The 71437-nt window shown below is 42.5% G+C and overlaps 1 protein-coding gene and 2 long non-coding RNA genes across 4 annotated transcripts in view; all 3 read right to left on the bottom strand.

Annotated features, from left to right (window-relative positions):
- LOC309533858 (complement factor H-related protein 2-like) overlaps positions 1–1191 on the bottom strand; it is a 23160-nt gene extending 21969 nt beyond the window's left edge. Inside the window, exon 1 of the mRNA XM_082225520.1 lies at positions 1011–1191. Coding sequence (XP_082081646.1) covers positions 1011–1074 — 64 coding nt within the window. The 5' untranslated portion in view covers positions 1075–1191. The remainder of the gene's footprint in view (positions 1–1010) is intronic.
- Positions 1192–13228: 12037 nt separating this feature from the next.
- Positions 13229–20334, bottom strand: LOC309533901. The gene is made up of 4 exons (XR_014220495.1): positions 20111–20334; positions 18939–19112; positions 16853–17052; positions 13229–14614 (listed from the first exon to the last, which is right to left on the bottom strand). It is a non-coding gene; the product is annotated as an uncharacterized lncRNA (long non-coding RNA).
- Positions 20335–34721: 14387 nt separating this feature from the next.
- Positions 34722–42157, bottom strand: LOC309534642. Of its 2 annotated transcripts, none has more exons than XR_014220820.1 (4): positions 41896–42157; positions 40734–40916; positions 38388–38587; positions 34722–36113 (listed from the first exon to the last, which is right to left on the bottom strand). It is a non-coding gene; the product is annotated as an uncharacterized lncRNA (long non-coding RNA). The 2 variants fall into 2 exon arrangements; XR_014220821.1 differs by having other exon boundaries at positions 40734–40907; positions 41899–42157.
- Between the last annotated feature and the right edge of the window lie 29280 nt (positions 42158–71437).

The raw sequence follows: 71437 nt of genomic DNA, 5'->3' as shown, positions 1-71437 counted from the left end.
ATAATAATAATAATAATAATAATAATAATAATAATAATAATTGTAGTAAACTTCTTAAATCAAATACAAGCCAACATTACCAATACTTTCCAAAGATATATTTTAAATTTAGTAAATTCTTTTTCCTAACATTTTTTGGATGATAATTCATTAATTTCTATCAGTCAATTTGTGAGTGGAATTACAAGGGATCAAATTAATGAACTTCTATTTATTGGACTCCTGATTATGTTAACCATACAGAAAAGGATGGTCATACCTGGAATGATCCATGTAGTAATATATCAGCTTCTTCAGCCAGTTAAGCAAAAAAAGCACCTAAAGGGTTATGTGCAATCACAAAGGCATGGATATTATTGCTACATTAAGCATAGTTGATTCCAACGCCATCCTAATCCTCAAAGAATCTACCACTATCTTTTTTTTTTAAAAAAAATCAATTTTATTAAAGGTTTCCAACCTAACATAGCATAAAATCCCAACTAAACTAAAGAGAATAATAGAAAACAATATAGCATAAGAACAACTAAGTACAAAAAGAAAATAAAACATATTAATGATACAAAATTATAAATATATCTATGAAGCCCTGGGTCACCCTTTCATCTTGATTTTCACAGATACAGTTGAATTCCCCCCCCCCCACCTGAGAGAGCTTCCTCTTCCACTGCTGCTATCAATTGCTCCTTCAGTCACTTCAACACAACGTTGCTTCTTCAATTAGCTGAGCAAAGACACTCTAACATTTATGTGCATGTAAGGGTGAAGGTGAAATATTCTGTCATTAATTAGTTAATATTAAAACCTTATTGCATTGTTAGTGAAGTGTCTCTGGTAATCCTTGGAGAACTGCCAACACAAATGGACCAAAAAAATCGCAGCTTTACACATAAAACAGTGCTGAATTAACTTACATCTTTCCGCACCTGCTGAATGCAAATGTTTCTATTATTAATACTACAGTGACCATTTACCTTGGCAAAAGGTTGCCCTTTGCCACCATCACTCACCATTTTGGGAAGTACAGCATGTCCACAGAAGAAATGGAAGAAGATAGACCAGCAAGTTCTTCATAGCAGCGCTTGTTGCTCACCTTCTTCTAATTTTTCTAATGACTGACCTTGTAAAAGTCACTTTTGGTTTCACCAGTGGTTCATGGCTCTGTGTCACGAGGAGAGGAAGAATTACTGGAATAGGGAACATGAACTCTTTAACCCAGCAAGGCATGCTTGCAGAAGGTGGGTCAGTTTTATGTTGCAATTCTGGCAACAGTGGTCGAAAGCACTGGCCCTTTGGTATAGCCCTGACAGAGCGTGTTCTCCATAACAGAGAGCACGTGTTGCGGTTGGGAAAAACAGGCCACCCTGCAGTGACTAGGCAAATTTGGAGGAAACCAAGCCTTTAAGTGGTTAAAACTGGGTTGCTGGGGAGTTTTGATTGTTGCCAATTCGGAGGAGGGGTCAGAGTCTTTAAATACAGGGGCCAGACGTTGGACGTTCTCTTGGCCATTTTGCACCGGATCACCCGCCCTCCCTCCCTTTTTTAGGGTGTTTTTTCTTGATCGCTTGACCTTGCTATGCCTGTCATGGGGTCGTCCGCCTTGGAGCGGGGGCCTGGTAGGAATTTTGCCATCTGGCTGATTGGCTGGTGCCATTTGGTTTTTGCCTACTGCGTAGCAAATCGTCACAACTTGTAAGGTTGGCGGTTAGGCATTGGTTAAATTGGTGCTTGGAGGGGTAAGTGCCTATCCCTCCAAATGATGCGAAGGGAATTCCGTTAAAGGAATCCAGGGGCTTGCCATTCTTTTCGTCCTTGTCCCCGGAGTCGGACCTGGGCCGTGCAAGCCCCACCGGAACATGAGGGTGAGAAGAGAGGAACTGTTACCCAGCTTCATTTTCTCACCCAATACTTGTTTCCCACGCTGGCTTCCATTGGTGTCCGGAAGGGCCAGCTCTGTCCTTGAGGGCAAGGACAGATAGTCGGAACCAGTGCCTAAGCAACCACTCACATTTTTTGTATTTGAAGAAAGTTGTGGCCAAAATTATGCCAAAAACCTTAAACAAAAAATCATGTGTGAAGTGTGAATTTTTTGGTGGGTGGCACTGTGGAACTCAACACGCAATGAGCCCAAAGAAGAAAGAGTCCTTTTTGCAAGTGTTGAAAACTTTTGGGCAAGCCCTTTTAGCCATCTATTAACCTAGTAAGGGATAAATTCAATTCACTTTGCATTTATAGCCAAATATATCCAATTCTCATTTCACAAAACAACACAAGAACCAAAACACAGTTGTTCTTCAAAACACATACAATTTTGTGAGGTGGTTCTCCAATCAAACAGTGAATACAAAAATGCATCTTTTAGGGAAAGTATGCAGGAAATGAATTGGTGAAAATAACATGCAAAATGCATTATATCAGCAGAAATTGCTGGCGAAAGAATGTGTGCCTTAGCCAGCACTCCATACAAAAAGGTGTTGATTAGGAGACACTGGGATTAAAATCTTTCTGTTCTCCTGAAAATATTATGGCAACGATAGGGTAGATTTGATTTTCTTAATTTAAAAATGTTATACTCTGCAGGAACACCATCTTGCCCTCAGGATTGCATGTGCCCGCCACCACACATGGATATGTGATGTCACACGCACACACCTGCACATACTGCATGTGATTTTACACAGCCAGTGAGGCATACTTTCTGCAGAGAGGGACTCGGACTCAGAGGCAGAGGCAGAAAGACTGAGCCGTACCCCTCAGAAAAGGATGCCTCGCTTTCTGGCACAGGAGAACGGAGCCAAACTACTTCTTTCCCTGCCAGTTTTTTCCATTGACTTTGTGGGTGCCGGACTCCCACAATTATATTATTGTGGATGCCTGAGCACCCATAGTCCCCTGGATTTGGCTCCTGTGCTACTTTGCCTTTCCTCTGGAAAGCCCACAAGGCAGCTAGCAACAGGGATGAAACCCTGAGTTATCAATGTAAAGCAAATTTTACAATGGCTGGATTTACACTGACCTGTTTAACACTTTGCCCCCGTATTAGAACGATATTAGAGATGTCATTTGAAAATGCCTCAGGGCCCAGACTAACACTCAGCAGATTATTTCCCTTTAAAACCAAATCTAATCTCAATATTAGTACTTGCTGGTAAGAGATGTAGCTGTTTCATTCACATCTCTTCAACTCCACCTGGTGGAACATGAAGCATTTTTTAAAAAACGTGAATTAGTATTTGCTGCACTGTGGAGGCTGCTGCTCTTGAAACTATCAGTTTCATCACATTTTTAAACTTTAAGAATATAGTTTTGCAAGTCTTGATTAAAAAACAGTAGTACTTTATCGACTGCACACATACTGGAAAAGGGAAATAGTCACATTATATATGTGGATTTATTATATGGCGTCTTCCAGTTGTTTTCAACATGCATATAATACATAACTTGATTTTTCCAGTTCTGAAGATGTGGCAGTAAACAGTCCCACTGCAAAGTAAAACCTGTCTGTGGTGTTATATTTATAATAATTCACACACATTTAGGTCAACTGACACAACCATTTGGCACCATTTTAGAGTGAATTGTAGAACATCAGATATTTGCTGAAATTGTGACCCCTAGGCTTAGGGATTTTTTCAAAAAAATCCTTTTCTGCAGGTTAAGTTGTGGAGGGGTGATTTGTTGTCCTTTGATAAAAAGCCTTCTATTTCGAGCACCAAACCTTTCAGATGAGCATTTGCAACCTTTTGCACCATTTGTGAGTGCATTGGAGAAAGTCAGATTTTTGCTGAATTTGTGCCCCCGGGGATTAGGGATTTTTTCAAAAAAATCTTTTTCCACAGGTTAAGTTGTCGAGGGCTGATTTCTTGACATGTGATAAAAAAGCCTTCTGTTTACACTGCCAAACCTTTCAGGGGAGCATTTGCAACCGTTTGACACCATTTGTGAGTGAATTGTAGAAAGTCAGATTTTTGCTGAAATTGTGACCCCGGGGCTTTTCAGGGGAGCATTTGCAACCGTTTGAACTTTTAAAATGGACTGTTTGCAGAGAATTTGTGTATTTTGTGTTGCAATTCTGGCAGTAATGATAAAAGCAAACTTTCCTTGCAGGATTGGCAACTGACTGGGACAACTTTGCCAACTCTGTGCTTGTGTCTTAAACAGTTTATTCTCTCTCTCTCTCTGTGTGTGTGTGTGTGTGTGTGTGTGTGAGAGAGAGAGAGAGAGAGAGAGAGAGAGAGAGAGAGAGATATCAGATGATCAAGTGTATCCCTATATGGAAATAACTGTGTTTCACTGGGTGGAATTAACCATGCTTACTAGCTAATGTCTACAATGCATTCCTCTATTAAGGAACAATTACAGTGGTTGGTTGAAAATCTGGGTAGTTAGACTCTTAGGTTCATGACTAACCCAAACTGAACAAGGTATGCTTTATCCCTTCAGTTCTGGCCATCTTCAGTACACCTTGCCTGCATTAGATTGTGACTGTTTGCAAAGTTTTATATGATTTCGCAAAGGATGTCCACTTTCATCTCAAAAAGGGAGGGTGTGGAATTGTGTTTGCATGAGCTGGAGTTCCTTTCAGTCTGGCACAAACCTGAAGTCATCTTCTGCGACAGCTAGACTGGTGACTGGGAGTGGCCGCCTAGACCATATAACACTGGTCCTGAAAGATCAGCATTGGCTCCTAGTACATTTCTGAGCACTATTCGAAGTCTTGGTGCTGACCTTGAAAGCCCTAAATGACCCTGGCCCTGTATACCTGAAGGAGCATCTTGATACGGAACGGAAGGGGGGGGGCTCCTTTCCCCCTTCCTTCTAGGACCATCCGAGGCCCCGCTTATTCCTATGGCCCCGCTTTAGCCAATCACAGCCACGCATTCGTCCTGCAGAAGCTAGCTCAGGGAGCTCCTGCACGCCTCATTTCACCCCTGACAAGCTGCTGACGGCCCCCCACGGCGAGAACAGTGGATCCGAAACCAGGGACCTCCTGTTACAATGTATCCATTCTGTTTCTGCTTTTGCCCTATAGTACAGAAGGGGTTTGAAATCATTGAAATCTTTAGAAATTGATATAAAATCAACCGTAACTCCGATTTCTTCGCTCTCACTGTCATTCAACTCAGTTCCCCGTGGACTCCATGATGCTATCCCTACTTCCATAATCCCCGAAGCGGCAGGTCACGTACGCAGGAACTTCTTAATTCGCCAAACCTTCCCTCTAGGCAATATTAGGTGGCAGACGATGCATATCTCTGACCCATTGTCTTGCCACCACCGGTACTCAATAAATGTGTATCTATGTATATTTCCCGCTCCGCATATCCCCCCTCCCTCATCCGAAAATGCTAATTAATGTAATCCCACCTTTTCATAATGTATTCATGACGTGTAAAGTATATTCATGATGTAACTTGTGAAACCCAACCTTCCCATAATGTATTCGTGACGTTTCATGCACTGTATTCTGGGATATGGAGGGAAATTTCAAAAGTTCATGTCACCCCTTTCTCTGGGTTCAATCTCGCCTTGAACCTGTTGCGCAATAAACTTGGATCTTCTGCAGTTTGCTCCTGCGTCCGGCTGAGCTCATTTTCTTCCGCAGGGACCCACGGACTTAGTCCGATGAGCTGGGTGGCAGAGTAACCCCGCACCCAGATTTTAGCCGTAACAGTTGGCTGCCCAACGTGGGGCTTGTGGTTCTCCCGAGCTGCTGACTGGGGCCCCCGAAATCTTCAGCCGGCTCCGGGCCATTTTGCCTGGGAAGATCCTTTTGGACCCCCAGCCATCTTCCGGGCGGTAATCGAAAGCCCTAGGAGTTCAGCCGGGGAGCAAAAGAGGGATCCAGCCGGCTTATTCATCGATCCCGGGATCATCATAGAAGACGCGTGAGTATAAGGAAAAAGGAAAATCCAGTGCACTGGTGGGAAGGGGGTGGAAGTCTCCTGGCAACTGAATTCTCTGCCCTCCTCTCTATCGCTCCTTCTTGCCTTTCATCTTGGTCCGGTTAGTGAGAGAGACCGTGGACCGCTGCTCAACCCGAAAGGGGGGTTCTGAGCTCTATCTCTTTTCCTTAAAATCTCCAGCCAGCCGCACCAATTGGGAGTCCGAAAGTAAGACGGTGAGACCCGGCTTGGAAAGACAGACGACTTTCCGCAGCGGGCATCCCAGTTGAAAGCAAGGGGTTGGAGCTCTCTTTCCGAACTTCCCGAGCGTCCTTGCTAGGGGGCAGGAAGTGGTCTTGCTTTCTATCCGAATCCCAGCCGCACTGGTCGGTGCCACGTAACCGTGCGTGAGCCCGCTTCCAAAAGCAAGGGGGATTTTCAGTTCGAAATTCTATCCAGGGACCACCCGATCTGGCACTGCATGGCGCGGGCGTCCAGTAGGGCCCCTTTTCCTGAGATGTGACGATAGGTAGGAGGTTGCCAGGAGGGATAGCCCATGAGGAATTGGGCAGGACCGGCAGAGTGGAAAGAGACCCCAGGTTATAGGAAATAAGGAAATAAGGAAATAAGGAAATAGGAAATAAGGAAATAGGAAAGGGAACGCAAGGAACCGGATAGCTAGAGCTCTCTAAAACCCACTAAGGAAGTTGCCAGGCAACTAGAAGCCCCTTCTCCTCTTTACTATACGTCCCTGTACTAAGCATACCAAACCCCTAGACATACCAATCCTAATCAACCCCTCTTTTTTCCCCTTCTCTATCCCAGACACCCCCCCCAAAAAAAGGAAAAAGCAAAAAAAGCAACAACAGCAACGCATGCATCTATAAAGGGGTACCCAGTCAACCAAGCGTTGTGAGCCCTACCAGTCTGATTACCTGGTGGTGTGTTTGAAGAGGCAAGGAGGCTCATAAAACCATGTGGGACCTTCCTACTAATTTCACTTAATGAAGCCAAAGGTAGTGGCCCATCTCCTTGCAATAACCAACTAAAGGATGAGAATATATATGTTTACATGTTGTCTGTTATGTGTGTTGTCTGTTAATACATATATGAGAATATGTATGTTTACATGTTGTCTGTTATGTGTGTTGTCTGTTCCTTCTGTCTCTGGCAGACTGCCTTTCTTAAGTGTGCATAGTTTAAACTGCAAGCTTGCTTCAAAATTTAAATCTAAGGAAGCCATGCTGGATCTTAGCAGTCCTAAATAAGAGAAAATGAGAATGAAGTGTGCAAATGTTTACCCCACCTCTTGCTTTGCCCCAACTTTTGAGATTGTGAGTCTACAGTCTTATTTTGGAAGGTGCTGATAACCTAATGTTTCTGCTGCAAAAGCCTAGTTGAGCCAACTGCTCTCTCAAGCTAAAATGCAGTGTATGTACTTCATTAAGCATATGCCTATGAAAGTATGGTGTTCCTTCTAAGAAAATATCTGAGTCCAGTTTTAACTTTGATTTGGTTGGACAGAAGAGTTATTGTAAGGCTCCTGATATCAGTCTCTATAAGACTTCCTGGCCTCTTTTCTTAGAAAATGCCCCCCCCCCTGTTTCATTCTGTCTCTTTCAGGGTGTTTTTTTTTTCCCTTCTCCTTCTTATTCTGTGCCAGGTAAATTTACTCCTGAGTAAGCTTCCTTTAAAGGAAACTGCAAGGGGGGGGCATAGATTAGGCTTACTATTGCTCTGCAAGTTCAACAAAATTGTCAAATCTATGGCTGTTGTAATTATTTGTGAGTGGTTATATCAATTGAATTAACTTTGCTTTATAAAAGATCCTCTCCCTATCTTAGGAAAAATGTTAACTTCAATCTTCCTTTAAAGATAATTTCTATAGGTATGTGTGTGTTTCTGGTAGTACAAATCTTGCTATGAACCCTGTATTTTAGGGTTGGACTAGATGACCCCAGGTCCCTTTCAACTTTCCCAATTTGTGGCTGATGAGTTGAAATTCAGCCCAGGTTGGCTCTTTGTTTTTTAAAAGGTGTGATGAGAGGTGAAAGCCATGATGTTTGAAGCAGAACTGGTGATATCAGGCATTTAAGTGATTACAGTGTTTATCATTTTGTCTATTATTTACAAAAATCAGACTTAAAAGTCTACTCAAAGTTTAAGCACATACAAATGGATAATCAAGTAGAATTAGCCTTGACCAATCCATTTGTCTGCAAATGGTAAGGCCGAAATGACTGAGAATGTTTTTTTTTTAAAAAAAAAAAATTCCTATGAATTCTAACTCTCTGGCCATTTTTACTCATAAATAAGAGAGCGGTTGATTGTTCCGCGAATGGCCAGAGGGATATTAGCCCTTTCCTGTACATAAAGGAAGCAGTCTCGTTTGCTTGGGCCGAAATCGCTAGCTTTGGTAAATACTTAAATTGCTGAGTTTCTCTTTTTTGTTTAAAATCAAACCCTGTTTTCAAAATCTACTCCATACCCTTCCCTTCCCTTATTCAAATGTTAATTTAGCCAAAGGATGCAACATTTTCAATAGTACAAAAGGTTTGCTGAGACTTGAACTCTGCACATGCACAGAGGCTAGATCAGCTAAAGAAGAGAGAGAGAGAGGACGGGGGGGGGGGACTGTAAGGAGGGAGAGGAGGTTTCTTCCAAATGTAAAAGAAAAGTCAGAACCATTGAGGGAAATCACCCTTAATCTGTCTTTGCTCCAGGGGCTACTTAAGACAAAAGGCTACAAAAAAAAAAAAAAAAAAAAAACTAGCCCATCAAAAGTCAAGAGCTTTCCAGGTTCCAAATCTTAACATGCCAAATTCTTTTCACAGGTAAATATCAAAGCATTCCCCCCCTCAATGGGAATTTTAGGAACAGCATTTCCTGACAGGCTTCTCACATGAAATAATTTTCCCTTTTAACAGGATATGTGAACCCCGATAACAAAGTGTTTGTCCCTTTTTCCTCCCACAGCAACTTTCTTTCTGTTCTGTGAAACAAGTCTGAATCCCTGCTGTATTAGTGACCTCTATCTCTTTATGCCTTTGACATTTTTTTTTAAGTTACAAATAATCTGTTTTCATTTATTTAATCAGTTTCTCCATGATGTCTATGAAGTTAATCGAAGCACAACCAAACATTGTTTGTGGAATGGTACTTGTTTACCTTTGGCCTGAGCATTTCTTACTAATTCTGTCATTTTGGCTAGTGCAAGGTACCTGCACAACTTTAAATTGCCATTCATTTTATTGGTATTAACTCATTTCCCAGTATTCCGCTATTAACATTACAGCTGATGTCACATCAAGAAACACTTTTATTTTCATTTGGGATGTTAGAATGCCAAAACAGATTACTTCAGGTTACTTATTAATTGTGTGTCTTAGCATTTATTTATTTTTGGTTCCTCATAGCTCATTTTTGTGTGTTTGTGTTTTACTTTGGGGGACATGTTCATCACATGTTGAAAGTCAGTCTCATGAAGTTCTTTTATTGAATAGCACATGGTGAATTTTAAGTTTTCCTCATTGTTTTTCCATTTTTTTTTCAGTCCAGTAGTAATATGTGTGGTTTTGATAATATCTTTGTACTATTTAATAATAGTTATTTTCTGAATCTGATGTCTTTGTGTCAAGTCCATTTTCATCTAACTGGTAATCTAATTTTTTGCTTTCTTTTTATTTTTTAACCTTTGTATTTTTTACAGTTCTCTTTCTATACATGTGGAGTAATTTTTTATTTTATAATATGAAAAGAACAACAACAACAAAAATTAAGTGAAGGAAAGCAAACAAACTTAGCAGATAATAACAGTAATTATATGGAAATGTGATAATGAATAAAATGTTTAATCCACTAAGATTTTATTATTTGCAACTTCCAACAGAAACCGAAGGACATCCTTTTCGCCTTTTGCCCCCTCCCTTTTCTAACTGTCTTTAAGCCCCAAAACCCTGCCCCTTACAGGATATCACTTCTACAGATGTGCAACGATGAAAAGCAGCAACAACCCCTCATGGCTAAGGGGAGGAGTTGAATTGCAAGGACATTTTCTCACTTTTGAACCTTAAGACTGTGCTCCAGGATTCAAAAGATACATGCATAAAAGATCACAATTGTGTCAAGATATGTAACTGATATTTAATTAGTGTGTTTTGTATTATGTGTTATTATGTAAGAATGTTGAAATGTGTCTGACAGTATGATTTCCACAAAGGGGGGCAATTTTTGTGTGTAATTGTTTTTATGTTTAATGTCTTATTGCTTACACACCAATGGAGAATTCTCATGCATTTTATACTTTCTAATAGCTCACACTATTGTGTAGTCCAATGTTTAGATCAACTTATAACCACATTTAATTGTTCCACCTGGCACCCTGCCAACTTTCCCTATCCATTTTAAAATGTGTTAAACCTCGTTTTGCCAAGGACAAGCTTCTGGATCCATAAAACACCAGGTACATGAAGGTGGATATGCTTTGGTTTAGCAGGAATGATCCCTTATAGAGTTAAATTGACTTATTTGGACAACTGCCCTTGTTAAGAATGGTTTTCTTTTAACAGATTGGTTTGAAGAGTTGAGAACCATGGGGCAAGATAAATTCAAATTGGACTCAGTTTGAATTGGGCACGTGTATCCAGGCTGCAATTAGCCTTTTGGTCCTTTAAGTGCAAGTGAGCAACTCCCCATGCGTGCAAAACCACAGCCTATAATGGAATCCCATAGCTAAAGGCCAAGGCGAAGAAATCTCCCTCACGAGATGCCCAAACCTGTGCCAGCTATGGTGAATGCCAGGCAACATGGTTAAATGAAAGCCCCGAGGGGATTCAACAGACAGGATGTGTTGCTGTAGCACTATGTCAGTGTGAGACCACAGAAGAGCTAGCTTGACACCTGAGAAATACACAAAAATGGCGAAGGACAAAACACCAACTGCATTTTTCAGTCAATTAGACCTTCCTGCTAGGTGTAAAGCATAAAACACTATTGAGAATGCCACAAGTAATTTAGCAACAAAATACAAGAGGTGTTCTTTATATAATACCCTATATGCAGCTACCTGCACTGCTATACTTGCAAATGACCGTAAGAGGCATGGCTTGCAAGTCCCTTTCAGGTTTGCATAAAGCCACACATCCCATTCACCGAGATTTAGGGTGCGGAGAAAAGATTTGCAAGTTCTTACAGAACTTTAATGCAAATCTATCTCCGAATGGGGGACTGATACGGAACGGAAGGGGGGGGGCTCCTTTCCCCCTTCCTTCTAGGACCATCCGAGGCCCCGCTTATTCCTATGGCCCCGCTTTAGCCAATCACAGCCACGCATTCGTCCTGCAGAAGCTAGCTCAGGGAGCTCCTGCACGCCTCATTTCACCCCTGACAAGCTGCTGACGGCCCCCCACGGCGAGAACAGTGGATCCGAAACCAGGGACCTCCTGTTACAATGTATCCATTCTGTTTCTGCTTTTGCCCTATAGTACAGAAGGGGTTTGAAATCATTGAAATCTTTAGAAATTGATATAAAATCAACCGTAACTCCGATTTCTTCGCTCTCACTGTCATTCAACTCAGTTCCCCGTGGACTCCATGATGCTATCCCTACTTCCATAATCCCCGAAGCGGCAGGTCACGTACGCAGGAACTTCTTAATTCGCCAAACCTTCCCTCTAGGCAATATTAGGTGGCAGACGATGCATATCTCTGACCCATTGTCTTGCCACCACCGGTACTCAATAAATGTGTATCTATGTATATTTCCCGCTCCGCATATCCCCCCTCCCTCATCCGAAAATGCTAATTAATGTAATCCCACCTTTTCATAATGTATTCATGACGTGTAAAGTATATTCATGATGTAACTTGTGAAACCCAACCTTCCCATAATGTATTCGTGACGTTTCATGCACTGTATTCTGGGATATGGAGGGAAATTTCAAAAGTTCATGTCACCCCTTTCTCTGAGTTCAATCTCGCCTTGAACCTGTTGCGCAATAAACTTGGATCTTCTGCAGTTTGCTCCTGCGTCCGGCTGAGCTCATTTTCTTCCGCAGGGACCCACGGACTTAGTCCGATGAGCTGGGTGGCAGAGTAACCCCGCACCCAGATTTTAGCCGTAACAGTCTCAACTCCCATCGTTCAGCCCGGACATGGAGATCAAGCACTGAGAGCCTTCTGGCGGTTCCCTCACTGCGAGAAGTGAAGATACAGGGAACCAGGCAAAGGGACTTCTCGGTAGTGGCGCCTGCCCTGTGAAACACCCTGCTATCAGATGTCAAAGAAATAAACAACTATCTGACTTTTAGAAGACATCTGAAGGCAGCCCTGTTTAGGGAAGTTTTTAGTGTTTGATGTTTTATCATGTTTTTAATATTCTGTTGTGAGCTGCCCAAAGTGGCTGGGGAAACCCAGCCAGATGGGCAGGGTAATAATAAAAAATGTTATTGTTATTATTTAATAAAAAAATTGACACACATTAAGTAACATATGCCACTGATGTAGTGGTTAAGAGCGGCAGACTATTAATCTGGTGAACCGGGTTCGCGTCTCCGCTCCTCCACATGCAGCTGCTGGGTGACCTTGGGCTAGTCACACTTCTCTGAAGTCTCTCAGCCCCACTCACCTCACAGAGTGTTTGTTGTGGGGGAGGAAGGGAAAAGGAGAATGTTAGCCGCTTTGAGACTCCTGAAGGGGAGTGATAAAGCGGGATATCAAATCCAAACTCTTCTTCTTCCCTCTCAAACTTTTATGACCACTGACAGTCAGCCAGAGGTAATAATTATCCCTGTGTTTGAATGTATGTGGTAAAAGGCAAAGGGCTCAAAGCATAATATGAACATAACAGGAAAATCTTTCTGGTAGGACAATTTTGTAAACTTTAAAACATATTGCAGGCTGTTTTTAGTATAAACCAATAATGAACAATATTCATCACATGAGGGGTTTTTGTTTTTGCTTTTCTGCAAATGACACACAATCACTGCCAGCTAATAATACCATATTTACTTGAATGTAATGTGCACCTTTTTTTGCCAAATTGCACTGCAAAAGTTAGAGTGTGCATTAGATCAGATGGGGCATTTTACATTCGCCAGCAAATACTTCTTTGGTCTCAAAGTTTTGAAAATTGAGGTGTGCATTAGATTCAATGGCACATTAGATTTGTGTAAATACAGTAATAATAATAATCCATTCAAATCAAGTATATACTGTATGTCAATAGTCATGAAAGAAATCCCCAGTTTAGGCTCAGTGTGATATTTTGTGAATAATTACTATTCATCTGGGTTCACATTTCCACCCAAGCGTGTGAAGCATCACCAGAGATGGAAGATTGTAACTGAAATGAAATAAATGGTTTATTGATACACACCAGAGAATACAGAAATGATAATGTGAGCAATGGCAACATAAATAGGAACATAAATGTGAATCACTCTGTACGGTGTAAAAAAAGAAGGCAATGCAATGTGAATAATATGAGACAGAGCCAATTAATTCTGTTCCAAGTAGATCCATTGAAATTAATTGATATGGCTAACATAGGTCCAGTAATTTTAATATGTCTACTCTGAGTACGACCAATTGATAAAATCACAATCGGCAAGTATGCACACACCCCACTTTGCTTTCTCTCTGTATATCTGTATATCTATATATCCATATAGATATACAATGGTACCTTGGGTTCTGGAGGTCCATTCTTAACCTGAAACTGTTCTTAACCTGAGGTACCACTTTAACTAATGGGGCCTCCCGTTGCCGCTGCGCCGCTGCGTGATTTCTGTTCTCATCCTGAAGCAAAGTTCTTAACCTGAGGTACTATTTCTGGGTTAGCGGAGTCTGTAACCTGAAGCGTCTGTAACCAAGGTACCTCTCTCTCTCTCTCTCTCTCTCTCTCTCTGTGTGTGTGTGTGTGTGTGTGTGTGTGTATGCATATATATGCAAGCTCTACACTTCATCCTTCTAATACTCCCCCCATCTTAACTTGTTTGAAAGCACCCTCTGCTCCCTAGCTGTTCACACTGCATAGCATCTTAGCATTACATTTAGCACAATGCAATCGTTATCAGTCTGGTACAGTGGAATCCTCCCATCTCCAATATTGCAGAAACAGAAGACAGGAAGAGAAAGGAAATGGGGGGAAAGAAAAAAAAATCAAGCAAGGCTAAGCCTCAGCAGAACCTAAGTGTGTGTATATGTGTGTGGAGATTATGGTGTCGAAGCCCAACTATACTGAGTGAACCTCTGCTTACACAGCACTCAAAGATGAGATGAGACCTTTATGACATGTTGGAACAGGTCGGCACCAGAACCTTTCCTGGAGGAAATGGAACTGATGTCCCCACAAGTTGGTTTTGCTTCCACTGTCACACAAGACACTCAAGCTAGGAGGGCCCATTCCATATCAGCATGTTCCAGTTTCACCATCTGCTGTGCTAACTGCATAAGGCCCTCTCAGTCTCTTATCAAGTATGTTTCCTTCATTGTTACGTTCAGTTTGCACAAAGACGGACTTTTCTGTTGCCATCATCCATTTTTGGTTTATCATGTCTGATCTGAGACTTTCTGCATTCATTGGTTCCTTGGGCCTAGCAGAGGTTGATGGATATAATAATAAAAGATACATATATTTGCAAAAGCGTATTGATACTATCAGGTTAGAAATAGGAGATCCATGACTTCTGATAAAACTCGTGGCTACAGAGTGCTTCTTCTTAACGCCCCTGTTAAATACAAAGTAAACAGTGAGAAGAGAAAGTTGTACAGTATGCATGTTATCTGCAGATAATAATAATAATAATAATAATAATAATAATAATAATAATAATAATAAAAAATTTGTTTATACCCCCACCCTGCCCTGCCAAGACCGGGCTCAGGGCGGCTAACAAATATAAAAACAATTGATTAGATAACTCATGGCCTGCAACAAAATGGTATTAGGTTGGTTCCATATGCAAACACCGGTAGAAACATGGATAATCTGTGGCACTCCAGAAATTGTTACACTCCATCAGCCTCAGACAGCATAATCAATTCTCTGGAGGTTCACAGAGTCCTAAACCCTGCACTAGTATAAGCCTGTTCACACATTACATTAAATGGTAGTTTAACAGCGCAGTGGCGTAGCGTGGGGGGTGCAGGGGGGGCCGGCCGCACCGGGCGCAACATCTGGGGGTTAGGGTTAGGGTGCACAAATCCACGGGTTAGGGGGCGCAAATTACTTGCCTTGCCCCGGGTGCTGACAACCCACGCTACGCCACTGTAACAGCGCTGCAATATTTCTCTGGGGCCTATGAGTGTGTGATGATACAAAGCTGATCATGGCCAGAAAGGCAGAGGCATCAAATATCTCAGGAGCTATCCTGTGTATTCATGGAGATGCATGGTTTTTGAGGGGCAGACTTCTAAATACCGCTGTTGTTTGCATGGTTGCATGTAGTAAGTGAGAATTGCTTCAGGCAGGCAAGATTTTGCAAATTAACATAGCATTTGCACATTTTCCACTCAGGTCCAGTACACACAGATGACAGAGACAGGCAAATGTGGATGGGGGAGGGGGAAACTTAGTTTACTGGAAACTTTTGACCTTAGGACTCAATACCAGTATAGCAGTCTCATTAGTGATACCATCACTGTTACCTTATTTCCCTTTAATATTTTTAAAGAGAAGAATTATAGGGAGAATGAGACTGCAAGTGAGAAAGAGGCAGCGGTGGAGTGTGACTCCAACACACCCAGGGCGGGAGGGGCAGGAGGAGGCTAGCACCTCCCCCCGCAAGGGGGCGGGGCAAACGAGGGTGGGGCAAAACGGCCTCAGTCCAGTATATCAGAAGGAGCATCTCCACCCCCATCGTTCTGCCCGGACACTGAGGTCCAGCACCGAGGGCCTTCTGGCGGTCCCCTCACTGTGAGAAGCCAAGTTACAGGGAACCAGACAGAGGGTCTTCTTGGTGGTGGCACCTACCCTGTGGAACGCCCTCCCACCAGATGTGAAAGAGAACAACAACTACCAGACTTTTAGAAGACATCTGAAGGCAGCCCTGTTTAGGGAAGCTTTTAATGTTTGATGCATTACTGTATTTAAATATTTTGTTGGAAGCCTCCCAGAGTGGCTGGGGAAGCCCAGCCAGATGGGCGGGGTATAAATAAATTATTATTATTATTATTATTATTATTATTATTATGGCATTGTGCAGACAACCCCCACTGCCACTGACCCCAGCCTGAGCGCAGGTTGTTGCGCCCTTCTGGCACCCCCCTCCCCAGATCTGAGCCTTGCAAGGCTGCTCGGTGTGGGGACGTGGCGTAAACAAAAGTCACCTGGCTCAGTTGCTTTGCTTGTGTTTTGAAAGACACTCGCTGCTGCAGGGCGCCTGTTTGTGCGTGTCGTGTTTTCCTGTGGAAGGTTCCGCTTCCAGTTCGCCCCCACCCCACATCTCCAGTGGGATGGAGTCAGGTTTGCCCTTCCCCCCATGGCTCCCCAAGCTGGTGACAGCCACTCCCAGTTCAGGATGGCAGTGCCAGGAGGTGGGTGCGCAGCGAGCTCGGAACTGAGCACTGGCACCGGGGAAGCAGTGTGCATGCCTCCCAGTTAGTTGGCCATTTTGTCACCCCCCTCATTGATGATACGCCGGGGCGGACCCCACACCCCACACACCCCTTCCTACACCACTGGAAAGAGGCAGAGTATGAGGGGCAGAAAGGAAGAAGATCAGAAACATAGAGAAAAGGAAATATTGATTATGTGCAACGACAAATTAAAATTTGGTCTTATTTGAAAGCAGGTGCTAAGTCTGACAAGGTTGAATGTGACTGGTAATCACAAAATCAGCCTATTTTGAATATGCTTCCTTTCCTAAGAGCACTAAAAACCACAGTAACTTGGGGGTGGGGGGAAACAACCACAATTTATGTATGGTAAATTCTCTACCCTTGTGATTGAGTTTCAATATACGTACCTTTATCACACAGAGAGGATACTCCACGTTGCCTTCTGTGCAAAGCGCTCTGAAGGGAGGGGAGGACGGTTGTGGTATATAACCCGATTTACAGGAAAATTCAGCTGTGTCGCCAGATGCTGCATATATTTTTTGACTTCTTATCCACTTTAGCTGGATATTATAATGATCCATATCTTCTGTAGTTATTATACATGGTTCTGCAGAAAGGCACAGGTCATTTCACCTTTTAAAGATGAACTTGAGAGTGATAAAACAGCCACACTGCTTAAACTGTCAGCTTTCTAGGAAACCTATTTGAAATAAATACATTATACAAAATTTTAAAAAATGAAGCTGCCTGATATTGTCTATGGCAGCTGGTGGTGTCTCTATGAAGTCTGAGGCAGAGAGTTTCCCCCAAATCTGCTACCTGAAATCTTTTTTACTTGGAGATGCTAGGGGCTGAATTTTGGTCCTTCGGCATGAAAACTCTAGTCCTTTCCTAGAGTTATAGTCTTCATTTATCAAGTCGATCATATACTTGGGACTTGAGCTAGGGATTTCTTACACTGAAAGCAAGAATTATGGCCCCAATCTAGACCAACATGTGGACTTTCTTGCCTATAGGAGGAAGGTGACTTGCTATCAATGCTCTAAGCACTAAGTTCAACATGGCCTCCAAAACTGGTGAATAGGATTGTTCCTAAAATACTGACTTTGCACATTTATTAGAAAGTGTAACCACATATATATGAATCAGAAGGTTTGATGAGTCTCCCTCTTCCACAATGCCATTGGTTAAATAGTTGATAGTTTATAATGTTCAAAAGAGCTGGACGATAAAGAAGGCTGATCGCCGAAGAATTGATGCTTTTGAATTATGGTGCTGGAGGAGACTCTTGAGAGTCCCATGGACTGCAAGAAGATCAAACCTATCCATTCTTAAGGAAATCAGCCCTGAGTGCTCACTGGAAGGACAGATCCTGAAGCTGAGGGTCCAGTACTTTGGCCACCTCATGAGAAGAGAAGACTCCCTGGAAAAGACCCTGATGTTTGGGAAAGATGGAGGGCACAAGGAGAAGGGGACGACAGAGGACGAGATGGTTGGACAGTGTTTTTGAAGCTACCAGCATGAGTTTGACCAAACTGCGGGAGGCAGTGGAAGACAGGAGTGCCTGGCGTGCTCTGGTCCATGGGATCACGAAGAGTCGGATACAACTAAATGACTAAACAACAACAACATTCTAACTGCTTTGCCTGAAAGGTACTGTATGTGGGACATTCTTGAAACATTTATAATTGGTTGAGCTGCTGAAACAAGAGCAGAAAGTCTGTTGGGAAAATACCTTGGCTCACCCTGCCAAATAGGAGGACCACCAATGAGGTGGCTGCAATACCAGTTTGTAGCAATAAAGTTCACTCTAAAACATCCAGATGTTGTTGGGTGACAACTACCATCATCCCTTGACCACTGGCCATGCTGGCTGGGGATAATTAGAGCAGAAGTCAAACAAAATGTAGAATGCACCAGGTTGAGGGTGTTACGATATTGAAGCAATGCAGCCGCGAGCTGCTGGTAGCTTGAAAGCAAAACATAATGGGAATGTTGGGACTGTTCCGTGGGAAACAGAGGGACAGTCAATTCACAGTGCAGAGGGCACCGGAATTAGCTCAGAGTGTAATATGAGCTGTACAGGAAGTTTTTCTACTCTCTCGACTGCTGAAGTTTGAAGAGAGCAGTCGTGTTTTCTGTAACGCTGCAAAGACAGAAATAAAGGCATGTAAATACGTTTCTGTCTATCTCTTTCCCCTGCCTGGGGGGGCAGGAAAGAGGGGTGTGTTCTTCTCACGCTGAGAAGGATCGCCTATCACGACCTCTGCCTGGATCTTGCAGGGAAAGCAGACAGGGAGGTCAACAGGAGACCAAGCCGGGTGCCTGGGAGAGTTGCCAGTTTCTCCTGATAAAGGCTTGATTTCCGACAGAGGGAGCCTGCCTTAGGATCAACCCAACATCAGGATGCTGTTACAAACTTAACATGTACACTTTTCTAGGTGTGCCGTTCAACAGAACAAGAATATAAAAGGTTATAGACTTCCCTCATACCTAGGCATACTGGTGCTTCCGTCCAATCGCCGTTGTTGCAACTCACCACTGAAGAGCCTTTCATTACATAAAGGCGTTGGCATCTGTATTCCACTGCTGCACCCGATGCATATTGTATCAGGGGTGTGTTGATAATATCTCCATTTTCAATAGGAGGAGGCCGACCACATCCTTCTCCAGAAGCTGCACTGATGCTTTCGATTATGCATACACTGATCACAAAAATTGCTGTGTGCACATAGATCCCAGCACACCTACTGAGGGAGGTACCTGATGGCAGATCCATATGCCTACCAGCCCACTGCCTGAGTGGAGGATTTGTGAGGAATCCCAAGGATTGACCACTTAGAAGTAACTGCACATGGCTTTGGCTACCATACAAAAGCAGCTGTCTGGGGCAGTGCTAGATAAAACCCTGCAGAGGTCCCTAGGCAGTTGAAATCTCAGGGCTCCCCTCACAAATTATCTCTTAATACATTTTTTTTATTTTACCAATCAACAATTTTAATAAACCAATTATAATCCATTGTCGTGGGGCCCCTGCTTATGGAAGCCCATACAATGACTTCTGCCAGTGCAGCAGGACTTTCACCCATCTCCTACCCCTGTGCCATTGGCTCTGGGGGAAGTCAGGAAAATCCCTCAGAACAGCACATGGGGAAGATGAGAGGCGAGATTATTTCATCAATTGAGCAGACATGCTTGCACTGATAGAACATTTGGAAAAGCATTACCGTATTTTTCGCTCTATAAGACGCACTTTTCCCCTCCTAAAAAGTAAGGGGAAATGTGTGTGCGTCTTATGGAGCGAATGCAGGCTGCGCGGCTATCTCAAAGCCAGAACAACTTCTAGCTTCTGGCTTAGCCACGCAAAGCCTCCGCAGGGCAGGGCACAGGGAGCCTTCATCCCCGTGCCCTGCGGAGGCTTCGCGGGGCTATCTCTGGCTTTTGCGGGAGGTGGGGGAAGGGACAGAGCACACAGCTTTGTCCCTTCCCCCACCTCCCAGAAAAGCCCCCAAGAGCCGCACTCCTCATGGCTCGTGAAAGGGAGAGCTGAGCAGAGCGAAAAATAAGGTATGTTGAATTCCTCCTACAACAAATAACTTAACATCCATTTCCCCATGTACTCTCTCTCTCCCCCCCCCCCCGTCTCTTGACAAATAACTTACCACTTTGGGAAGTACAGGAGGTCCATAGGAGAAATGGAGCAAAACAGATCAGCCAGATCTTCATGGCACTTTGGGGAAAGTATAGCTGCTGGTACCACAAAAGCTTCCCTTTCAACAACCTAAATACTGGAAACCGTCTTGCTGCAAGGATCTTTCTGCTTTTATAATATAAGCGATGACTCCTATGGTATAGTTCCTTTTATTTTTGTGTGGTAAAGGAGGAATGACCAGAATCACACCCAATGAGAAGGGATTGCAAAAGTTCTGTGAACAGCAATTGCAAGAATTTGAGGGAGGAGCTATTTTGGCAGCAGTATCTTGCTGCCAATTGGTCTGGAAAAAGTCAACAAGACTGCCTGGCCTGTTCTGGACAACCTTTGGGTTGAGGATTATAGGCAGCACTTGGCGGAATAAGTTCATGAGCAGAGCAACTTCCACTTCTGCAATGGGACTTTCCTTCCCCTCTTTCAATCCTGCACTATCCCCGAATCTGGGTTTGGGGGAACCCTTACAAAGGAATTAGGGAGATCACAGGGGGAAGAGAGAGAGGAAAGTCCCATTGTGGTCCACTCATGCAATTATTTAATTGAATATCACCCTATGTCTGCATGTCAAGCTGCTGTTAAAAGTACAGCTACAATGGCCGCTTGAAAATACTACTTGGGCAGAAGGTGGAATCTGTTAAAATCATAGGCCGCCCACAACCAGTAGCATGCTGGGGGGAGGCATTTAGCAGATCTCCCAATGCTGACTGTGGCTTACAAGAAGGTAGAGGAGGAAGGTGGTGAGGTTGATGTGGTGTGAACACCCTGGCATGAGCACCAGTTTGGCTGCACTGGTGTGTTTGCACTGTGTCAACCTTACTCAACCCTGCCAGCACCAGCAGTGTCAGTAGTAGGAGGTCATGTAAGTGCCAGGACCTTACACTGCCAACTGTGCTAGGGGCAACCCAACATGGAAACCCTATGCATAATCCCACTAATACCATTTGGTTTAATAGCAGTATTTGGCTAGCAAGATCTGGTGATCTCACAAGATCTCAACAGAATCTGCCATTGTTGCTGCCAGGCACTGCTGCACAATCCAGGTAAGGGAGGCTTGGGCGGTGGTGAAATTCTCGGCATGTTGTATGCTGAAAGAAAATTATATGAGAATGATGTACCGGTGGTATTTGACTCCTAGTAAGCTAGCAAAAAGGGGCGCGGGTGGCGCTGGGGGTTAAACCACAGAGCCTAGGACTTGCCGATCAGAAGGTTGGTGGTTCGAATCCGCATGACGGGGTGAGCTCCCGTTGCTCGGTCCCTGCTCCTGCCAACCTAGCAGTTCGAAAGCATGTCAAAGTCCAAGTATATAAATAGCTACTGCTCCAGTGGGAAGGTAAATGGCATTTCCGTGTGCTGCTCTGGTTCGCCAGAAGCGGCTTAGTCATGCTGGCCACATGACCCAGAAGCTGTACACCGGCTCCCTTGGCCAATAAAGCGAGATGAGCACCGCAACCCCAGAGTCAGCCACGACTGGACCTAATGGTCAGGTGTCCCTTTACCTTTACCTTTAAGCTAGCAAAAATGTATAAGAAAAGTGAAAATATCTGCTGGAAGTGTAAGGAAATGAAAGGCATCTTCTCTCATATGTGGTGGACCTGTAGGGTTCTAAAAGCATTCTGGGAAATGATATATAATGAAATGAAAAAAAATATCTTTTGTAAAAAAAACCAGAAGCATTTTTATTAGGAATTGTAGGTATCAACATTCCAAAGGAACAGAAAAGACTTTTCATGTATGTGACAACAGCCATGCAGAAGCTAATAGCCCAGAGATGGAAAGAAGACAAAGTCCCTACCAGAGAGGAATGGCAAACCAGGAAGCAAGAAGACCAAATCTTCAACGATGTGAAGGTGATGGACTATATGGAATTGGTGGAAATGACTGGCAGAATCTGAGACCAGGGAGAAGAGTTGGTGGAAGAAGACTGGAAGAAATTCAAAGACTACTTGCAGAAATACTGTAAAATTAATGAATGTTAAAATGACGTTGGAATGGAAATAGGTGGTTTTGGTAATAAGGTTAATAAGAATATGCAAATATAGATTGTTATATGGAGGAAAATAAATAGTTATAATAGGTTAAGATACAGAGTAAAGATAAATGAAAGAGGGTAAGGATTTGCTGAAAGGATTTTGTAAATGGGAATACAAAAAGGGGAGGTGTGAGGAGGTCAAGGAAATAAGTCAACGAGCCTAAAGATATTGAAAAATGGATTTTTTCTTTTTTAAATCCTTTTTTCTTTTTTTAGTCATCTGTTTTTTGTATTTTGTATTTCCTTTTTCTTTTTTAGGTTCTCTTTTTTGGTATTTTTCTTGTTATCTTTTTTCTTTTTTGTGTAATCTGTGTTTATGTGTAATCTTTGGTATAATTTTCTTAGCTCTTTAAACTTATGTTTATTGTAAAACCTTAATAAATATTTTATAAAAACAAACAAACAAATCTTCAGCGAAGAATGGGAAAAATTTATAATTTATCTAGGAGACCACTGTAAGCAGATGAAAACCTTAGCAGGATTTTAATAACACTTGTAATGTAGAGAATATTATGGATAATGTGGAAAGATATAAAATATGGACTATGAAATAATATGCAGTTGAGAAGGTAGACAACGGGATCCATGGAGGGGAAGGTGGGAAGTCCAGAGATTTGGACAAATCTCTAAATAGGGATATGTAATTTGGATTGTTATAATTCTATATTTGTAAATTCAAGTAAAAATTATTATATATGTAAAAAGAGAGGATTGGGTGGTGGTGAGTTGGGGCAGCACCTTCCCCTTTCATATCGGGTGATGAAACAGGATGGCACTGTCCTTGCCTGTCCCTCAAAAATGCCATCTAAGAAGAGGAAAGGAATTCCTGCAGCAGGGCACTTTCCCTCCCCTCCCCTTCTTGAATGTACACTCCGTAAAATGGAAGACACTGCAGTATGAGGAGATCAGTCTTATAGCACACAGTCAACCCAAGTGGAGGTGACGATCTTCTTGTCATTGCCCCAGTCCCATCCTTGAAACTACAGTCTGTAAAGAGGAACGAAGGAGACACTCTAAGCAGAACAGGAGAGAACTGCCTTCTACTGAGCTCATTCACAGATCCGTCTTAAGCATATGTGGCGCCGGGGTGCAAAGATCCACCCTGCGCCCCTAGGTTGCCCAGAGTTGTGCCAGTACAGAACGGTGGGGAATGCAAGCGGCATCGCAGGCAACATCTCCGAACAGGATCAGTGCGCTCCTATTCTTTGGGTTTTGTTGCTGCCTTCGGTGCTGTCAGCGCTGCGGGTCCCACCACAATGTTACACAGCACTCCAGGCGTGGCACTGAAAGTGTTAGCTGCCATGAAGCTGGGGCAAGAGTCAACAGCCGAGCGAAGCCGAGCCTGTCAGAGAACCGCAGGATCTTCTGTGGCGGCGGCTCAGCATGGGATGGAAGGCGTGAGTTGGAGTCCGGGGAAGCGCCCCTTGCAGCAGAAGAGTCTACAGTGCTCCGACGAGCTCTGCTCCGCTCGGCTGTTGGTGGCTCTCCCCCGGACTCCAAGGCTCGGTCCCGGACTCTTGGTGCCATGCACCCCTAGTGCCAATGGTTAAGATGGCCCTGCTCCAGTATAGGATATAGCCAGGGCCTGATTTATGTATAGGCTATGTAGACTAGGGCCTCTAAATCTAGGGGGCCTCACCAGCCTACCCGCTCCCCAGCAGGCAACCTCCCCTCTCCCAAAATTGCAAACCCAAGACTTCCTGCAAGGGCAGGGAAACTCAGACCCAGCACCTATTAGACTCAGTGATGGCCAGAGGGGGCCCAATTTGAAGAGGTGGGGCCCAACTTTACACTTTTTTTGGTAGGGCCACAGTTCGTAACCAAAGGCCTCAACACCTTAAACTGCAGAATTTTATTTTATTTTTTAAAAAATCCCTAAAAAATCTGACGTTCTCCAATTCACTAAAAAAATGGTGCCAAACTGTTGCAAATGCTCCCCTGAAAGGTTTGGCGGTGAAAACAGAAGGGTTTTCCCGCAAGTTCAGTCATCGAGGGCTAATTCTTTTTCCGATGATAAAAACCCTTCTGTTTCCACCGAAAAACCTTTCAGGGGAGCATTAATAACAGTGGGGCCCCATTTTTGAGTGAATTGCAGAACATCATATTTTTGCTGAAATTGTGCCCGCGCAGCTTAAGGATTTTTTCAAAAAATAGGTTTTCCTCAATTTCAATCGTCGAGGGCTAATTCTTTTTCCGATGATAAAAACCCTTCTGTTTCCACCAAAAAACCTTACAGAGGAGCGTTTGAAACAGCTGGGCGCTATTTTTGACTGAATTGCAGAACGTCAGATTTTTGCTGAAATTGGGATTTTTTTTAAATAAAAGTTCCCCCTCACGTTAAATTTTGGAGGGCAAATTTCTGGTCCTGTGATAAAAAGCCTTCTGTTTCGACCGGCAAACCTCTCAGGGGAGCATTTGCAACCGTTCGGCACCATTTTTGAGTGAATTGCCAAAAGTCAGATTTTTGATGAATTTGTGACCCTGGGGCTTTGGGATTTTTTCAAAAAAAATCTTTTTCTGCTGGTTAAGTTGTCAAGGGCTGATTTCCTGTCCTGTGATGAAAAGCCTTCTGTTTTGACCGCCAAACCTTCCAGGGGAGCATTTGCAACCGTTTGGCACCATTTTTGAGTGAATTGGGGAACATCAGATTTTTGATGAAATTGTGACCCCGGCTTAGAGATTTATTCAAAAAAATCTTTTTCTGTCGGTTAAGTTGTCGAGGGCTGATTTACTTTCCTGTGATAAAAAGCCTTCTGTTTCGACCCCAAAACTCTCAGGGGAGCATTTGCAACCGTTTGGCATAATTTTTGATTGAATTACCTAAAGTCAGAATTTGATGAAATTGTGACCCCGGGGCTTATGGATTTTTTCAAAAAAATCTTTTTCTGTCGGTTAAGTTGTTGAGGGCTGATATCTTGTCCTATGATAAAAAGGATTCTGTTTCGACCGCCAAACCTCTCAGGGGAGCATTTGCAACCGTTTGGCACCATTTTTGAGTGATTTGGGGAACATCAGATTTTTGATGAAATTCTGACCCCGGGGCTTAGGGATTTTTTCAAAAAAATCTTTTTCTGCCGGTGAAGTTGTCGAGGGCTGATTTCCCGTCCTGTGATAAAAAGACTTCTGTTTCGACCCCAAAACTCTCAGGGGAGCATTTGCAACCGTTCGGCAACATTTTTGAGTGAATTACAGAAAAGTCAGATTTTTTATTTAATTGTGACCCCGTGCTTAGGGATCATTACAGAAAAATCTTTTTCTGCCGGTGAAGTTGTCGAGGGCTGATTTCCCGTCCTGTGATAAAAAGACTTCTGTTTCGACCCCAAAACTCTCAGGGGAGCATTTGCAACCATTTGGCACCATTTGCAACCTTTTGGCACCATTTGGACATTTGCATTTGCAACCATTTGGCACCATTTGGACATTTGGTCTTTTTATCACAGGACAAGAAATCAGCCCTCAACAACTATTCCAGCAAAAAAACATTTTTTTGAAAAAATCCCTCAGCCCCGGGGTCACAATTTCATCAAAAATCTGACTTTCGGCAATTCACCTAAAAATGGTGCCAAGCGGTTGCAAATGCTCCCCTGAGAGGTTTGCCGGTCGAAAGAGAAGTCTTTTTATCATAGGACAAGAAATCAGCCTACAACAACTTTTCCAGCCGAAAAAAACATTTTTTTGAAAAAATCCTTCAGCCCCGGGGTCACAATTTCATAAAAAATCTGACTTTCGGCAATTCACTAAAAAATGGTGCCAAACGGTTGCAAATGCTCACCTGAGAAGTTTGGCGGTCAAATAAGAATGCTTTTCATCACTGGACGGGAAATCAGCCCTCAACAACTTAACCGGCAGAAAAACATTTTTTTGAAAAAATCCCTAAGCCCCGGGGTCATAATTTCATCAAAAATCTGGCTTTTGTCGATTCACTCAAAAATGTTGCCAAGCAGTTTCAAATGCTCCCCTGAGAGTTTTGGCAGTGGAAACAGAAGTCTTTTCATCACAGGACGGGAAATGAGCTCTCAACAAATTAACCGGCAGGAAAACATTTTTTTTGAAAAAATCCCTAAGCCCCGGGGTCACAATTTCATCAAAAATCTGACTTTTGGCAATTCACTCAAAAATGGTGCCAAACGGTTGCAAATGCTCCCCTGAGAGGTTTGGCGGTCGAAAGAGAAGGCTTTTTATAATAGGACAAAAAATAAGCCCTCAACAAGTTAGCCGGCAGAAAAAGGTTTTTTTGAAAAAATCCTTCAGCCCCGGGGTCACAATTTCATCAAAAATCTGACTTTTGACAATTCACTCCAACATGGTGCCCAGCGGTTGCAAATGCTCCCCTGAGAGGTTTGGCGGTCGAATCAGGAGGCTTTTTATCACAGGACGGGAAATGAGCCCTCGACAACATCACCGGCAGAAAAAGATTTTTCTGTAATGATCCCTAAGCCCCGGGGTCACAATTTTATAAAAAATCTGACTTTTGGCAATTCACTCAAAAAGTGTGCTAAACGGTTGGAAATGCTCCCCTGAGAGGTGTGGCGATGGAAACAGAAGGCTTTTTATCACAGGAAAATAAATCAGCCCTCGACAACTTAGCCGGCAGAAAAACATTTTTTTGAAAAAATCCTTCAGCCCCGGGGTCACAATTTCATCAAAAATCTGACTTTTCACAATTCACTAAAAAATGGTGCCAAGCGGTTGCAAATGCTCCCCTGAGAGATTTGGCGGTCGAAACAGAAGGCTTTTTATCACAGGAAAAGAAATCAGCCATCGACAACTTAACAGGCATAAAACTATTTTTTTGAAAAAATCCCTAAACCCAGTGGTCACAATTTCAGGAAAAATCTGACTTTCGGCGATTCACTCAAAAATGGTGCCAAACGGTGGTAAATGCTCCCCTGAAAGGTTTTTCGGTGGAAACAGAAGTCTTTTTATCATAGGACAAGAAATCAGCCCTCAACAACTTTTCCAGCAGAAAAACATTTTTTGAAAAAATCCTTCAGCCCCGGTGTCACAATTTCATCAAAAATCTGACTTTTGGCAATTCACTAAAAAATGGTGCCAAGCGGTTTCAAATACTCCCCTGAGAGTTTTGGCAGTCGAAACAGAAGTCTTTTTATCATAGGACAAGAAATCAGCCCTCAACAACTTTTCCAGCAGAAAAACATTTTTTTGAAAAAATCCTTCAGCCTCGGGGTCACAATTTGATCAAAAACCTGACTTTTGGCAATTCACTCAAAAATGGAGCCAAGCTGCTGCCAAAAAAAAATTTCTGCTGAAAAAGTCGTTGAGGGCTGATTTCTTCTCCTATGATAAAAAAAGCCTTGTGTTTCTACCGCCAAAACTCTCAGGGGAGCATTTGCAACCGCTTGGCACCATTTTTAGGTGAATTGCCGAAAGTCAGATTTTTGATGAAATTGTGACCCCGGGGCTGAGGGATTTTTTCAAAAAAATGTTTTTCTGCCGGTTAAGTTGTTGAGGGCTGATTTCCCGTCCTGTGATGAAAAGCATTCTGATTTGACCGCCAAACTTCTCAGGCTAGCATTTGCAACCGTTTGGCACCATTTTTGAGTAAATTGCCGAAAATCATACTTTTTATGAAATTGTGACCCCGGGGCTTAGGGATTTTTTCAAAAAAATATTTTTCTGCCGGTTAAGTTGTCGAGGGCTGATTTCTTTTCCTGTAATAAAAAGGCTTCTGTTTCGACCGCCAAACCTCTCAGGGGAGCATTTCCAACCGCTTGGCACCATTTTTGAGTGAGTTGCTGAAAGTCAGATTTTTTATGAAATTGTTACCCCGGGGTTTAGGAATTTTTTCAAAAAAATGTTTTTCTGCCGGTTAAGTTGTTGAGGGCTTATTTCTTCTCCTATGATAAAAATCCTTCTCTTTCAACCGCCAAACTTCTCAGGGGAGCATTTGAAACCGCTTGGCACCATTTTTGAGTGACTTGCCATAAGTCAGATTTTTGATGACATTGTGACCACGGGGCTTAGGGATTTTTTCAAAAAAAGTTTTTTTGCTGGAAAAGTTGTTGAGAGCTGATTTCTTGTCCTATGAAAAAAAGACTTCTGTTTCGACCGCCAAAACTCTCAGGGGAGCATTTGCAACCGCTTGGCACCATTTTTGAGTGAATTGCCAAAAGTCAGATTTTTGATGAAATTGTGATCCTGGGGCTTAGGGATTTTTTCAAAAAAATGATTTTCTGCCGGGTAAGTTGTAGAGGGCTGATTTCCCGTCCTGTGATGAAAAGCATTCTGATTTGACCGCTAATGTTCTCAGGGGAGCATTTGCAACCGATTGGCACCATTTTTCAGTGAATTGCCGAAAATCATACTTTTTGTGAAATTGTGACCCCGGGGCTTAGGGATTTTTTTCAAAAAAATATATTTCTGCTTGCTAAGTTGTCGAGGGCTTATTTCTTGTCCTATGATAAAAAGCCTTCTGTTTCGACCGCCAAAACTCTCAGGGGAGCATTTTCAACCGCTTGGCACCATTTTTTAGTGAATTGCCAAAAGCCAGATTTTTGATGAAATTGTGACCCCGGGGCTTAGGGATTTTTTCAAAAAAAATGTTTTTTCTGCCGGTTAAGTTGTTGAGAGCTGATTTCCCATCCTGTGGTGAAAAGACTTCTGTTTCGACCGCCAAAACTCTCAGTGGAGCATTTGCAACCGCTTGGCACTATGTTTGAGTGAATTGTCAACAGTCAGATTTTTGATGAAATTGTGACCCCGGGGCTGAAGGATTTTTTCAAAAAAATGTTTTTCTGCTGGAAAAGTTGTTGAGGGCTGATTCCTTGTCCTATGATAAGAAGTCTTCTGTTTCGACCGCCAAAACCCTCAGGGGAGCATTTGCAACCGTTTGGCACCATTTTTGAGTGAATTGCCGAAAATCATACTTTTTATGAAATTGTGACCCCGGGGCTGAGGGATTTTTTTAAAAAAAAAAATTTTCTGCTGGCTAAGTTGTCGAGGGCTTATTACTATGATAAAAAGCCTTCTGTTTCGACCGCCAAAACTCTCAGGGGAGCATTTGCAACCGTTTGGCACCATTTTTGAGTGAGTTGCCGAAAATCATACTTTTTATGAAATTGTGACCCCGGGGCTTAGGGATTTTTTCAAAAAAATATTTTTCTGCCGGCTAAGTTGTCGAGGGCTTCTTTCTTGTCCTATGATAAAAAGCCTTCTCTTTCGACCGGCAAACCTCCCAGGGGAGCATTTGCAACCGCTTGGCACCATTTTTGAGTGAATTGCCAAAAGTCAGATTTTTGATGAAATTGTGACCCCGGGGTTTACGGATTTTTTCAAAAAAATGTTTTTTTGCTGGAATAGTTGTTGAGGGCTTATTTCTTGTCCTATGATAAAAAGCCTTCTTTTTCGACCGCCAAAACTCTCAGGGCAGCATTTGCAAGCGTTTGGCACCATTTCTGAGTGAGTTGCCGAAAATCATACTTTTTATGAAATTGTGACGCCGGGGCTTAGGGATTTTTTCAAAAACATATTTTTCTGCCGACTAAGTTGCCGAGGGCTTATTTCTTGTCCTATGATAAAAAGCCTTCTGTTTCGACCGACAAATCTCTCAGGGGAGCATTTGCAACCGTTTGGCACCATTTATGAGTGAATTGCCGAAAGTCAGATTTTTGATGAAATTGTGACCCCGGGGCTTAGGGATTTTTTCAAAAAAATGTTTTTCTGCCGGTTAAGTTGTTGAGAGCTGATTTCTTGTCCTATGAAAGAAAGACTTCTGTTTCGACCGCCAAAGCTCTCAGGGGAGCATTTGCAACTGCTTGGCACCATTTTTGAGTGAATTGCCAAAAGTCAGATTTTTGATGAAATTGTGACCCCGGGGCTTAGGGATTTTTTCAAAAAAAATGTTTTCCTGCTGGTTAAGTTGTTGAGAGCTCATTTCCTGTCTTGTAATGAAAAGACTTCTGTTTCCACTGCCAAAACTCTCAGGGGAGCATTTGAAACTGCTTGGCAACATTTTTGAGTGAATCGCCAAAAGCCAGATTTTTGATGAAATTATGACCCCAGGGCTTAGGGATTTTTTCAAAAAAATGTTTTTCTGCCAGTTAAGTTGTTGAGAGCTGATTTCCCGTCCAGTGATGAAAAGCATTCTTATTTGACCGCCAAACTTCTGAGGTGAGCATTTGCAACCGTTTGGCACCATTTTTTAGTGAATTGCCGAAAGTCAGATTTTTGATGAAATTGTGACCCCGGGGCAGAAGGATTTTTTCAAAAAAATGTTTTTTTTCGGCTGGAAAAGTTGTTGTAGGCTGATTTCTTGTCCTATGATAAAAAGACTTCTGTTTCGACCGCCAAAACCCTCAGGGGAGCATTTGCAACCGTTTGGCACCATTTTTGAGTGAATTGCCGAAAATCATAATTTTATGAAATTGTGACCCCGGGGCTGAGGGATTTTTTCAAAAAAATATTTTTCTGCTGGCTAAGTTGTCGAGGGCTTATTTCTATGATAAAAAGACTTCTGTTTCGACCGCCAAAACTCTCAGGGGAGCATTTGCAACCGTTTGGCACCATTTTTGAGTGAGTTGCCGAAAATCATACTTTTTATGAAATTGTGACCCCGGGGCTTAGGGATTTTTTCAAAAAAATATTTTTCTGTCGGCTAAGTTGTCGTGGGCTTATTTCTTGTCCTATGATAAAAAGCCTTCTCTTTCGACCGGCAAACCTCTCAGGGGAGCATTTGCAACCGCTTGGGACCATTTTTAGGTGAATTGCCGAAAGTCAGATTTTTGATGAAATTGTGACCCCGGGGCTGAGGGATTTTTTCAAAAAAATGTTTTTTTTGCTGGAATAGTTGTTGAGGGCTGATTTCTTGTCCTGTGATAAAAAGACTTCTGTTTCGACCGCCAAAACTCTCAGGGGAGCATTTGCAACCGCTTGGCACAATTTTTTTAGTGAATTGCCAAAAGCCAGATTTTTGATGAAATTGTGACCCCGGGGCTTAGGGATTTTTTCAAAAAAATCGTTTTCTGCTGTTTAAGTTGTCGAGGGCTGATTTCTTTCCCTGTGATAAAAAGCCTTCTGTTTCGACCGACAAACCTCTCAGAGGAGAATTTGCAACCGTTTGGCACCATTTTTGAGTGAGTTGCCGAAAATCATACTTTTTATGAAATTGTGAACCCGGGGCTTAGGTTTTTTTTCAAAAAAATATTTTTCTGCCGCCTAAGTTGTCGAGGGCTTATTTCTTGTCCTACGATAAAAAGCCTTCTCTTTCGACAGCCAAACCTCTCAGGAGAGCATTTGCAACCATTTGGCACCATTTTTGAGTGAATTGTCAAAAGTCAGATTTTTGATGAAATTGTGACCCCGGGGCTTAGGGATTTTTTCAAAAAAATCGTTTTCTGCTGGTTAAGTTGTCGAGGGCTGATTTCTTTCCCTCTGATAAAAAGCCTTCTGTTTCGACCGACAAATCTCTCAGGGGAGCATTTGAAACCGCTTGGCACCATTTTTGAGTGAATTGTCGAAAGTCAGATTTTTGATGAAATTGTGACCCCGGGGCTGAAGGATTTTTTCAAAAAAAAAATTTGTCTGCCGGCTAAGTTGTCGAGGGCTGATTTCTTGTCCTATGATAAAAAGCCTTCTGTTTCGACCGCCAAACCTCTCAGGGGAGCATTTGCAACCGTATGGCACCATTTTTGAGTGAATTGCCGAAAGTCAGATTTTTGATCAAATTGTGACCCCGGGGCTTAGAGATTTATTCAAAAAAATCTTTTTCTGTCGGTTAAGTTGTCGAGGGCTGATTTACTTTCCTGTGATAAAAAGCCTTCTGTTTCGACAGCCAAAACTCTCAGGGGAGCATTTGCAACCGTTTGCAACCATTTTTGAGTGAGTTGCCGAAAATCATACTTTTTATGAAATTTTGACCCCGGGGCTTAGGGATTTTTTCAAAAAAATATTTTTCTGCCGCCTAAGTTGTCGAGGGCTTATTTCTTGTCCTATGATAAAAAGCCTTCTCTTTCGACAGCCAAACCTCTCAGGAGAGCATTTGCAACCGTTTGGCACCATTTTTGAGTGAATTGCCGAAAGTCAGATTTTTGATCAAATTGTGACCCCGAGGCTGAGGGATTTTTTTCAAAAAAATGTTTTTCTGCCGGTTAAGTTGTTGAGAGCTGATTTCTTGTCCTATCAAAGAAAGACTTCTGTTTCGACCGCCAAAGCTCTCAGGGGAGCATTTGCAACCGCTTGGCACCATGTTTGAGTGAATTGTCAAAAGTCAGATTTTTGATGAAATTGTGATGAGCATTTGATGAAATTCAGATGAGCATTTGCAACCTTTTGCACCATTTGTGAGTGCATTGGAGAAAGTCAGATTTTTGCTGAATTTGTGCCCCCGGGGATTAGGGATTTTTTCAAAAATATCTTTTTCCACAGGTTAAGTTGTCGAGGACTGATTTCTTGACATGTGATGAAAAGCCTTCTGTTTACATCGCCAAACCTTTCAGGGGAGCATTTGCAACCGTTTGACACCATTTGTGAGTGAATTGTAGAACGTCAGATTTTTGCTGAAATTGTGACCCCGGGGCTTTTCAGGGGAGCATTTGCAACCGTTTGAACTTTTAAAATCGACTGTTTGCAGAGAATTTGTGTATTTTGTGTTGCAATTCTGGCAGTAATGATAAAAGCAAACTTTCCTTGCAGGATTGGCAACTGACTGGGACAACTTTGCCAACTCTGTGCTTGTGTCTTAAACAGTTTATTCTCTCTCTCTCTCTCTCTCTCTCTCTCTCTCTCTCTGTGTGTGTGTGTGAGAGAGAGAGAGAGAGGGAGAGAGGGAGAGAGAGAGATCAGATGATCAAGTGTATCCCTGTATGGAAATAACTGTGTTTCACTGGGTGGAAATAACCATGCTTACTAGCTAATGTCTACGATGCATTCCTCTATTAAGGAACAATTACAGTGGTTGGTTGAAAAGCTGGGTAGTTAGAATCTTAGGTTCATGACTAACCCAAACTGAACAAGGTATGCTTTATCCCTTCAGTTCTGGCCATCTTCAGTACACCTTGCCTGCATTAGATTGTGACTGTTTGCAAAGTTTTATATGATTTCGCAAAGGACGTCCACTTTCATCTCAAAAAGGGAGGGTGTGGAATTGTGTTTGCATGAGCTGGAGTTCCTTTCAGTCTGGCACAAGCCTGAAGTCATCTTCTGCGACAGCTAGACTGGTGACTGGGAGTGGCCGCCTAGACCATATAACACTGGTCCTGAAAGATCAGCATTGGCTCCTAGTACATTTCTGAGCACTATTCGAAGTCTTGGTGCTGACCTTGAAAGCCCTAAATGACCCTGGCACTGTATACCTGAAGGAGCATCTCAACTCCCATCGTTCAGCCCGGACATGGAGATCAAGCACTGAGAGCCTTCTGGCGGTTCCCTCACTGCGAGAAGTGAAGATACAGGGAACCAGGCAAAGGGACTTCTCGGTAGTGGCGCCTGCCCTGTGAAACACCCTGCTATCAGATGTCAAAGAAATAAACAACTATCTGACTTTTAGAAGACATCTGAAGGCAGCCCTGTTTAGGGAAGTTTTTAGTGTTTGATGTTTTATCATGTTTTTAATATTCTGTTGTGAGCTGCCCAAAGTGGCTGGGGAAACCCAGCCAGATGGGCAGGGTAATAATAAAAAAATGTTATTGTTATTATTTAATAAAAAAAATTGACACACATTAAGTAACATATGCCACTGATGTAGTGGTTAAGAGCGGCAGACTATTAATCTGGTGAACCGGGTTCGCATCTCCGCTCCTCCACATGCAGCTGCTGGGTGACCTTGGGCTAGTCACACTTCTCTGAAGTCTCTCAGCCCCACTCACCTCACAGAGTGTTTGTTGTGGGGGAGGAAGGGAAAGGAGAATGTTAGCCGCTTTGAGACTCCTTTGGGTAGTGATAAAGCGGGATATCAAATCCAAACTCTTCTTCTTCCCTCTCAAACTTTAATGACCACTGACAGTCAGCCAGAGGTAATAATTATCCCTGTGTTTGAATGTATGTGGTAAAAGGCAAAGGGCTCAAAGCATAATATGAACATAACAGGAAAATCTTTCTGGTAGGACAATTTTGTAAACTTTAAAACATATTGCAGGCTGTTTTTAGTATAAACCAATAATGAACAATATTCATCACATGAGGGGTTTTTGTTTTTGCTTTTCTGCAAATGACACACAATCACTGCCAGCTAATAATACCATATTTACTTGAATGTAATGTGCACCTTTTTTTGCCAAATTGTACTGCAAAAGTTAGAGTGTGCATTAGATCAGATGGGGCATTTTACATTCGCCAGCAAATACTTCTTTGGTCTCAAAGTTTTGAAAATTGAGGTGTGCATTAGATTCAATGGCACATTAGATTTGTGTAAATACGGTAATAATAATAATCCATTCAAATCAAGTATATACTGTATGTCAATAGCCATGAAAGAAGTCCCCAGTTTAGGCTCAGTGTGATATTTTGTGAATAATTACTATTCATCTGGGTTCACATTTCCACCCAAGCGTGTGAAGCATCACCAGAGATGGAAGATTGTAACTGAAATGAAATAAATGGTTTATTGATACACACCAGAGAATACAGAAATGATAATGTGAGCAATGGCAACATAAATGGGAACATAAATGTGAATCACTCTGTACGGTGTAAAAAAAGAAGGCAATGCAATGTGAATAATATGAGACAGAGCCAATTAATTCTGTTCCAAGTAGATCCATTGAAATTAATTGATATGGCTAACATAGGTCCAGTAATTTTAATATGTCTACTCTGAGTACGACCAATTGATAAAATCACAATCGCTAAGTATGCACACACCCCACTTTGCTTTCTCTCTGTATATCTGTATATCTATATATCCATATAGATATACAATGGTACCTTGGGTTCTGGAGGTCCATTCTTAACCTGAAACTGTTCTTAACCTGAGGTACCACTTTAACTAATGGGGCCTCCCGTTGCCGCTGCGCCGCTGCGTGATTTCTGTTCTCATCCTGAAGCAAAGTTCTTAACCTGAGGTACTATTTCTGGGTTAGCGGAGTCTGTAACCTAAAGCGTCTGTAACCAAGGTACCTCTCTCTCTCTCTCTCTCTCTCTCTCTCTCTCTCTCTCTGTGTGTGTGTGTGTGTGTGTGTATGCATATATATGCAAGCTCTACACTTCATCCTTCTAATACTCCCCCCATCTTAACTTGTTTGAAAGCACCCTCTGCTCCCTAGCTGTTCACACTGCATAGCATCTTAGCATTACATTCAGCACAATGCAATTGTTATCAGTCTGGTATAGTGGAATCCTCCCATCTCCAATATTGCAGAAACAGAAGACAGGAAGAGAAAGGAAATGGGGGGAAAGGAAAAAAAATCAAGCAAGGGCAAGCCTCAGCAGAACCTAAGTGTGTGTATATGTGTGTGTGGAGATTATGGTGTCGAAGCCCAACTATACTGAGTGAACCTCTGCTTACACAGCACTCAAAGATGAGATGAGACCTTTATGACATGTTGGAACAGGTCAGCACCAGAACCTTTCCTGGAGGAAATGGAACTGATGTCCCCACAAGTTGGTTTTGCTTCCACTGTCACACAAGACACTCAAGCTATGAGGGCCCATTCCATATCAGCATGTTCCAGTTTCACCATCTGCTGTGCTAACTGCATAAGGCCCTCTCAGTCTCTTATCAAGTATGTTTCCTTCATTGTTACGTTCAGTTTGCACAAAGACGGACTTTTCTGTTGCCATCATCCATTTTTGGTTTATCATGTCTGATCTGAGACTTTCTGCATTCATTGGTTCCTTGGGCCTAGCAGAGGTTGATGGATATAATAATAAAAGATACATATATTTGCAAAAGCGTATTGATACTATCAGGTTAGAAATAGGAGATCCATGACTTCTGATAAAACTCGTGGCTACAGAGTGCTTCTTCTTAACGCCCCTGTTAAATACAAAGTAAACAGTGAGAAGAGAAAGTTGTATGCATGTTATCTGCAGATAATAATAATAATAATAATAATAATAATAATAATAATAATTTTTGTTTATACCCCCACCCTGCCCTGCCAAGACCGGGCTCAGGGCGGCTAACAAATATAAAAACAATTGATTAGATAACTCATGGCCTGCAACAAAATACAGTTCTGCTAAATATTTATGGTATTAGGTTGGTTCCATATGCAAACACCGGTAGAAACATGGATAATCTGTGGCACTCCAGAAATTGTTACACTCCATCAGCCTCAGACAGCATAATCAATTCTCTGGAGGTTCACAGAGTCCTAAACCCTGCACTAGTATAAGCCTGTTCACACATTACATTAAATGGTAGTTTAACAGCGCAGTGGCGTAGCGTGGGGGGTGCAGGGGGGGCCGGCCGCACCGGGCGCAACATCTGGGGGTTAGGGTTAGGGGGCGCAAATCCACGGGTTAGGGGGCGCAAATCCACGGGTTAGGGGGCGCAAATTACTTGCCTTGCCCCGGGGGCTGACAACCCACGCTACGCCACTGTAACAGCGCTGCAATATTTCTCTGGGGCCTATGAGTGTGTGATGATACAAAGCTGATCATGGCCAGAAAGGCAGAGGCATCAAATATCTCAGGAGCTATCCTGTGTATTCATGGAGATGCATGGGTTTTGAGGGGCAGACTTCTAAATACCGCTGTTGTTTGCATGGTTGCATGTAGTAAGTGAGAATTCCTTCAGGCAGGGAAGATTTTGCAAATTAACATAGCATTTGCACATTTTCCACTCAGGCCCAGTACACACAGATGATAGAGACAGGCAAATGTGGATGGGGGAGGGGGAAACTTAGTTTACTGGAAACTTTTGACCTTAGGACTCAATACCAGTATAGCAGTCTCATTAGTGATACCATCACTGTTACCTTATTTCCCTTTAATATTTTTAAAGAGAAGAATTATAGGGAGAATGAGACTGCAAGTGAGAAAGAGTGGAGTGTGACTCCAACACACCCAGGGCAGGAGGGGCAGGAGGAGGCTAGCACCTCCCCCCGCAAGGGGGCGGGGCAAATGAGGGTGGGGCAAAACGGCCTCGGTCCAGTATATCTGAAGGAGCATCTCCACCCCCATCGTTCTGCCCGGACACTGAGGTCCAGCACCGAGGGCCTTCTGGCGGTCCCCTCACTGTGAGAAGCCAAGTTACAGGGAACCAGGCAGAGGGCCTTCTCGGTAGTGGCACCCTCCCTGTGGAACACCCTCCCACCAGATGTGAAAGAGAACAACCACTACCAGACTTTTAGAAGACATCTGAAGGCAGCCCTGTTTAGGGAAGCTTTTAATGTTTGATGCATTACTGTATTTAAATATTTTGTTGGAAGCCTCCCAGAGTGGCTGGGGAACCCCAGCCAGATGGGCGGGGTATAAATAATAAATTATTATTATTATTATTATTATTATTATTATTATTATTATTATTATTATGGCATTGTGCAGCCAACCCCCACTGCCACTGACCCCAGCCTGAGCGCAGGTTGTTGCGCCCTTCTGGCACCCCCCTCCCCAGATCTGAGCCTTGCAAGGCTGCTCGGTGTGGGGACGTGGCGTAAACAAAAGTCACCTGGCTCAGTTGCTTTGCTTGTGTTTTGAAAGACACTCGCTGCTGCAGGGCGCCTGTTTGTGCGTGTCGTGTTTTCCTGTGGAAGGTTCCGCTTCCAGTTCGCCCCCACCCCACATCTCCAGTGGGATGGAGTCAGGTTTGCCCTCCCCCCCCCCATGGCTCCCCAAGCTGGTGACAGCCACTCCCAGTTCAGGATGGCAGTGCCAGGAGGTGGGTGCGCAGCGAGCTCGGAACTGAGCACTGGCACCGGGGAAGCAGTGTGCATGCCTCCCAGCTAGTTGGCCATTTTGTCACCCCCCTCATTGATGATACCCCACACCCCACACCCCGCACCCCCCTTCCTACACCACTGGAAAGAGGCAGAGTATGAGGGGCAGAAAGGAAGAAGATCAGAAACATAGAGAAAAGGAAATATTGATTATGTGCAACGACAAATTAAAATTTGGTCTTATTTGAAAGCAGGTGCTAAGTCTGACAAGGTTGAAGGTGACTGGTAATCACAAAATCAGCCTATTTTGAATATGCTTCCTTTCCTAAGAGCACTAAAAACCACAGTAACTTGGGGGTGGGGGGAAACAACCACAATTTATGTATGGTAAATTCTCTACCCTTGTGATTGAGTTTCAATATACGTACCTTTATCACACAGAGAGGATACTCCACGTTGCCTTCTGTGCAAAGCGCTCTGAAGGGAGGGGAGGACGGTTGTGGTATATAACCCGATTTACAGGAAAATTCAGCTGTGTCGCCAGATGCTGCATATATTTTTTGACTTCTTATCCACTTTAGCTGGATATTATAATGATCCATATCTTCTGTAGTTATTATACATGGTTCTGCAGAAAGGCACAGGTCATTTCACCTTTTAAAGATGAACTTGAGAGTGATAAAACAGCCACACTGCTTAAACTGTCAGCTTTCTAGGAAACCTATTTGAAATAGTGAGCCAGTGTGGTGTAGTGGTTAAGAGCGGTAGTCACGTAATCTGGGGATCCGGGTTCGTGTCTCCGCTCCTCCACATGCAGCTGCTGGGTGACCTTGGGCCAGTCACACTTCTTTGAAGTCTCTCAGCCCCACTCACCTCACAGAGTGTTTGTTGTGGGGGAGGAAGGGAAAGGAGAATGTTAGCCGCTTTGAGACTCCTGAAGGGGAGTGAAAGGCGGGATATCAAATCCAAACTCTTCTTCTTCTTCAAATAAATACATAATACAAAATTTTTAAAAAATGAAGCTGCCTGATATTGTCTATGGCAGCTGGTGGTGTCTCTATGAAGTCTGAGGCAGAGTTTCCCCCAAATCTGCTACCTGAAATCTTTTTTACTTGGAGATGCTAGGGGCTGAATTTTGGTCCTTCGGCATGAAAACTCTAGTCCTTTCCTAGAGTTATAGTCTTCATTTATCAAGTCGATCATATACTTCCATGGGACTTGAGCTAGGGATTTCTTACACTGAAAGCAAGAATTATGGCCCCAATCTAGACCAACATGTGGACTTTCTTGCCTATAGGAGGAAGGTGACTTGCTATCAATGCTCTAAGCACTAAGTTCAACATGGCCTCCAAAACTGGTGAATAGGATTGTTCCTAAAATACTGACTTTGCACATTTATTAGAAAGTGTAACCACATATATATGAATCAGAAGGTTTGATGAGTCTCCCTCTTCCACAATGCCATTGGTTAAATAGTTGATAGTTTATAATGTTCAAAAGAGCTGGACGATAAAGAAGGCTGATCGCCGAAGAATTGATGCTTTTGAATTATGGTGCTGGAGGAGACTCTTGAGAGTCCCATGGACTGCAAGAAGATCAAACCTATCCATTCTTAAGGAAATCAGCCCTGAGTGCTCACTGGAAGGACAGATCCTGAAGCTGAGGGTCCAGTACTTTGGCCACCTCATGAGAAGAGAAGACTCCCTGGAAAAGACCCTGATGTTTGGGAAAGATGGAGGGCACAAGGAGAAGGGGACGACAGAGGACGAGATGGTTGGACAGTGTTTTTGAAGCTACCAGCATGAGTTTGACCAAACTGCGGGAGGCAGTGGAAGACAGGAGTGCCTGGCGTGCTCTGGTCCATGGGATCACGAAGAGTCGGATACAACTAAATGACTAAACAACAACAACATTCTAACTGCTTTGCCTGAAAGGTACTGTATGTGGGACATTCTTGAAACATTTATAATTGGTTGAGCTGCTGAAACAAGAGCAGAAAGTCTGTTGGGAAAATACCTTGGCTCACCCTGCCAAATAGGAGGACCACCAATGAGGTGGCTGCAATACCAGTTTGTAGCAATAAAGTTCACTCTAAAACATCCAGATGTTGTTGGGTGACAACTACCATCATCCCTTGACCACTGGCCATGCTGGCTGGGGATAATTAGAGCAGAAGTCAAACAAAATGTAGAATGCACCAGGTTGAGGGTGTTACGATATTGAAGCAATGCAGCCGCGAGCTGCTGGTAGCTTGAAAGCAAAACATAATGGGAATGTTGGGACTGTTCCGTGGGAAACAGAGGGACAGTCAATTCACAGTGCAGAGGGCACCGGAATTAGCTCAGAGTGTAATATGAGCTGTACAGGAAGTTTTTCTACTCTCTTGACTGCTGAAGTTTGAAGAGAGCAGTCGTGTTTTCTGTAACGCTGCAAAGACAGAAATAAAGGCATGTAAATACGTTTCTGTCTATCTCTTTCCCCTGCCTGGGGGGGCAGGAAAGAGGGGTGTGTTCTTCTCACGCTGAGAAGGATCGCCTATCACGACCTCTGCCTGGATCTTGCAGGGAAAGCAGACAGGGAGGTCAACAGGAGACCAAGCCGGGTGCCTGGGAGAGTTGCCAGTTTCTCCTGATAAAGGCTTGATTTCCGACAGAGGGAGCCTGCCTTAGGATCAACCCAACATCAGGATGCTGTTACAAACTTAACATGTACACTTTTCTAGGTGTGCCGTTCAACAGAACAAGAATATAAAAGGTTATAGACTTCCCTCATACCTAGGCATACTGGTGCTTCCGTCCAATCGCCGTTGTTGCAACTCACCACTGAAGAGCCTTTCATTACATAAAGGCGTTGGCATCTGTATTCCACTGCTGCACCCGATGCATATTGTATCAGGGGTGTGTTGATAATATCTCCATTTTCAATAGGAGGAGGCCGACCACATTCTTCTCCAGAAGCTGCAATGATGCTTTCGATTATGCATACACTGATCACAAAAATTGCTGTGTGCACATAGATCCCAGCACACCTACTGAGGGAGGTACCTGATGGCAGATCCATATGCCTACCAGCCCACTGCCTGAGTGGAGGATTTGTGAGGAATCCCAAGGATTGACCACTTAGAAGTAACTGCACATGGCTTTGGCTACCATACAAAAGCAGCTGTCTGGGGCAGTGCTAGATAAAACCCTGCAGAGGTCCCTAGGCAGTCGAAATCTCAGGGCTCCCCTCACAAATTAATACATTTTTTTTATTTTACCAATCAACAATTTTAATAAACCAATTATAATCCATTGTCGTGGGGCCCTTGCTTATGGAAGCCCATACAATGACTTCTGCCAGTGCAGCAGGACTTTCACCCATCTCCTACCCCTGTGCCATTGGCTCTGGGGGAAGTCAGGAAAATCCCTCAGAACAGCACATGGGGAAGATGAGAGGCGAGATTATTTCATCAATTGAGCAGACATGCTTGCACTGATAGAACATTTGGAAAAGCATTACCGTATTTTTCGCTCTATAAGATGCACTTTTCCCCTCCTAAAAAGTAAGGGGAAATGTGTGTGCGTCTTATGGAGCGAATGCAGGCTGCGCGGCTATCTCAAAGCCAGAACAACTTCTAGCTTCTGGCTTAGCCACGCAAAGCCTCTGCAGGGCAGGGCACAGGGAGCCTTCATCCCCGTGCCCTGCGGAGGCTTCGCGGGGCTATCTCTGGCTTTTGCGGGAGGTGGGGGAAGGGACAGAGCACACAGCTTTGTCCCTTCCCCCACCTCCCAGAAAAGCCCCCAAGAGCCGCACTCCTCGTGGCTCGTGAAAGGGAGAGCTGAGCAGAGCGAAAAATAAGGTATGTTGAATTCCTCCTACAACAAATAACTTAACATCCATTTCCCCATGTACTCTCTCTCTCCCCCCCCCCCCGTCTCTTGACAAATAACTTACCACTTTGGGAAGTACAGGAGGTCCATAGGAGAAATGGAGCAAAACAGATCAGCCAGATCTTCATGGCACTTTGGGGAAAGTATAGCTGCTGGTACCACAAAAGCTTCCCTTTCAACAACCTAAATACTGGAAACCGTCTTGCTGCAAGGATCTTTCTGCTTTTATAATATAAGCGATGACTCCTATGGTATAGTTCCTTTTATTTTTGTGTGGTAAAGGAGGAACGACCAGAATCACACCCAATGAGAAGGGATTGCAAAAGTTCTGTGAACAGCAATTGCAAGAATTTGAGGGAGGAGCTATTTTGGCAGCAGTATCTTGCTGCCAATTGGTCTGGAAAAAGTCAACAAGACTGCCTGGCCTGTTCTGGACAACCTTTGGGTTGAGGATTATAGGCAGCACTTGGCGGAATAAGTTCATGAGCAGAGCAACTTCCACTTCTGCAATGGGACTTTCCTTCCCCTCTTTCAATCCTGCACTATCCCCGAATCTGGGTTTGGGGGAACCCTTACAAAGGAATTAGGGAGATCACAGGGGGAAGAGAGAGAGGAAAGTCCCATTGTGGTCCACTCATGCAATTATTTAATAGAATATCACCCTATGTCTGCATGTCAAGCTGCTGTTAAAAGTACAGCTACAATGGCCGCTTGAAAATACTACTTGGGCAGAAGGTGGAATCTGTTAAAATCATAGGCCGCCCACAACCAGTAGCATGCTGGGGGGAGGCATTTAGCAGATCTCCCAATGCTGACTGTGGCCTACAAGAAGGTAGAGGAGGAAGGTGGTGAGGTTGATGTGGTGTGAACACCCTGGCATGAGCACCAGTTTGGCTGCACTGGTGTGTTTGCACTGTGTCAACCTTACTCAACCCTGCCAGCACCAGCAGTGTCAGTAGTAGGAGGTCATGTAAGTGCCAGGACCTTACACTGCCAACTGTGCTAGGGGCAACCCAACATGGAAACCCTATGCATAATCCCACTAATACCATTTGGTTTAATAGCAGTATTTGGCTAGCAAGATCTGGTGATCTCACAAGATCTCAACAGAATCTGCCATTGTTGCTGCCAGGCACTGCTGCACAATCCAGGTAAGGGAGGCTTGGGCGGTGGTGAAATTCTCGGCATGTTGTATGCTGAAAGAAAATTATATGAGAATGATGTACCGGTGGTATTTGACTCCTAGTAAGCTAGCAAAAAGGGGTACGGGTGGCGCTGGGGGTTAAACCACAGAGCCTAGGACTTGCCGATCAGAAGGTCGGTGGTTCGAATCCCCACGACGGGGTGAGCTCCCATTGCTCGGTCCCTGCTCCTGCCAACCTAGCAGTTCGAAAGCACGTCAAAGTGCAAGTAGATCAATAGGTACCACTCCAGCGGAAAGGTAAATGGCATTTCTGTGCGCTGCTCTGGTTCGCCAGAAGTGGCTTAGTCATGCTGGCCACATGACCCGGAAGCTGTACACCGGCTCCCTCAGCCAATAAAGCGAGATGAGCACCGCAACCCCAGAGTCAGCCACGACTGGACCTAATGGTCAGGGGTCCGTTTACCTTTACCTTTAAGTTAGCAAAAATGTATAAGAAAAGTGGAAATATCTGCTGGAAGTGTAAGGAAATGAAAGGCATCTTCTCTCATATGTGGTGGACCTGTAGGGTTCTAAAAGCATTCTGGGAAATGATATATAATGAAATGAAAAAAATGTTTAAAATAACTTTTGTATAAAAAAAAAAAACAGAAGCATTTTTATTAGGAATTGTAGGTATCAACATTCCAAAGGAAAAGAAAAGACTTTTCATGTATGTGACAACAGACATGCAGAAGCTAATAGCCCAGAGATGGAAAGAAGACAAATCCCTACCAGAAAGGAATGGCAAACCAGGAAGCAAGAAGACCAAATCTTCAACGATGTGAAGGTGATGGACTATATGGAATTGGCGGAAATGACTGGCAGAATCTGAGACCAGGGAGAAGAGTTGGTGGAAGAAGACTGGAAGAAATTTAAAGACTACTTGCAGAAATACTGTAAAATTAATGAATGTTAAAATGATGTTGGAATGGAAATAAGTGGTTTTGGTAATAAGGTTAATAAGAATATGCAAATATAGATTGTTATATGGAGGAAAATATATAGTTATAATAGGTTAAGATACAGAGTAAAGATAAATGAAAGAATGTAAGGATTTGCTGAAAGGATTTTGTAAACGGGAATACAAAAAGGGGAGGTGTGAGGAGGTCAAGGAAATAAGTAAACGAGCCTAAAGATATTGAAAAATGGATTTTTTCTTTTTTAAATCCTTTTTTCTTTTTTTAGCCATCTGTTTTTTGTATTTTGTATTTCCTTTTTCTTTTTTAGGTTATCTTTTTGGTATTTTTCTTGTTATCTTTTTTCTTTTTTTGTGTAATCTGTGTTTATGTGTAATCTTTGGTATAATTTTCTTAGCTCTTTAAACTTATGTTTATTGTAAAACCTTAATAAATATTTTATAAAAACAAACAAACAAATCTTCAACGAAGAATGGGAAAAATTTATAATTTATCTAGGAGACCACTGTAAGCAGATGAAAACCTTAGCAGGATTTTAATAACACTTGTAATGTAGAAAATATTATGGATAATGTGGAAATATATAAAATATGGACTATGAAATAATATGCTGTTGAGAAGGTGGACAACGGGATCCATGGAGGGGAAGGTGGGAAGTCCAGAGATTTGGACAAATCTCTAAATAGGGATATGTAATTTGGATTGTTATAATTCTATATTTGTAAATTCAAATAAAAATTATTATATATGTAAAAAGAGAGGATTGGGTGGTGGTGAGTTGGGACGGCACCTTCCCCTTTCATATCGGGTGATGAAACAGAATGGCACTGTCCTTGCCTGTCCCTCAAAAATGCCATCTAAGAAGAGGAAAGGAATTCCTGCAGAAGGGCACTTTCCCTCCCCTCCCCTTCTTGAATGTACACTCTGTAAAATGGAAGACACTGCAGTATGAGGAGATCAGTCTTATAGCACACAGTCAACCCAAGTGGAGGTGACGATCTTCTTGTCATTGCCCCAGTCCCATCCTTGAAACTACAGTCTGTAAAGAGGAACGAAGGAGACACTCTAAGCAGAACAGGAGAGAACTGCCTTCTACTGAGCTCATTCACAGGGCCGTCTTAAGCATATGTGGTGCCAGGGTGCAAAGATCCACCCTGCGCCCCTAGGTTGCCCAGAGTTGTGCCAGTACAGAATGGTGGGGAATGCAAGCGGCATCGCAGGCAACATCTCCGAACAGGATCAGTGCGCTCCTATTCTTTGGGTTTTGTTGCTGCCTTCGGTGCTGTCAGCGCTGCGGGTCCCACCACAATGTTACACAGCACTCCAGGCGTGGCACTGAAAGTGTTAGCTGCCATGAAGCTGGGGCAAGAGTCAACAGCCGAGCGAAGCCGAGCCTGTCAGAGAACCGCAGGATCTTCTGTGGCGGCGGCTCAGCATGGGATGGAAGGCGTGAGTTGGAGTCCGGGGAAGCGCCCCTTGCAGCAGAAGAGTCTACAGTGCTCCGACGAGCTCTGCTCCGCTCGGCTGTCGGTGGCTCTCCTCCGGACTCCAAGGCTCGGTCCCGGACTCTTGGTGCCATGCACCCCTAGTGCCAATGGTTACGATGGCCTTGCTCCAGTATAGGATATAGCCAGGGCCTGATTTATGTATAGGCTATGTAGACTAGGGCCTCTAAATCTAGGGGGCCTCACCAGCCTACCCGCTCCCCAGCAGGCAACCTCCCCTCTCCCAAAATTGCAAACCCAAGACTTCCTGCAAGGGCAGGGAAACTCAGAGCCAGCACCCATTAGACTCAGTGATGGCCAGAGGGGGCCCAATTTGAAGAGGTGGGGCCCAACTTTACACTTTTTTTGGTAGGGCCACAGTTCGCAACCAAAGGCCTCAACATCTTAAACTGCAGAATTTTATTTTATTTTTTAAAAAATCCCTAAACTCCTGGTCAGAATTTCTCAAAAAATCTGACGTTCTCCAATTCACTCAAAAATGGTGCCAAACTGTTGCAAATGCTCCCCTGAAAGGTTTGGCGGTGAAAACAGAAGGGTTTTCCCGCAAGTTCAGTCATCGAGGGCTAATTCTTTTTCCGATGATAAAAACCCTTCTGTTTCCACCGAAAAACCTTTCAGGGGAGCATTAATAACAGTGGGGCCCCATTTTTGAGTGAATTGCAGAACATCATATTTTTGCTGAAATTGTGCCCGCGCAGCTTAGGGATTTTTTCAAAAAATAGGTTTTCCTCAATTTCAATCGTCGAGGGCTAATTCTTTTTCCGATGATAAAAACCCTTCTGTTTCCACCAAAAAACCTTACAGGGGAGCGTTTGAAACAGCTGGGCGCTATTTTTGACTGAATTGCAGAACGTCAGATTTTTGCTGAAATTGGGATTTTTTTTTAAAAAAAGTTTCCCCGCACGTTAAATTGTGGAGGGCAAATTTCTGGTCCTGTGATAAAAAGCCTTCTGTTTCGACTGGCAAACATCAGATTTTTGATGAAATTCTGACACCGGGGCTTAGGGATTTTTTCAAAAAAATCTTTTTCTGTCGGTTAAGTTGTCGAGGGCTGATTTACTTTCCTGTGATAAAAAGCCTTCTGTTTCGACCCCAAAACTCTCAGGGGAGCATTTGCAACCGTTTGGCACCATTTCTGAGTGAATTGCCGAAAGTCAGATTTTTGATGAAATTGTGACCCCGGGGCTTAGGGATTTTTTCAAAAAAATCTTTTTCTGTCGGTTAAGTTGTCGAGGGCTGATCTCTTGTCCTATGATAAAAAGACTTCTGTTTCGACCACCAAACTTCTCAGGGGAGCATTTGCAACCATTTGGCACCATTTTTGAGTGAATTGCCAAAAGTCAGATTTTTGATGAATTTGTGAACCTGGGGCTTAGGGATTTTTTCAAAAAAATCATTTTCTGCCGGTTAAGTTGTCGAGGGCTGATTTCTTTTCCTATAATAAAAAGTCTTCTGTTTTGACTGCCAAACCTCTCAGGCGAGCATTTGCAACCGTTTGGCACCATTTTTGAGTGAATTGGGGAACATCAGATTTTTGATGAAATTGTGACCCCGGGGCTTAGGGATTTTTTCAAAAAAAATGTTTTTCTGTCGGTTAAGCTGTCGAGGGATGATTTACTTTCCTTTAGCATACATAAAAAAGTTCCTGTCTCTCTTTAACACCAATTGGCCGACAATGCCCAAGAGGAAGGCCTCTGGTTTCTTAGGGAAAGTACATTTAAGTACCTTTTTCATTTCATTATAAATCATTTCCCAGAATGCCTTAATCTTTGGGCACGTCCACCAAAGGTGATAAAAAGTACCTTCAGATTCTTTACATTTCCAACACTTGTTATCAGGCAAATGGTAAATTTTTGCTAGCTTGACTGGGGTCATGTACCACCTGTAAATCATCGTTTGGCACCATATTTGAGTGAATTGTCGAAAGTCAAATTTTTGATGAAAGTGTGACCACGGTGCTTAGGGGTTTTTTTGAAAAAAAATTCTTTTTCTGCTGGTGAAGTTGTCGAGGGCTGATTTCCCGTCCTGTGATAAAAGACTTCTGTTTCGACCCCAAAACTCTCAGGGGAGCATTTGCAACTGTTTGGCATCATTTTTGATTGAATTGCCGAAAGTCAGATTTTTTATTAAATTGTGACCCCGGGGCTTAGGGATTTTTTCAAAAAAATCTTTTTCTGCCGGTAAAGTTGTCGAGGGCTGATTTCCCGTTCTGTGATAAAAAGCCTTCTGATTCGACCGCCACAACTCTCAGGGGAGCATTTGCAACCGTTTGGCACCATATTTGAGTGAATTGTCGAAAGTCAGATTTTTGATGAAATTGTGACCCCGGGGCTTAGGGATTTTTTCAAAAAAATCTTTTTCTCCCGGTTAAGTTGTCGAGGGCTGATTTCCCATCCTGTGATAAAAAGCCTTCTGATTGGACCACCAAATCTCTCATGGGAGCATTGGCAACCGTTTGGCACCATTTTTGAGTGAATTGGAGAACGTCAGATTTTTTATGCAATTGTGACCCCAGGGCTTAGGGATTTTTTCAAAAAAATCTTTTTCTGCCGGTTAAGTTGTTGAGGAGGGATTTCCCGTTATGTGATAAAAAGCCTTTTGATTCGAGCGCCAAACCTCTCAAGGGAGCATTTGCAACCAATTGGCACCATTATTGAGTTAATTGCCGAAAATCATATTTTTATGCAATTGTGACTGCGGGGCTTAGGGATTTTTTCAAAAATATCTTTTTCTGCCGGTTAAGTTGTCGAGGGCTGATTTCCCGTCCTGTGATAAAAAGCCTTCTGATTTGACCGCCAAACCTCTCAGGGCAGCATTGGCAACCGTTTTGTACCATTTTTGAGTGAATTGCCGAAAATCATATTTTTATGAAATTGTGAACCCGGGGCAAAGAGTATTTTTTTAAAAAAATCATTTCCTGCCGGTTAAGTTGTCGAGGGCTGATTTCTTGTCCTGTGATAAAAAGTCTTCTGTTTCGACCGCCAAAACTCTCATGGGAGTATTTGCAACCGTTTGGCACCATTCTTCAGTGAATTACAGAAAAGGCAGCTTTTTGATGAAATTGTGACCCCGGGGCTGAAGGATTTTTTCAAAAAAAAAAAAAATTCTGCTGAAAAAGTTGTTGAGGGCTGATTTCTTGTCCTATGATAAAAAAGCCTTCTGTATCGAACACCAAAACTCTGAGGGGAGCATTTGCAACCGTTTGGCACCATTTTTGAGTGAATTGCCGAAATTCAGATTTTTGATGAAAGTGTGACTCCAGGGCTTAGGGATTTTTTCCAAAAATCTTTTTCTGCCGGTTAAGTTGTCGAGGGCTGATTTCTTCTCCTGTGATAAAAAGACTTCTGTTTCCACCGAAAAACCTTTCAGGGGATCATTTGCAACCGTTTGGCACCATTTTTGAGTGAATTGCCGAAAGTCAGATTTTTGATGAAAGTGTGACTCCAGGGCTTAGGGATTTTTTCCAAAAATCTTTTTCTGCCGGTTATGTTGTCAAGGGCTGATTTCCCGTCCTGTGATAAAAGACTTCTGTTTCGACCCCAAAACTCTCAGGGGAGCATTTGCAACTGTTTGGCATAATTTTTGATTTAATTGCCAAAAGTCAGATTTTTTATTTAATTGTGACCCCGTGGCTTAGGGATTTTTTCAGAAAAATCTTTTTCTGCCGGTGATGTTGTCGAGGGCTCATTTCCCGTCCTGTGATAAAAAGCCTCCTGATTCAACCGCCAAACCTCTCAGGGGAGCATTTGCAACCGCTGGGCACCATGTTGGAGTGAATTGTCAAAAGTCAGATTTTTGATGAAAGTGTGACCCCGGGGCTTAGGGATTTTTTCAAAAAAATGTTTTTCTGCCGGTTAAGTTGTTGAGAGCTGATTTCTTTTCCTTTGATAAAAAGACTTCTGTTTCGACCGCGAAAACTCTCAGGGGAGCATTTGCAACCGCTTGGCACCGTATTTGAGTGAATTGCCAAAAGTCAGGTTTTTGATGAAATTGTGACCCCGGGGCTTAGGGATTTTTTCAAAGAAATGAATTTCTGCTGGAAAAGTTGTTGAGGGATGATTTCTTTTCCTTTGATAAAAAGCCTTCTGTATCGAACACCAAAACTCTGAGGGGAGCATTTGCAACCGTTTAGCACCATTTTTGAGTGAATTGGAGAACGTCAGATTTTTGATGAAATTGTGACCCCGGGGCTTAGGGATTTTTTTCAAAAAAATCATTTTCTGCTGGTTAAGTTGTCGAGGGCTGATTCCTTTTACTGTGATAAAAAGCCTTCTGTTTCGATCACCAAACCACTCAGGGGAGCATAGGAAACCGCTTGGCACGATTTTTGAGTAAATTGGAGAACGTCAGATTTTTGATGAAATTGTGACCCCAGGGCTTAGGAATTTTTTCAAAAAAATGTTTTTCTGCCGGTTAAGTTGTTGAGGGCTGATTTCCCGTACTGTGATGAAAAGACTTCTGTTTCGACCGCGAAAACTCTCAGGGGAGCATTTGCAACCGCTTGGCCATCCCCGGGGCTTAGGGATTTTTCAAAAAAATCGTTTTGTCCCCGTTAAGTTGTCAAGGGCTGATTTCTTTTCAGGGGAGGATTTGCAACCGCTGGGCACCATGTTGGAGTGAATTGTCAAAAGTCAGATTTTTGATGAAATTGTGACCCCGGGGCTTAGGGATTTTTTCAAAAAAATCATTTTCTGCTGGTTAAGTTGTCGACGGCTGATTTCTTTTCCTTTGATAAAAAGCCTTCTGTATCGAACACCAAAACTCTGAGGGGAGCATTTGCAACCGTTTTGCACCATTTTTGAGTGAATTGCCAAAAGTCAGATTTTTGATGAAATTGTAACCTCGGGGCTTAGGGATTTTTTCAAAAAAATGTTTTTCTGCCGGTTAAGTTGTTGAGAGCTGTCTTCTTTTCCTTTGATAAAAAGACTTCTGTTTCGACCGCGAAAACTCTCAGGGGAGCATTTGCAACCTGCATGGCACCATTTTTGAGTGAATTGCCAAAAGTCAGGTTTTTGATGAAATTGTGACCCCGGGGCTTAGGGATTTTTTCAAAGAAATGTATTTCTGCCTGTTAAGTTGTCGACGGCTGATTTCTTTTCCTTTGATAAAAAGCCTTCTGTATCGAACACCAAAACTCTGAGGGGAGCATTTGCAACCGTTTGGCACCATTTTTGAGTGAATTGGCGAAAGTCAGATTTTTTATGAAATTGTGACCTCGGGGCTTAGGGATTTTTTCAAAAAAATCATTTTCTGCTGGTTAAGTTGTCGAGGGGTGATTCCTTTTCCTGTGATAAAAAGCCTTCTGTTTCGACCACCAAACCACTCAGGGGAGCATAGGAAAGCGCTTGGCACCATTTTTGAGTGAATTGGAGAACGTCAGATTTTTGATGAAATTGTGACCCCATGGCTTAGGGATTTTTTTCAAAAAAATGTTTTTCTGCCGGTTAAGTTGTTGAGGGCTGATTTCCCGTCCTGTGATGAAAAGCATTCTGATTTGACCGCCAAACTTCTCAGTGGAGCATTTGCAAACGTTTGGCACCATTTTTTAGTGAATTGCCAAAAATCATACTATTTATGAAACTGTGACCCCGGGGCTTAGGGATTTTTTCAAAAAAATATTTTTCTGCCGGCTAAGTTGTCGAGGGCTTATTTCTTGTCCTATGAAAAAAAGACTTCTGTTTCGACCGCCAAATCTCTCAGGGGAGCATTGGCAACCGTTTGGCACCATTTTTGAGTGAATTGCTGAAAGTCAGATTTTTGATGAAATTGTGACCCCGGGGCTGAAGGATTTTTTCAAAAAAATGTTTTTCTGCCTGTTAAGTTGTCGACGGCTGATTTCTTTTCCTGTGATAAAAATCTTTCTTTTTCGACCGCCAAAACTCTGAGGTGAGCATTTGCAACCGTTTGGCACCATTTTTGAGTGAATTGCGGAAAGTCAGATTTTTGATGAAATTGTGACCCCGGGGCTGAAGGATTTTTTCAAAAAAATGTTTTTCTGCTGGAAAAGTTGTTGAGGGCTGATTTCCCGTCCTGTGATGAAAAGCATTCTGATTTGACTGCCAAACTTCTCAGGGGAGCATTTGCAACCGTTTGGCACCATTTTTGAGTGAATTGCCGAAAATCATACTTTTTATGAAATTGTGACCCCAGGGCTTAGGGATTTTTTTTAAAAAATATTTTTCTGCCGGCTAAGTTGTCGAGGGCTGATTTCTTTTCCTGTGATATAAAGCCTTCTGTTTCCACCACCAAACCTCTCAGGGGAGCATTTGCAACCGTTTAGCACACTTTTTGAGTGAATTGCCAAAAGTCAGATTTGTGATGAAATTGTGACCCCGGGGCTTAGGGATTTTTTTCAAAAAAATGTTTTTTCTGCCGGATAAGTTGTTGAGAGCTGATTTCCCATCCTGTAATGAAAAGCCTTCTCTTTCGATCGCCAAACCTCTCAGGGGAGCATAGGCAACCGCTTGGCACCATTTTTGAGTGAATTGGAGAACGTCAGATTTTTGATGAAATTGTGACCCCGGGGCTTAGGGATTTTTTCAAAAAAATATTTTTCTGCCGTCTAAGTTGTCGAGGGCTTATTTCTTGTCCTGTGATAAAAAGCCTTCTCTTTTGACCGCCAGAACTCTCAGGGGAGCATTTGCAACCGTTTGCCACCATTTTTGAGTGAATTGCCGAAAATCAGATTTTTGATGAAATTGTGACCCCGGGGCTTAGGGATTTTTTCAAAAAAATATTTTTCTGCCGGCTAAGTTGTCGAGGGCTTATTTCTTGCCCAATGATAAAAAGCCTTCTCTTTCGATCGCCAAACCTCTCAGGGGAGCATTTGCAACCGTTTAGCACCATTTTTGAGTGAATTGCCAAAAGTCAGATTTTTGATGAAATTGTGACCCTGGGGCTTAGGGATTTTTTCAAAAAAATATTTTTCTGCCGGCTAAGTTGTCGAGGGCTTATTTCTTGCCCTATGATAAAAAGCCTTCTCTTTCGATCGCCAAACCTCTCAGGGGAGCATTTGCAACCGTTTAGCACCATTTTTGAGTGAATTGCCAAAAGTCAGATTTTTGATGAAATTGTGACCCTGGGGCTTAGGGATTTTTTCAAAAAAATATTTTTCTGCCGGCTAAGTTGTCGAGGGCTTATTTCTTGTCCTATGATAAAAAGCCTTCTCTTTTGATCGCCAAACCTCTCAGGGGAGCATTTGCAACCGCTTGGCACCATGTTTGAGTGAATTATCAAAAGTCAGATTTTTGATGGAATTCTGACCCCGGGGCTTTGGGATTTTTTCAAAAAAAATCATTTCCTGCCGGTTAAGTTGTCGAGGGCTGATTTCTTGTCCTGTGATAAAAAGTCTTCTGTTTCGACCGGCAAAACTCTCATGGGAGTATTTGCAACCGTTTGGCACCATTCTTCAGTGAATTACAGAAAAGGCAGCTTTTTGATGAAATTGTGACCCCGGGGCTGAAGGATTTTTTCAAAAAAAAAAAAAAATTCTGCTGAAAAAGTTGTTGAGGGCTGATTTCTTGTCCTATGATAAAAAAGCCTTCTGTATCGAACACCAAAACTCTGAGGGGAGCATTTGCAACCGTTTGGCACCATTTTTGAGTGAATTGCCGAAATTCAGATTTTTGATGAAAGTGTGACTCCAGGGCTTAGGGATTTTTTCCAAAAATCTTTTTCTGCCGGTTAAGTTGTCGAGGGCTGATTTCTTCTCCTGTGATAAAAAGACTTCTGTTTCCACCGAAAAACCTTTTAGGGGATCATTTGCAACCGTTTGGCACCATTTTTGAGTGAATTGCCGAAAGTCAGATTTTTGATGAAAGTGTGACTCCAGGGCTTAGGGATTTTTTCCAAAAATCTTTTTCTGCCGGTTATGTTGTCAAGGGCTGATTTCCCGTCCTGTGATAAAAGACTTCTGTTTCGACCCCAAAACTCTCAGGGGAGCATTTGCAACTGTTTGGCATAATTTTTGATTTAATTGCCAAAAGTCAGATTTTTTATTTAATTGTGACCCCGTGGCTTAGGGATTTTTTCAGAAAAATCTTTTTCTGCCGGTGATGTTGTCGAGGGCTCATTTCCCGTCCTGTGATAAAAAGCCTCCTGATTCAACCGCCAAACCTCTCAGGGGAGCATTTGCAACCGCTGGGCACCATGTTGGAGTGAATTGTCAAAAGTCAGATTTTTGATGAAAGTGTGACCCCGGGGCTTAGGGATTTTTTCAAAAAAATGTTTTTCTGCCGGTTAAGTTGTTGAGAGCTGATTTCTTTTCCTTTGATAAAAAGACTTCTGTTTCGACCGCGAAAACTCTCAGGGGAGCATTTGCAACCGCTTGGCACTGTATTTGAGTGAATTGCCAAAAGTCAGTTTTTTTCCTGAAAGTGTGACCCCGGGGCTTAGGGATTTTTTCAAAAAAAAAAAAATTCTGCTGGAAAAGTTGTCAAGGGCTGATTTCCCGTCCTGTGATAAAAAAATCCTTCTGTTTCGACCGCCAAAACTCCCAGCTGAGCATTTGCAACCGTTTGGCACCATTTTTGAGTGAATTGCCGAAAATCATACTTTTTATGAAATTGTGACCCCGGGGCTTAGGGATTTTTTTAAAAAAATATTTTTCTGCCGGCTAAGTTGTCGAGGGCTGATTTCTTTTCCTGTGATATAAAGCCTTCTGTTTCCACCACCAAACCTCTCAGGGGAGCATTTGCAACCGTTTAGCACACTTTTTGAGTGAATTGCCAAAAGTCAGATTTGTGATGAAATTGTGACCCCGGGGCTTAGGGATTTTTTTCAAAAAAATGTTTTTTCTGCCGGATAAGTTGTTGAGAGCTGATTTCCCATCCTGTAATGAAAAGCCTTCTCTTTCGATCGCCAAACCTCTCAGGGGAGCATAGGCAACCGCTTGGCACCATTTTTGAGTGAATTGGAGAACGTCAGATTTTTGATGAAATTGTGACCCCGGGGCTTAGGGATTTTTTCAAAAAAATATTTTTCTGCCGTCTAAGTTGTCGAGGGCTTATTTCTTGTCCTGTGATAAAAAGCCTTCTCTTTTGACCGCCAGAACTCTCAGGGGAGCATTTGCAACCGTTTGCCACCATTTTTGAGTGAATTGCCGAAAATCAGATTTTTGATGAAATTGTGACCCCGGGGCTTAGGGATTTTTTCAAAAAAATATTTTTCTGCCGGCTAAGTTGTCGAGGGCTTATTTCTTGTCCTATGATAAAAAGCCTTCCCTTTCGATCGCCAAACCTCTCAGGGGAGCATTTGCAACCGTTTGCCACCATCTTTGAGTGAATTGCCGAAAATCAGATTTTTGATGAAATTGTGACCCCGGGGCTTAGGGATTTTTTCAAAAAAATATTTTTCTGCCGGCTAAGTTGTCGAGGGCTTATTTCTTGCCCTATGATAAAAAGCCTTCTCTTTCGATCGCCAAACCTCTCAGGGGAGCATTTGCAACCGTTTAGCACCATGTTTGAGTGAATTATCAAAAATCAGATTTTTGATGAAATTGTGACCCCGGGGCTTAGGGATTTTTTCAAAAAAATCACTTTCTGCTGGTTAAGTTGTCAAGGGCTCATTTCCCGTCCTGTGATGAAAAGACTTCAGTTTCCACTGCCAAAACTCTCAGGGGAGCATTTGAAACCGCTTGGCACCATTTTTGAGTGAATTGCCAAAAGTCAGATTTTTGATGAAATTGTGACCCCAGGGCTTAGGGATTTTTTCAAACAAAATGTTATTCTGCCGGTTAAGTTGTTGAGAGCTCATTTCCCGTCCTGTGCTGAAAAGACTTCTGTTTCCTCTGCCAAAACTCTCAGGGGAGCATTTGAAACCGCTTGGCACCATTTTGGAATGAATTGCCAAAAGTCAGGTTTTTGATGAAATTGTGACCCCGGGGCTTAGGGATTTTTTCAAAGAAATGTATTTCTGCCTGTTAAGTTGTCGACGGCTGATTTCTTTTCCTTTGATAAAAAGCTTTCTTTTTCGACCGCCAAAACTCTCAGCGGAGCATTTGCAACCGTTTTGCACCATTTTTGAGTGAATTGCCAAAAGTCAGATTTTTGATGAAATTGTAACCTCGGGGCTTAGGGATTTTTTCAAAAAAATCATTTTCTGCTGGTTAAGTTGTCGACGGCTGATTTCTTTTCCCGTGATAAAAAGCCTTCTGTATCGAACACCAAAACTCTGAGGGGAGCATGTGCAACAGTTTGGCACCATTTTTGAGTGAATTGGAGAACGTCAGATTTTTGATGAAATTGTGACCCCGGGGCTTAGGGATTTTTTTCAAAAAAATGTTTTTTCTGCCGGATAAGTTGTTGAGAGCTGATTTCCCGTCCTGTAATGAAAAGCCTTCTCTTTCGATCGCCAAACCTCTCAGGGGAGCATAGGCAACCGCTTGGCACCATTTTTGAGTGAATTGGAGAACGTCAGATTTTTGATGAAATTGTGACCCCGGGGCTTAGGGATTTTTTCAAAAAAATCTTTTTCTGCCGGCTAATTTGTCGAGGGATGATTTCTTCTCCTATGATAAAAAGCCTTCTCCTTCGACCGCCAAACCTCTCAGGGGAGCATTTGAAACCGCTTGGCACCATTTTTGAGTGAATTGCCAAATGTCAGATTTTTGATGAAATTGTGACCCCAGGGCTTAGGGATTTTTTCAAAAAAATATTTTTCTGCCGGCTAAGTTGTTGAGAGCTCATTTCCCGTCCTGTGATGAAAAGACTTCTGTTTCCTCTGCCAAAACTCTCAGGGGAGCATTTGAAACCGCTTGGCACCATTTTTGAGTGAATTGCCAAAAGTCAGATTTGTGATGAAATTGTGACCCTGGGGCTTAGGGATTATTTTCAAAAAAATGTTTTTTCTGCCGGTTAAGTTGTCGAGGGCTTATTTCTTTCCTGTGATAAAAAGCCTTCTGTTGGTACCGCCAAATCTCTCAGGGGAGCATTTGCAACCGCTTGGCACCATGTTTGAGTGAATTGTCAAAAGTCAGATTTTTGATGAAATTGTGACCCCGGGGCTTAGGGATTTTTTCAAAAAAATCATTTTCTGCTGGTTAAGTTGTCAAGGGCTCATTTCCCGTCCTGTGATGAAAAGACTTCATTTTCCACTGCCAAAACTCTCAGGGGAGCATTTGAAACTGCTTGGCACCATTTTTGAGTGAATTGCCAAAAGTCAGATTTTTGATGAAATTGTGAACCCGGGGCTTAGGGATTTTTTCAAAAAAATATTTTCCTGCCAGCTAATTTGTCGAGGGCTTATTTCTTGTCCTATGATTAAAAGCCTTCTGTTTCGACCGATAAACGTCTCAGTGGAGCATTTGCAACCGCTTGGCACCATTTTTGAGTGAATTGCCGAAAATCATACTTTTTATGAAATTTTGACCCCGGGGCTTAGGGATTTTTTTAAAAAAATGTTTTTCTGCTGGAAAAGTTGTTGAGGGCTGATTTCTTGTCGTATGATAAAAAGAGTTCTGTTTCGACCGCCAAAACTCTCAGGGGAGCATTTGCAACCGCTTGACACCATTTTTTAGTGAATTGCCAAAAGTCAGATTAGGGATTTTTTCAAAAAAAAATGTTTTTCTGCCGGTTAAGTTGTCGAGGGCTGATTTCTTTTCCTGTGATAAAAAGCCTTCTGTTTCGACCGCCAAACCTCTCAGGGGAGCATTTGCAACCGCTTGGCACCATTTTCTAGTGAATTGCCAAAAGTCAGATTTTTGATGAAATTGTGACCCCGGAGTTTACGGATTCTTTCAAAAAAATGTTTTTCTGCCGGTTAAGTTGTTGAGAGCTCATTTCCTGTGCTGTAATGAAAAGACTTCTGTTTCCACTGCCAAAACTTTCAGGGGGGCATTTGAAACCGCTTGGCCCCATTTTTGAGTGAATTGCCAAAAGTCAGATTTTTGATGAAATTGTGACCCCGGGGCTTAGGGATTTTTTCAAAAAAAATGTTTTTCTGCTGGAGAAGTTGTTGAGGGCTGATTTCTTGTCCTATGATAAAATGACTTCTGTTTCGACCGCCAAAATTCTCAGGGGAGCATTTGCATCCGCTTGGCACCATTTTAAAGGGAATTGCCAAAAGTCAGATTTTTGATGAAAGTGTGACCCCGGGGCTTAGGGATTTTTTTTTAAAAAAATGTTTTTCTGCCGGTTAAGTTGTTGAGGGCTGATTTCCCGTCCTGTGATGAAAAGCATTCTGATTTGACCGCCAAACTTCTCAGGGGAGCATTGGCAACCGTTTGGCACCATTTTTGAGTGAATTGCCGAAAATCATACTTTTTATGAAATTGTGACCCCGGGGCTTAGGGATTTTTTCAAAAAAAATATTTTTCTGCCGGCTAAATTGTCGAGGGCTGATTTCTTTTCCTGTGATAAAAAGCCTTCTGTTTCGACCACCAAACTTCTCAGGGGAGCATAGGAAACCGCTTGGCACCATTTTTGAGTGAATTGGAGAACGTCAGATCTTTGATGAAATTGTGACCCCGGGGCTTAGGGATTTTTTCAAAAAAATGTTTTTCTGCCGGTTAAGTTGTTGAGGACTGATTTCCCGTCCTGTGATGAAAAGCATTCTGTTTCGACCCCCTAAACTCTCAGGGGAGCATTTGCAACCGCTTGGCACCATGTTTGAGTGAATTGTCAAAAGTCAGATTTTTGATGAAATTTTGACCCCGGGGCTTAGGGATTTTTTCAAAAAAATCATTTTCTGCTGGTTAAGTTGTCGAGGGCTGATTTCTTTTCCTGTGATAAAAAGCCTTCTGTATCAACCACCAAAACTCTGAGGGGAGCATTTGCAACCGCTTGGCACCATTTTTGAGTGAATTGCCGAAAGTCAGATTTTTGATGAAATTGTGACCCCGGGTCTTAGGGATTTTTTCAAAAAAAATGTTTTTCTGCTGGAAAAGTTGTTGAGGGCTGATTTCCCGCCCTGTGATGAAAAGCATTCTGATATGACTGCCAAACCTCTCAGGGGATCATTTGCAACCGTTTGGCACCATTTTTGAGTGAATTGCCGAAAATCATACTTTTTATAAAATTGTGACCCCGGGGCTTAGGGATTTTTTCAAAAAAATGTTTTTTTCTGCCGGTTAAGTTGTTGAGAGCTGATTTCTTTTCCTGTGATAAAAAGCCTTCTGTTTCCACCGCCAAACCTCTCAGGGGAGCATTTGCAACCGTTTAGTACACTTTTTGAGTGAATTGCCAAAAGTCAGATTTTTGATGAAATTGTGACCCCGGGGCTTAGGGATTTTTTTTCAAAAAAAATGTTTTTTCTGCCGGATAAGTTGTTGAGGGCTGATTTCCCGTCCTGTGATGAAAAGCATTCTGATTTGACCGCCAAACTTCTCAGGGGAGCATTGGCAACCGTTTGGCACCATTTTTGAGTGAATTGCCAAAAGTCAGATTTTTGATGAAATTGTGACCTTGGGGCTTAGGGATTTTTTTCAAAAAAATCGTTTTCTGCTGGTTAAGTTGTTGAGGGCTGATTTCTTTTCCTGTGATAAAAAGCCTTCTGTATCAACCACCAAAACTCTGAGGGGAGCATTTGCAACCGCTTGGCACCCTTTTTGAGTGAATCACCGAAAGTCAGATTAGGGATTTTTTTTTAAAAAAAATGTTTTTCTGCCGGTTAAGTTGTCGAGGGCTGATTTCTTTTCCTGTGAAAAAAGCCTTCTGTTTCGACCGCCAAACCTCTCAGGGGAGCATTTGCAACCGCTTGGCACCATTTTCTAGTGAATTGCCAAAAGTCAGATTTTTGATGAAATTGTGACCCCGGAGTTTACGGATTCTTTCAAAAAAATGTTTTTCTGCCGGTTAAGTTGTTGAGAGCTCATTTCCTGTGCTGTAATGAAAAGACTTCTGTTTCCACTGCCAAAACTTTCAGGGGGGCATTTGAAACCGCTTGGCACCATTTTTGAGTGAATTGCAAAAAGTCAGATTTTTGATGAAATTGTGACCCCGGGGCTTAGGGATTTTTTCAAAAAAAATGTTTTTCTGCTGGAGAAGTTGTTGAGGGCTGATTTCTTGTCCTATGATAAAATGACTTCTGTTTCGACCGCCAAAATTCTCAGGGGAGCATTTGCAACCGCTTGGCACCATTTTTAAGGGAATTGCCAAAAGTCAGATTTTTGATGAAAGTGTGACCCCGGGGCTTAGGGATTTTTTTTAAAAAAAATGTTTTTCTGCCGGTTAAGTTGTTGAGGGCTGATTTCCCGTCCTGTGATGAAAAGCCTTCTGTTTGGACCGCCAAATCTCTCAGGGGAGCATTTGCAACCGCTTGGCACCATGTTTGAGTGAATTGTCGAAAGTCAGATTTTTGATGAAATTGTGACCCCGGGGCTTAGGGATTTTTTCAAAAAAATCATTTTCTGCTGGTTAAGTTGTCAAGGGCTCATTTCCCGTCCTGTGATGAAAAGACTTCTGTTTCCACTGCCAAAACTTTCAGGGGGGCATTTGAAACCGCTTGGCACCATTTTTGAGTGAATTGCCAAAAGTCAGATTTTTGATGAAATTGTGAACCCGGGGCTTAGGGATTTTTTCAAAAAAATATTTTCCTGCCAGCTAATTTGTCGAGGGCTTATTTCTTGTCCTATGATTAAAAGCCTTCTGTTTCGACCGATAAACGTCTCAGTGGAGCATTTGCAACCGCTTGGCACCATTTTTGAGTGAATTGCCGAAAATCATACTTTTTATGAAATTTTGACCCCGGGGCTTAGGGATTTTTTTTAAAAAATGTTTTTCTGCTGGAAAAGTTGTTGAGGGCTGATTTCTTGTCGTATGATAAAAAGAGTTCTGTTTCGACCGCCAAAACTCTCAGGGGAGCATTTGCAACCGCTTGACACCATTTTTTAGTGAATTGCCAAAAGTCAGATTAGGGATTTTTTCAAAAAAAAATGTTTTTCTGCCGGTTAAGTTGTCGAGGGCTGATTTCTTTTCCTGTGATAAAAAGCCTTCTGTTTCGACCGCCAAACCTCTCAGGGGAGCATTTGCAACCGCTTGGCACCATTTTCTAGTGAATTGCCAAAAGTCAGATTTTTGATGAAATTGTGACCCCGGAGTTTACGGATTCTTTCAAAAAAATGTTTTTCTGCCGGTTAAGTTGTTGAGAGCTCATTTCCTGTGCTGTAATGAAAAGACTTCTGTTTCCACTGCCAAAACTTTCAGGGGGGCATTTGAAACCGCTTGGCCCCATTTTTGAGTGAATTGCCAAAAGTCAGATTTTTGATGAAATTGTGACCCCGGGGCTTAGGGATTTTTTCAAAAAAAATGTTTTTCTGCTGGAGAAGTTGTTGAGGCCTGATTTCTTGTCCTATGATAAAATGACTTCTGTTTCGACCGCCAAAATTCTCAGGGGAGCATTTGCAACCGCTTGGCACCATTTTAAAGGGAATTGCCAAAAGTCAGATTTTTGATGAAAGTGTGACCCCGGGGCTTAGGGATTTTTTTTAAAAAAAATGTTTTTCTGCCGGTTAAGTTGTTGAGGGCTGATTTCCCGTCCTGTGATGAAAAGCATTCTGATTTGACCGCCAAACTTCTCAGGGGAGCATTTGCAAACGTTTGGCACCATTTTGAGTGAATCGCCGAAAATCATAGTTTTTATGAAATTGTGACCCCGGGGCTTAGGGATTTTTTCAAAAAAATATTTTTCTGCCGGCTAAATTGTCGAGGGCTGATTTCTTTTCCTCTGATAAAAAGCCTTCTGTTTCGACCACCAAACTTCTCAGGGGAGCATAGGAAACCGCTTGGCACCATTTTTGAGTGAATTGGAGAACGTCAGATCTTTGATGAAATTGTGACCCCGGGGCTTAGGGATTTTTTCAAAAAAATGTTTTTCTGCCGGTTAAGTTGTCGAGGGCTGATTTCTTTTCCTGTGATAAAAAGACTTCTGTTTCCACTGCCAAAACTTTCAGGGGGGCATTTGAAACCGCTTGGCACCATTTTTGAGTGAATTGCCAAAAGTCAGATTTTTGATGAAATTGTGACCCCGGGGCTTAGGGATTTTTTCAAAAAAAATGTTTTTCTGCTGGAGAAGTTGTTGAGGGCTGATTTCTTGTCCTATGATAAAATGACTTCTGTTTCGACCGCCAAAATTCTAAGGGGAGCATTTGCAACCGCTTGGCACCATTTTTAAGGGAATTGCCAAAAGTCAGATTTTTGATGAAAGTGTGACCCCGGGGCTTAGGGATTTTTTTTAAAAAAAATGTTTTTCTGCCGGTTAAGTTGTTGAGGGCTGATTTCCCGTCCTGTGATGAAAAGCATTCTGATTTGACCGCCAAACTTCTCAGGGGAGCATTGGCAACCGTTTGGCACCATTTTTGAGTGAATTGCCGAAAGTCAGATTTTTGATTAAGGATTTTTTCAAAAAAATGTTTTTCTGCTGGAAAAGTTGTTGAGGGCTGATATCTTGTGCTATGATAAAAAGATTTCTGTTTCGACCGCCAAAACTCTCAGGGGAGCATTTGCAACCGCCTGACACCATTTTTTAGTTAATTGCCAAAAGTCAGATTAGGGATTTTTTCAAAAGAATGTTTTTCTGCTGGTTAAGTTGTCGAGGGCATATTTCTTTTCCTGTGATAAAAAGCCTTCTTTTTCGACCGCCAAACCTCTCAGGGGAGCATTTGCAACCGCTTGGCACCATTTTCTTGTGAATTGCCAAAAGTCAGATTTTTGATGAAATTGTGACCCCGGGGCTTAGGGATTTTTTCAAAAAAATATTTTTCTGCCGGTTAAGTTGTAGAGGGCTGATTTCTTTTCCTGTGATAAAAAGCCTTCTGTTTCGACCACCAAACCTCTCAGGGGAGCATTTGAAACCGCTTGGCACCATTTTTGAGTGAATTGGAGAACGTCAGATTTTTGATGAAATTGTGACCCCGGGGCTTAGGGATTTTTTCAAAAAAATGTTTTTCTGCTGGAGAAGTTGTTGAGGACTGATTTCCCGTCCTGTGATGAAATGACTTCTGTTTCGACCGCCAAAATTCTCAGGGGAGCATTTGCAACCGCTTGGCACCATTTTTTAGGGAATTGCCAAAAGTCAGATTTTTGATGAAATTGTGACCCCGGGGCTTAGGGATTTTTTCAAAAAAATGTTTTTCTGCCGGCTAAGTTGTCGAGGGCTGCTTTTTTTCCCTGTGATAAAAAGCCTTCTCTTTCGACCGTCAAACCTCTCAGTTGAGCATTTGCAACCGTTTGGCACCATTTTTGAGTGAATTGCCGAAAGTCAGATTTTTGATCAAATTGTGACCCCGGGGCTGAGGGATTTTTTCAAAAAAAATGTTTTTTTCCTAGAAAAGTTGTCGAGGGCTGATTTCTTGTCCTATGAAAAAAAGACTTCTGTTTCGACCGCCAAAACTCAAAGGGGAGCATTTGCAACCGCTTGGCACCATTTTTGAGTGAATTGCCAAAAGTCAGATTTTTGATGAAATTGTGACCCCGGGGCTTAGGGATCTTTTCAAAAAAATGTTTTTCTGCCGGTTAAGTTGTTGAGAGCTTATTTTCCCGTCCTGTGGTGAAAAGACTTCTGTTTCGACCGCCAAAACTCTCAGGGGAGCATTTGCAACCGTTTGGCACCATTTTTGAGTGAGTTGCCAAAAGTCAGATATTTGTGGAAATTTTGACCCCGGGGGTTACGGATTTTTTCAAAAAAATGTTTTTCTGCCGGTTAAGTTGTTGAGAGCTCATTTCCTGTGCTGTAATGAAAAGACTTCTGTTTCCACTGCCAAAACTTTCAGGGGGCATTTGAAACCGCTTGGCACCATTTTTGAGTGAATTGCCAAAAGTCAGATTTTTGATGAAAGTGTGACCCCGGGGCTTAGGGATTTTTTTTTAAAAAAATGTTTTTCTGCCGGTTAAGTTGTTGAGGGCTGATTTCCGGTCCTGTGATGAAAAGCATTCTGATTTGACCGCCAAACTTCTCAGGGGAGCATTGGCAACCGTTCGGCACCATTTTTGAGTGAATTGCCGAAAATCATACTTTTTATGAAATTGTGACCCCGGGGCTTAGGGATTTTTTCAAAAAAAAAATTTTCTGCTGGTTAAGTTGTAGAGGGCTGATTTCTTTTCCTGTGATAAAAAGCCTTCTGTTTCGACCACCAAACCTCTCAGGGGAGCATAGGAAACCGCTTGGCACCATTTTTGAGTGAATTGGAGAACGTCAGATCTTTGATGAAATTGTGACCCCGGGGCTTAGGGATTTTTTCAAAAAAATCTTTTTCTGCCGGTTAAGTTGTTGAGGACTGATTTCCCGTCCTGTGATGAAAAGCATTCTGTTTTGACCCCCAAAACTCTCAGGGGAGCATTTGCAACCGCTTGGCACCATTTTTGAGTGAATTGCCAAAAGTCAGATTTTTGATGGAATTGTGACCCCGGGGCTTAGGGATTTTTTCAAAAAAATGTTTTTCTGCCGGCTAAGTTGTCGAGGGCTTATTTCTTGCCCTATGATAAAAAGCCTTCTCTTTCGATCGCCAAACCTCTCAGGGGAGCATTTGCAACCGTTTAGCACCATTTTTGAGTGAATTGCCAAAAGTCAGATTTTTGATGAAATTGTGACCTTGTGAAATTGTGGCTTAGGGATTTTTTCAAATAAAATGTTTTTCTGCTGGAGAAGTTGTTGAGGGCTGATTTCCCGTCCTGTAATGAAAAGCATTCTGATTTGACCGCCAAACTTCTCATGGGAGCATTTGCACCCGTTTGGCATTATTTTTGAGTGAATGGCCGAAAATCATACCTTTTATGAAATTGTGACCCCGGGGCTTAGGGATTTTTTCAAAAAAATCTTTTTCTACTGGCTAAGTTGTCGAGGGCTGATTTCATTTCCTGTGATAAAAATCCTTCTGTTTCGACCGCTAAATCCCTCAGGGGAGCATTTGTAACCGTTTGGCACCATTTTTGAGTGAATTGCCGAAAGTCAGATTTTTTATGAAATTGTGACCCTGTGGCTGAAGGATTTTTTCAAAAAAATGTTTTTCTGCTGGAAAAGTTGTTGAGGGCTGATATCTTGTCCTATGATAAAAAAGACTTCTGTTTCGACCGCCAAAACTCTCAGGGGAGCATTTGCAACCGCTTGGCACCATTTTTGAGTGAATTGCCAAAAGTCAGATGTTTGATGAAATTGTGACCCCGGGGCTTAGGGATTTTTTCAAAAAAATGTTTTTCTGCCGGTTAAGTTGTTGAGGGCTGATTTCCCATCCTGTGATGAAAAGACTTCTGTTTCGACTGCCAAAACTCTCAGTGGAGCATTTGAAACCGCTTGGCACCATTTTTGAGGGAATTGCCAAAAATCATACTTTTTATGAACTTCTGCCCCCGGGGTTAGGGATTTTTTCAAAAAAAATATTTTTCTGCCGTCTAAGTTGACGAGGGCTTATTTCTTGTCCTGTGATAAAAAGCCTTCTCTTTCGACCGCCAGAACTCTCAGGGGAGCATTTGCAACCGCTTGGCACCATTTTTGAGTGAATTGCCAAAAGTCAGATTTTTGATGAAATTGTGACCCCGGGGCTTAGGGATTTTTCAAAAAAATCTTTTTCTGCCGACTAAGTTGTCAAGGGCTTATTTCTTGTCCTAGGAGAAACAGCCTTCAGTTTCGACCACCAAACCTCTCAGGGGAGCATTTGCAACCGTTTAGCACCTTGTTTGAGTGAATTGCCAAAAGTCAGATTTTTGATGAAATTGTGACCCCGGGGCTTACGGATTTTTTCAAAAAAATGTTTTTCTGCTGGTTAAGTTGTTGAGAGCTCATTTCCCATGCTGTGATGAAAAGACTTCTGTTTCCACTGCCAAAACTTTCAGGGGAGCATTTGAACCCACTTGGCACCATTTTTGAGTGAATTGCCAAAAGTCAGATTTTTGATGAAATTGTGACCCCGGGTCTTAGGGATTTTTTCAAAAAAAATGTTTTTCTGCTGGAGAAGTTGTTGAGGGCTGATTTCTTGTCCTATGATAAAAAGACTTCTGTTTCGACTGCCTAAACTCTCAGGGGAGCATTTGAAACCGCTTGGCACTATTTTCTAGTGAATTGCCAAAAGTCAGATTTTTGATGAAATTGTGACCCTGGGGTTTACGGATTCTTTCAAAAAAATGTTTTTCTGCCGGTTAAGTTGTTGAGAGCTCATTTCCCGTGCTGTAATGAAAAGACTTCTGTTTCCACTGCCAAAACTTTCAGGGGGGCATTTGAAACCGCTTGGCACCATTTTTGAGTGAATTGCCAAAAGTCCGATTTTTGATGAAATTGTCACCCCGGGGCTTAGGGATTTTTTCAAAAAAAATGTTTTTCTGCTGGAGAAGTTGTTGAGGGCTGATTTCTTGTCCTATGATAAAAAGACTTCTGTTTCGACCGCCAAAACTCTCACAGGTGCATTTGAAAGCGCTTGGCACCATTTTTTAGTGAATTGTCAAAAGTCAGATTTTTGATGAAATTGTGACCCCAGGGCTTAGGGATTTTTTCAAAAAAAAGTTTTTCTGCCGGTTAAGTTGTTGAGGGCTGATTTCCCGTCCTGTGATGAAAAGCATTCTGATTTGACCGCCAAACTTCTCAGTGGAGCATTTGCAACCGTTTGGCACCATTTTTGAGTGAATTGCCAAAAATCATACTTTTTATGAAATTGTGACCCCGGGGCTGAGGGATTTTTTCAAAAAAAATGTTTTTTTCCTAGAAAAGTTGTCGAGGGCTGATTTCTTGTCCTATGAAAAAAAGACTTCTGTTTCGACCGCCAAAACTCAGAGGGGAGCATTTGCAACCGCTTGGCACCATTTTTGAGTGAATTGCCAAAAGTCAGATTTTTGATGAAATTGTGACCCCGGGGCTTAGGGATCTTTTCAAAAAAATGTTTTTCTGCCGGTTAAGTTGTTGAGAGCTTATTTTCCCGTCCTGTGGTGAAAAGACTTCTGTTTCGACCGCCAAAACTCTCAGGGGAGCATTTGCAACCGTTTGGCACCATTTTTGAGTGAGTTGCCAAAAGTCAGATATTTGTGGAAATTTTGACCCCGGGGGTTACGGATTTTTTTTAAAAAAAATGTTTTTCTGCCGGTTAAGTTGTTGAGGGCTGATTTCCGGTCCTGTGATGAAAAGCATTCTGATTTGACCGCCAAACTTCTCAGGGGAGCATTGGCAACCGTTCGGCACCATTTTTGAGTGAATTGCCGAAAATCATACTTTTTATGAAATTGTGACCCCGGGGCTTAGGGATTTTTTCAAAAAAAAATTTTTCTGCTGGTTAAGTTGTAGAGGGCTGATTTCTTTTCCTGTGATAAAAAGCCTTCTGTTTCGACCACCAAACCTCTCAGGGGAGCATAGGAAACCGCTTGGCACCATTTTTGAGTGAATTGGAGAACGTCAGATCTTTGATGAAATTGTGACCCCGGGGCTTAGGGGTTTTTTCAAAAAAATCTTTTTCTGCCGGTTAAGTTGTTGAGGACTGATTTCCCGTCCTGTGATGAAAAGCATTCTGTTTTGACCCCCAAAACTCTCAGGGGAGCATTTGCAACCGCTTGGCACCATTTTTGAGTGAATTGCCAAAAGTCAGATTTTTGATGGAATTGTGACCCCGGGGCTTAGGGATTTTTTCAAAAAAATGTTTTTCTGCCGGCTAAGTTGTCGAGGGCTTATTTCTTGCCCTATGATAAAAAGCCTTCTCTTTCGATCGCCAAACCTCTCAGGGGAGCATTTGCAACCGTTTAGCACCATTTTTGAGTGAATTGCCAAAAGTCAGATTTTTGATGAAATTGTGACCTTGTGAAATTGTGGCTTAGGGATTTTTTCAAATAAAATGTTTTTCTGCTGGAGAAGTTGTTGAGGGCTGATTTCCCGTCCTGTAATGAAAAGCATTCTGATTTGACCGCCAAACTTCTCATGGGAGCATTTGCACCCGTTTGGCATTATTTTTGAGAGAATGGCCGAAAATCATACCTTTTATGAAATTGTGACCCCGGGGCTTAGGGATTTTTTCAAAAAAATCTTTTTCTACTGGCTAAGTTGTCGAGGGCTGATTTCATTTCCTGTGATAAAAATCCTTCTGTTTCGACCGCTAAATCCCTCAGGGGAGCATTTGTAACCGTTTGGCACCATTTTTGAGTGAATTGCCGAAAGTCAGATTTTTTATGAAATTGTGACCCTGTGGCTGAAGGATTTTTTCAAAAAAATGTTTTTCTGCTGGAAAAGTTGTTGAGGGCTGATATCTTGTCCTATGATAAAAAAGACTTCTGTTTCGACCGCCAAAACTCTCAGGGGAGCATTTGCAACCGCTTGGCACCATTTTTGAGTGAATTGCCAAAAGTCAGATGTTTGATGAAATTGTGACCCCGGGGCTTAGGGATTTTTTCAAAAAAATGTTTTTCTGCCGGTTAAGTTGTTGAGGGCTGATTTCCCATCCTGTGATGAAAAGACTTCTGTTTCGACTGCCAAAACTCTCAGTGGAGCATTTGAAACCGCTTGGCACCATTTTTGAGGGAATTGCCAAAAATCATACTTTTTATGAACTTCTGCCCCCGGGGTTAGGGATTTTTTCAAAAAAATATTTTTCTGCCGTCTAAGTTGACGAGGGCTTATTTCTTGTCCTGTGATAAAAAGCCTTCTCTTTCGACCGCCAGAACTCTCAGGGGAGCATTTGCAACCGCTTGGCACCATTTTTGAGTGAATTGCCAAAAGTCAGATTTTTGATGAAATTGTGACCCCGGGGCTTAGGGATTTTTCAAAAAAATCTTTTTCTGCCGACTAAGTTGTCAAGGGCTTATTTCTTGTCCTAGGAGAAACAGCCTTCAGTTTCGACCACCAAACCTCTCAGGGGAGCATTTGCAACCGTTTAGCACCTTGTTTGAGTGAATTGCCAAAAGTCAGATTTTTGATGAAATTGTGACCCCGGGGCTTACGGATTTTTTCAAAAAAATGTTTTTCTGCTGGTTAAGTTGTTGAGAGCTCATTTCCCATGCTGTGATGAAAAGACTTCTGTTTCCACTGCCAAAACTTTCAGGGGAGCATTTGAACCCACTTGGCACCATTTTTGAGTGAATTGCCAAAAGTCAGATTTTTGATGAAATTGTGACCCCGGGTCTTAGGGATTTTTTCAAAAAAAATGTTTTTCTGCTGGAGAAGTTGTTGAGGGCTGATTTCTTGTCCTATGATAAAAAGACTTCTGTTTCGACTGCCTAAACTCTCAGGGGAGCATTTGAAACCGCTTGGCACTATTTTCTAGTGAATTGCCAAAAGTCAGATTTTTGATGAAATTGTGACCCTGGGGTTTACGGATTCTTTCAAAAAAATGTTTTTCTGCCGGTTAAGTTGTTGAGAGCTCATTTCCCGTGCTGTAATGAAAAGACTTCTGTTTCCACTGCCAAAACTTTCAGGGGGGCATTTGAAACCGCTTGGCACCATTTTTGAGTGAATTGCCAAAAGTCCGATTTTTGATGAAATTGTCACCCCGGGGCTTAGGGATTTTTTCAAAAAAAATGTTTTTCTGCTGGAGAAGTTGTTGAGGGCTGATTTCTTGTCCTATGATAAAAAGACTTCTGTTTCGACCGCCAAAACTCTCACAGGTGCATTTGAAAGCGCTTGGCACCATTTTTTAGTGAATTGTCAAAAGTCAGATTTTTGATGAAATTGTGACCCCAGGGCTTAGGGATTTTTTCAAAAAAATGTTTTTCTGCCGGTTAAGTTGTTGAGGGCTGATTTCCCGTCCTGTGATGAAAAGCATTCTGATTTGACCGCCAAACTTCTCAGTGGAGCATTTGCAACCGTTTGGCACCATTTTTTAGTGAATTGCCAAAAATCATACTTTTTATGAAATTGTGACCCCGGGGCTTACGGATTTTTTCAAAAAAAATGTTTTTCTGCCGGTCAAGTTGTTGAGAGCTCATTCCCGTGCTGTAATGAAAAGAATTCTGTTTCCACTGCCAAAACTTTCAGGGGGGCATTTGAACCCGCTTGGCACCATGTTTGAGTGAATTGCCAAAAGTAAGATTTTTGATGAAATTGTGACCCCGGGGCTTAGGGATTTTTTCAAAAAAAATGTTTTTCTGCTGGAGAAGTTGTTGAGGGCTGATTTCCCGTCCTGTAATGAAAAGCATTCTGATTTGACCGCCAAACTTCTCAGGGGAGCATTTGCACCCGTTTGGCATTATTTTTGAGTGAATGGCCGAAAATCATACTTTTTATGAAATTGTGACCCGGGGGCTTAGAGATTTTTTCAAAAAAATCTTTTTCTACCGGCTAAGTTGTCGAGGGCTGATTTCATTTCCTGTGATAAAAATCCTTCTGTTTCGACCTCCAAATCCCTCAGGGGAGCATTTGTAACCGCTTGGCACCATTTTTGAGTGAATTGCCGAAAGTCAGATTTTTTATGAAATTGTGACCCTGTGGCTGAAGGATTTTTTCAAAAAAATGTTTTTCTGCTGGAAAAGTTGTTGAGGGCTGGTATCTTGTCCTATGATAAAAAAGACTTCTGTTTCGACCGCCAAAACTCTCAGGGGAGCATTTGCAACCGCTTGGCACCATTTTTGAGTGAATTGCCAAAACTCAGATGTTTGATGAAATTGTGACACCGGGGCTTAGGGATTTTTTCAAAAAAATGTTTTTCTGCCGGTTAAGTTGTTGAGGTCTGATTTCCCATCCTGTGATGAAAAGACTTCTGTTTCGACTGCCAAAACTCTCAGTGGAGCATTTGAAACCGCTTGGCACCATTTTTGAGGGAATTGCCAAAAATCATACTTTTTATGAAATTCTGCCCCCGGGGTTAGGGATTTTTTCAAAAAAATATTTTTCTGCCGTCTAAGTTGTCGAGGGCTTATTTCTTGTCCTGTGATAAAAAGCCTTCTCTTTCGACCGCCAGAACTCTCAGGGGAGCATTTGCAACCGCTTGGCACCATTTTTGAGTGAATTGCCAAAAGTCAGATTTTTGATGAAATTGTGACCCCGGGCCTTAGGGATTTTTCAAAAAAATCTTTTTCTGCCGACTAAGTTGTCAAGGGCTTATTTCTTGTCCTAGGAGAAACAGCCTTCTGTTTCCACCACCAAACCTCTCAGGGGAGCATTTGCAACCGTTTAGCACCATGTTTGAGTGAATTGCCAAAAGTCAGATTTTTGATGAAATTGTGACCCCGGGGCTTACGGATTTTTTCAAAAAAAATTTTTTATGCTGGTTAAGTTGTTGAGATCTCATTTCCTGTGCTGTGATGAAAAGACTTCTGTTTCCACTGCCAAAACTTTCAGGGGAGCATTTGAAACCGCTTTGCACCATTTTTGAGTGAATTGCCAAAAGTCAGATTTTTGATGAAATTGTGACCCTGGGGTTTACGGAATTTTTTTAAAAAATGTTTTTCTGCCGGTTAAGTTGTTGAGGGCTGATTTCATTTCCTGTGATAAAAATCCTTCTGTTTCGACCGCCAAACCTCTCAGGGGATCATTTGCAACCGTTTGGCACCATTTTTGAGTGAATTGCCGAAAATCATACTTTTTATGAAATTGTGACCCCGGGGCTTAGGGATTTTTTCAAAAAAATCTTTTTCTGCCGGCTAAGTTGTCGAGGGCTTATTTCTTGTCCTGTGATAAAACACCTTCTCTTTCGACCGCCAAACCTCTCAGGGAAGCATTTGCAACCGTTTGGCTCCATTTTTGAGTGAATTGCCAAAAGTCAGATTTTTGATGAAATTGTGACCCTGGGGTTTACGGAATTTTTTTAAAAAATGTCTTTCTTCCGGTTAAGTTGTTGAGAGCTGATTTCCCGTCCTGTGATGAAAAGACTTCTGTTTCGACTGCCAAAACTCTCAGTGGAGCATTTGAAACCGCTTGGCACCATTTTTGAGGGAATTGCCAAAAATCATACTTTTTATGAAATTCTGCCCCCGGGGTTAGGGATTTTTTCAAAAAAAATGTTTTTCTGCCGGTCAAATTCTTGAGAGCTCATTCCCGTGCTGTAATGAAAAGACTTCTGTTTCCACTGCCAAAACTTTCAGGGGGGCATTTGAACCCGCTTGGCACCATGTTTGAGTGAATTGCCAAAAGTAAGATTTTTGATGAAATTGTGACCCCGGGGCTTAGGGA

This window comes from Podarcis vaucheri (assembly GCF_965113315.1).
Source record: "Podarcis vaucheri genome assembly, chromosome: 6".
Taxonomy (NCBI): domain Eukaryota; kingdom Metazoa; phylum Chordata; class Lepidosauria; order Squamata; family Lacertidae; genus Podarcis; species Podarcis vaucheri.
The sequence above is the reverse complement of the archived record's forward strand: the minus strand, read 5'-3'. Positions and strand labels throughout refer to the sequence as shown.